The sequence below is a fragment of the Prosopis cineraria genome, unplaced genomic scaffold (genome assembly GCF_029017545.1).
Source record: "Prosopis cineraria cultivar Desert tree isolate PC_DT_omini unplaced genomic scaffold, ASM2901754v1 PC1, whole genome shotgun sequence".
NCBI classification, from domain to species: domain Eukaryota; kingdom Viridiplantae; phylum Streptophyta; class Magnoliopsida; order Fabales; family Fabaceae; genus Prosopis; species Prosopis cineraria.
This window is the reverse complement of record NW_026555332.1, coordinates 48,555,826-48,616,773: the sequence shown is the minus strand read 5'-3', so window position 1 is coordinate 48,616,773 and position 60,948 is coordinate 48,555,826. Positions and strand designations below refer to the sequence as shown.

At 32.3% G+C, this 60,948-nt stretch overlaps 7 protein-coding genes and 1 non-coding gene across 10 annotated transcripts; 3 read left to right on the top strand and 5 right to left on the bottom strand.

Annotated features, from left to right (window-relative positions):
* Positions 1–9,748: 9,748 nt before the first annotated feature.
* On the top strand, positions 9,749–10,735 carry LOC129302177 (probable F-box protein At2g36090). Its single transcript, XM_054940862.1, has one exon. The coding sequence runs from the start codon at positions 9,749–9,751 to the stop codon at positions 10,733–10,735; it is 987 nt and encodes a 328-aa protein (XP_054796837.1).
* A 6,662-nt stretch (positions 10,736–17,397) lies between these two features.
* TRNAK-UUU (transfer RNA lysine (anticodon UUU)) lies at positions 17,398–17,469 on the top strand. Its single transcript has one exon. It is a non-coding gene; the product is annotated as a tRNA-Lys (tRNA).
* Positions 17,470–20,292: 2,823 nt separating this feature from the next.
* Positions 20,293–23,202, bottom strand: LOC129307886 (small RNA-binding protein 11, chloroplastic-like). 3 transcript variants are annotated; one of them, XM_054948830.1, is made up of 5 exons: positions 23,060–23,202; positions 22,080–22,393; positions 21,143–21,211; positions 20,944–21,050; positions 20,293–20,859 (listed from the first exon to the last, which is right to left on the bottom strand). In XM_054948830.1, exons 1-5 carry the CDS (start codon positions 23,200–23,202, stop codon positions 20,749–20,751), a joined length of 744 nt encoding a protein of 247 aa, XP_054804805.1. In that variant the 3' UTR covers positions 20,293–20,748. The 3 variants fall into 3 exon arrangements, with proteins under 3 accessions (XP_054804805.1, XP_054804812.1, XP_054804819.1); XM_054948837.1 differs by having other exon boundaries at positions 20,293–20,856; positions 23,060–23,091; XM_054948844.1 differs by having other exon boundaries at positions 20,293–20,856; positions 22,128–22,393; positions 23,060–23,091.
* Positions 23,203–23,347: 145 nt separating this feature from the next.
* On the bottom strand, positions 23,348–30,756 carry LOC129307876 (mRNA-decapping enzyme-like protein). Its single transcript, XM_054948818.1, has 8 exons — positions 30,354–30,756; positions 30,013–30,053; positions 29,860–29,909; positions 28,138–28,279; positions 27,885–27,941; positions 25,792–25,909; positions 24,066–24,506; positions 23,348–23,673 (listed from the first exon to the last, which is right to left on the bottom strand). Exons 1-8 carry the CDS (start codon positions 30,510–30,512, stop codon positions 23,620–23,622), a joined length of 1,062 nt encoding a protein of 353 aa, XP_054804793.1. The 5' UTR covers positions 30,513–30,756; the 3' UTR covers positions 23,348–23,619.
* A 2,025-nt stretch (positions 30,757–32,781) lies between these two features.
* LOC129295863 (casparian strip membrane protein 1-like) lies at positions 32,782–33,844 on the bottom strand. Its single transcript, XM_054934452.1, has 3 exons — positions 33,502–33,844; positions 33,280–33,403; positions 32,782–33,171 (listed from the first exon to the last, which is right to left on the bottom strand). The coding sequence occupies exons 1-3, from the start codon at positions 33,750–33,752 to the stop codon at positions 32,956–32,958; spliced, it is 591 nt and encodes a 196-aa protein (XP_054790427.1). The 5' UTR covers positions 33,753–33,844; the 3' UTR covers positions 32,782–32,955.
* A 4,000-nt stretch (positions 33,845–37,844) lies between these two features.
* On the bottom strand, positions 37,845–38,886 carry LOC129295834 (casparian strip membrane protein 1-like). The gene is made up of 3 exons (XM_054934416.1): positions 38,573–38,886; positions 38,359–38,482; positions 37,845–38,268 (listed from the first exon to the last, which is right to left on the bottom strand). Exons 1-3 carry the CDS (start codon positions 38,818–38,820, stop codon positions 38,053–38,055), a joined length of 588 nt encoding a protein of 195 aa, XP_054790391.1. The 5' UTR covers positions 38,821–38,886; the 3' UTR covers positions 37,845–38,052.
* Positions 38,887–40,639: 1,753 nt separating this feature from the next.
* Positions 40,640–44,540, top strand: LOC129308887 (peptidyl-prolyl cis-trans isomerase CYP18-2). Its single transcript, XM_054950264.1, has 6 exons — positions 40,640–40,819; positions 41,014–41,109; positions 41,191–41,252; positions 41,493–41,626; positions 42,520–42,604; positions 44,211–44,540. Exons 1-6 carry the CDS (start codon positions 40,661–40,663, stop codon positions 44,272–44,274), a joined length of 600 nt encoding a protein of 199 aa, XP_054806239.1. The 5' UTR covers positions 40,640–40,660; the 3' UTR covers positions 44,275–44,540.
* A 1,100-nt stretch (positions 44,541–45,640) lies between these two features.
* LOC129313146 (probable UDP-N-acetylglucosamine--peptide N-acetylglucosaminyltransferase SPINDLY) lies at positions 45,641–58,700 on the bottom strand. Its single transcript, XM_054956096.1, is given in 19 exon segments — positions 45,641–46,518; positions 47,473–47,600; positions 48,965–49,182; positions 49,290–49,336; positions 49,339–49,424; positions 49,536–49,630; positions 50,084–50,278; positions 52,023–52,221; positions 52,584–52,648; positions 53,421–53,515; positions 54,006–54,087; positions 54,164–54,232; positions 54,327–54,446; positions 55,145–55,273; positions 55,970–56,045; positions 56,181–56,356; positions 56,471–56,632; positions 57,510–57,945; positions 58,360–58,700. Coding segments are annotated over 18 exon segments (2,790 nt in total). The 5' UTR covers positions 57,921–57,945; positions 58,360–58,700; the 3' UTR covers positions 45,641–46,081.
* Positions 58,701–60,948: the final 2,248 nt, after the last annotated feature.

The following is a 60,948-nucleotide window of genomic DNA, read 5'->3' as shown; positions in this document are numbered from 1 at the left end:
GATGAAGATAAATAAGCATTTGAAGTTTGAGAGAGTTTGAGATGGCTAAAGTTAAATGGTGAAGACAATGAAGGGTGAACATAGAACCCAAATGATTGAGAAAGCGAGTCCAAGATAGCTGAACGGTGAAGACAGAGCCCAGAAGGCTGAGTGGCTTGAGGGAGACACATAGAACAAAACCCAAATGGCTGAGATTTGAGAAGGTGACGAGAATGAATGCGTGCATTGTGCGAGACAGAGAGAAGTGAGACTAAAAAGAAGAAGAATGGGTCCTTATAGGTGTTGGTCTGCTAGACAGAGTGAGGAGAAGGGTTTTTTATTTTTAAAAATATCAATTTTGTCATTTTTTTGCGACCTGCTGTTGACCCGTAAAACCCGCTCGGGTTCCGGGTTTTTCTCGAGTCTTTAAAACCCGTCCAGTTCTAGGCGGTCCAACCCGGGCCAACTGCTAATCCGGGTTAATTGGTTGAACCAGCCCGTTTTCTTCAACGGGCGACGGTCCGACCGTCCGGATCGATCCGGGTCTTAAAACCTTGCCTAAGATATCCAAGTTTAAACTTGTCATTGACATATTTGCACGTGCTTGTGGTGCATGTCTCCTTTTATAAAAGGAAATGTTTGATTATGCATAAATTATTTTTCTTTTCCTTCCAACGAGATTCTGTAGTTTTCTCCCTAGTATTTAATTAAAAATTTCTTGATATTGCTAGAAAATTTCAGCTAATGTTGTTTATAAATTATTAACTGTGTAATTATTTTATATAGGCAATTTAATTGATATTAAATTCTAATCAATATAGGGAAAATGACATTAAAATTTTAAAATAATGAATTCATGACAGTTAAGTACGGTCAAAATTTTAAAAAGAAAACAATTGTAAATATTGACTCATATCAATATATAACAAGATTTAAATTAAACTATCATGCTTGTTTCTTGATTTGCTTGCTTCGTATATAACATAGATTAATTATTAAATTGTCTGAATTTGTATATAAATTATTGTTATAAAAGACATTATATTTCTTGACAGAAAAAACGCAAGTGGAGAAATTGAATTGAAGTAGAATAAAAAGAAATCAAATTGATCTGGATTGAATTCTATTTATCAGGTTATATTTTTTGAAGAATCATATTTAAGGCCCATTCAAAAAAGTTATTCATAGTTAAGGACCAACGAAATAAATTATTGTTAAAATAAAAAAGTATTTATTTTTTCTTAAAGGAGACTCGTTGTTAATCTTTATTTGTAAATAATTTGAGTGAGTAATTATTAAATGTAATTCTCTCTTTATTTTTTTTTCTCATTTTTCTGTTTGATTCAGTCATCTTTACATACTATTCCGGTCCATTTGGTTTGGCTTTAAGCATGAACGACTTTAAAATAATCCCAACACAGCTGGAATTGAATGATGTGGCCTCGTTTTAGCATTTGAGATCTGGATAAGCGCCAGATAAATATTTCATATTTCATGTACATTGCTTAAGAATGAATAATCTACGAATTTGATGTCTCACGTGAAAATTAAAGGTTGAAGGTTAGGAAGGATACATAAAAATAATGCAGAACTTGATTACGTCCATCACATGTCTACTTCCTTTGCTTGGAGCAGCCTGTGGATAAAATACCGACAACATTACATCATAAATTAACGTAGTTGTTACACTGACGCCATGTGCTAGCTAATCTAGAAGTTAAGTTTTTAGGTTGAAGGTAGTTGAAACTTGAAAGAGAGTGAAAGCATGAGTCAACCATAAAGATCGATGTTCTTTAATTATGAGTAGCTATCTCTCTTTTAATGGTGGCAATTCTCTTCATCTATTTCTCTATTTAATTATCGATGCTAAGTTTGGATTTAACTGTTTGTTGATATATTCAAGTGCTAAAGTTAGTTTCCGCTTTTTTTATATCTTTTTTTTTCCCTCTAAAAATCATCTCTAATTGGTTGGCTAAGAAATTCAAATACACACTTCATCCTCTTGCTATTTTATTGATCGCACGCACGTCACACGATTCGCGTTCCTTGCGAGCTAAATATACTAATGAATAGACTAATTATTAATTAACAGCACAATACTAATCAAAAAGACACTTGATAACTATGCTTTTTTTTTTTTTTTTGCTGACCTGATACCGTTGAGTAATATTATTACTTTGTTAGTTTACACTTTATCTTTACATGTTTTTAAAAAAGTTTTATATTTTTTTGGATTTAAATGCATTTTTTTCCTATATTTTCTTTCCTTCAAAGAATGTTGGGTATCATGTATTAATAAATGAGGTATTTTTGTTCTTTCAGAGAAGAAAAATTTTGCTCATCTGAAAAATAGTTTAGAAAAAATACCTCACTTATTAATATAGAAATGCTTAATGCTTTTGAAAGAATGAAATTCAGAGTGCCCAACGATCCTAAAAAAAAAGTTTAAAAATAAATTAACATCAAAAAACACGTCATATCAATAAAAATAACATAGTTAATAGATCATTATGAAGAAATTTTGTACTCTCCTAAAAAATTGTGCAGGGGAGCAAATGCACCACTTATCAGTACAAGATATTCATTGCTCCTCAAGAAAATTATTGAAAAAGAATGCACTTTAACCCATATTTTTTTATCATTCTTTTAATTCATGGAAGCAACGTAGACACGCATCTATCGCCATGATCCACTTGCGGTGTGGAGTGTTGAGCTACAATCTCACGCCTAAGAAATACTCCGCTAATTTTTGTTATAAATCACATCCAACATAGTTGTTTGAAAATTAAACAAAAAACTTAAAATTCATTAATTGTGTAAGAATTTAAAAAATTATTAATTGTGCCTTGTTAAATGTGCATATTTTAACAATATATTTTCTCTATCTAATATTCAATGGAAGATAAAAAGTATTATGAAAATTTAATAATATAATATATAAATAGAATAAAAAAATTCTACACTCCTTGCCCAAGAAGTAAAATCGGATGGAGTAATTTAAACTATTTAGTAACGTAAGGTGACAAGCCTATTTGTAGTTTAAATATTTTATAGAACAAATTATTCCAATTTAATATAATATTCTATATATTAAAAGATCATAGACATGCTCCAACTTGATAATAAAAGTTGGAAGGGAAAAGAAATGAGAGAATGATAATAAAATTGCATAACAGGGAACTTATGATAAGTAAGTCTCTGACAAAATTATCTTAAATAAATGGTAATTCAAACAATTGTAAATAGGAATCCTAATTATAAATTGAGAATTATGTCTAGATTTTAAATATCTTATTTATAATTATAACTCATAAATTTATAATTGCTTGGGCTAAAATATAATTTTTGCCCAAAATCCAACTATTTGTGTTCAAAAGAGTAATTTTGGCTCAAGTTCATCAAGGTCATTTATAAGGAAGGAAGTTATTGAAAAGCCTAGTTGAGTACAATCTATTTCAACAAGAAGATAAATATAAAAAAAAACATGGAAAAAACTGTAATAGTAGCTATAAGAAAGTGGAGCATGAATTATGAAGAAAACTGTCACTTTATATTTATAAAAGGAAAAAGCCACACACCTTCAATTTTACATGCACCTCTATACAATTCTCATGAGACTTCAATAGAATCAAATCTCAATTAACCTAAAAGCATCTCAATCACCTCAATCCTCGATCCAATCAAATCAGATATATTTTCCTTAAGCAAATTCAACACAGCGCCTTTAGTTCATCACACATCTAGCAAAGAGCACTGAAGTTTTCCATCAACTAGCAAAATGCCAACTTCTAGTAAAACAAGAATAACAACATACCAACGCTTCTTTTAGCTTTTTTATATTTATTTGCTGTAACTTCCTATTTATCATTACCAATATCATAGTTGTTTTCAACATGCAAGTCTAGCATGTTTTTCGATTTTTTTCCTCCATTCTCTTTACTTTTAAGCACTTATATTTGAAAAATTGTGGTAAAAGACCCTAGGAACTCACTGTTTAATTTTAAAAGTCAGAACGTTGCAACTTTTGAAAACACACTCATTTGGCACACCTCACACAAAACACCAGAAGCAATTTTGGCATGACTGGTGGGACCCATGCAAGTATACCAATAACATTACTAAGAGTAAGATATTTTGAATTCAAAGATGATTTCTTTAAACCTGATGACTTAGAAGATTGTCACAAGTATTAGGCTTTCCAAAAACTAGCAACCTGAGAACTAAAATACCTAAAGATTCACTCACGGATCACCACTTATAGAGATTTAGTGATACACACTCCAGCAAATTGGGGAAACTGAGTGGGAAAAAAAAAGGTGGGTGAGGTCTCCTATTGAATATATCTCTGAAGACTATTTGATGAATCCTAATTAATTAGTCAAGTCTTCAAGATAGTAAATAGTTTGGTTCACAGTTTCAAGGGGCGCGTCTCCCATTTCGCTTGGTGGATTTTTTTCTTTGAATCCCATGTTGAAGATATTTTAGGAACGAATTGGGATTTTAGTCGCATATTTTCAATTTTTTAAATAAAAAATTTCGGCTGATGTTCTAAAAACTTATCTTTTCATTAAAATTTGAAGATTTACCCTTATTTTTTATTCAAATAATTGATACATAATGAGGCTAATGTTTTCTAATATTTTTATATATTCACGTAAATATTCAGATAAAAAATATTGGTAGAAATATAGTTAAAAGTTAAACATTTTTATACATCAAAGATATTTTTAAAGGACAATTACGAATGAAACAAGAATTTTTTTTAGATTTTTGTTTTTATAAAGGCTTAAGGGGCAAAATTGGCTTTTAAACAATAGGTTCAAGAGTGTTTAGACACTAAACTTGTTTTTTGTGTAATATTTCCATTCAATATTTTCAAAATAGGGCAATATGATCCCAATTATTAGTAAATATTAACATTGATCATCAATTAACAAAAAATTACGAAAAATGATATCATAAATTATATAAAATGACTAATAAAATTATATTGGTCATTTTATATAATTTTTCATCCTTTCTATATTTTCAGTCATTTTTAGTTAGTTTTTTTATCAATTAATAATCAAAGCCAACTCTTATAAACAGTAGGGGCTAATTTATAATTTAATATTTTTATCAACATCATTACCACATTAGAAACATGTTATATATTGCAATATTTTTGTGACACATCATCTTTAGAGATTTTGAACCAAGTTGGCTATAATGATTCTAAGAAGTAGTTTATTAATAAAAAATTACAGGAACTTTAACTAAAGTTGATCAAAATAAGAATCTCAAATGAATTGTGGGTGCTATAATTGTATACTGTTCATAACCTATAATTCTAAGGAGTTTTATATTCTGTCTGTGTACACCATAGTTTCTTACAAATATAATTATACACGTACTTCCTCCATTAAAAAATATACACGTTATTTTTAATCAAATATCATCCTTCAATCAAGTAATTAGTTATTTTTAAATTAACTATATTTTTTTATATTTATCCCTATCAAATATCCTAAAATAAATATCAAGTCATTTATTAATAAGAACATTTTAAAAAATAATGATTATATTTTTGAATGGAGGAAGTGTTTTGGTTTTTGGCCAACATGAATACACTGTGTATGTGTGTATATAGATATATTATAAACACACATTGTTGATTTCAGCGCAGAATAGATTAATTATGTATACACATTTTTGCGCCAAAATTATATGCACACATTGATGTAAGCAAATATGAACCTTTTTTTGTCATGAAATGTTTGTGGGTATGTTACTGTATAGTTCATCCGACTTCAGCATTGACCTTAAACGGGCAAGTGTATGAGATAATTAATAATATAAGTGTAATATGCAATGCGATGAGTTATGCATGAACCTACTTTCAACTTCTTATTTATTATTAAATCCATAATTTATAATGGAAAAATATAAAAATCAACAAACATGACACCATGAATAGTGCACTTAATTATAAGGGTTCGTTTGATTGTTAAAAGGGATTGAAATGAAATTGATTAAAAAAAAAAAAAAATAATATGATTAAAATGTTGAGAGAGATAAATAAACTATATTCATAAGGAAAAATCGTAATTTAATTTTTGTAAAATTAAAAATCATAATTCATGATATTTTTGGAGAGTGTAATGATTTTTACATTTGTAGTATATAATATTAAATTTTTATCATATTTTTTATAAAAAAGAAAAATAATTTAATTTATTTTTATTTTTATATTTTAAAATTCATTTTATTTCTATCATTGTTAGGATCTAAATGCAAGACCTTATTGCCTTTGGATTTGGGGTTTGCTGGTAAGGGCACGTTGCTCTCACTTGTCAAGTCTCGCGTTTGAATCGGCAATACTGCCTTCTTCAGCTCCTCAATTATCATCACCAAATGGTGGACCTTATTATCTAGAGAAAGCAGGCTGAGGGACGCGAATTTTAGACGGCAACGACGTAGCTCAATTGCAAGCTCACGCTAAACCACTTTGGCACCGTTAGCAGTTTTTAAATACGCTATTTGCTCCGTGAAGGCGATTCTTTTAAGTTTCATGGATTGTTCCCATTGTCGGCCTGTCGTCGAATGTAATTCTTATAACTTCTTCCATATTTTAAGTCTCAATTTTTATTTTTTCTTGTCCCTGAATATAAATCTTAATACACGTTTATATACTCTGTAGTTAAACCATATTTAAAAAAAAACATTGCTTACAGAAAATATCTCACTCTCAAATATTTAAGGACGTAGACTTTATCATGTGACGTTTAATCGAGGATAGGATTGAAACAAAAAAAAAAAAGCAAATTTTTACCTATAACCTAGATTTCAATGCTAGTATTTTTTTTTTTTGTATGTGTTTTGAAAAATTGGAACATATAAGAAGCAACTCAAGAGTCAAGACTACGACATTAATGACTAACGAGCCACCTTTCGTGGAAACAATTTTTTTTTTTTAAGAAAAAAACTCAGCTACTATCCACATTAAATAACTAGGCATACAATAAAAGAATCAAATCTGGAGGGATTATGTTGTCACTGTGGGGTCCACAGCGCTCATGCCGGTGAATAAATATTCCAAGCCATAAAATATGCTCCAAGTGTAATGTGATTGGAGATTAAATCGTAAAATGAGTAAAATTGTAAGGAAATAATTTATTATTATGGAAAATAACCTATAAAAAAAGCATCAATTTTTTTTCTCGAGAATAAATCATATATAAGATGGAAGAGAGGGATGTATATACCCCTTTAATCCAAAATACATATGCTATTTTTCTACTAGTCAGTGTTTATCTAAAATATATGATACTTTGTAAAAAAAAAATCAATATCATTAAATTAATTTTTTTACAAAAACTCTTATTAATCATATTGTGATAGATATTGCGTTAGAATAAAAAATAAGATAAAAAAATTAATATATGTTTTGATTATAATTGGATGGTAAATTTAAAAAGGAACGACAAACTTTAATTATTAATGATACAAATTATTTGTAACTAGTTTTTAATAATAAAATTATTAAAAAGTATAAAATATTTAGAGTAGCAGGAGGAATTATGAGGCCAGGCGGAAAAAAAAAAAGAACATATTAAAGGTAATCGAAAATTTCATGCCAGGTTTGCCCTCACTCGGTTGGTTCTTGCTTGTAATCGGTTCGATGGGAAGTGAAAGTATCGAGTCAAAGTTACCAAAATATCCTGCGCAACAAGCATAATGCCAGTCTATCAATCACATTACGTTTCGACCACTGGTAGATTATACATCCAAAAACATTAAAACTGTTAAAAAAGATAAAATATAACTAAGGTATGATTTTTTAATTAGAGGTTGAATCGATTATAATTAAGTCCAAAATTAGGATACATTTAAAAAAAAATAAAACTTTCATCAAAGAGCCTAAGCCTGTCAAACCCTAAGATCCATTGGCTTTTGGTTTTTGGGTTAAGTTTAATTTCCTAAATTTCCGATAATTAATTAGGGACATTTCACGGCTGGGACAGGAGTTAAATGAAAAATAAAGACTGATGAATGGCTGAGAGTGACTTCAAATTAATTGGCAAAATTTCAATGTTAGATTAAGATCGGTAATTTCATTGATTAAAGTTAACAACAAGGATAAAGCTTCCTCCCCCGTTCTTATATATAAATCATTTTTTAAATGAAATTAACATATTTTTATAAAAAAAATAATAGAAAAATCTTCCTAAAATATGTAAACGACAATAAAGTCAAGCGTAATGTCATAATTTTTTTAAAATTCTTAAAGATCTGTATAACATTAATAATTTTTTATGAATTGATTAAAATACGTCCAGTTTAAAATAAAAGAGTACAACAGCTCTAGTCCAAAAAAAGTAAACATTAATGACTATTTTAATTTAAATATTGATTATTTTTTTTATAATAATGATTAGAATAAAACAAGCAATTATAATTTTTCCTATACGAATTTCTTCAGTAAAGCAAAAATTTACATTAGGAAGTTGTAATTTATTTGTTGCATTTTAGTCATTGCTAGAATAAAGGTAGTCGCCACTTAAATCAAAATAGTAATAGATATTTATAATACTTTTACTTCAGTGAAACAAACTGCCAAAAGAAAAATAATCATTGCTTAAGCCAAAACAATCATTGACATTTACCTCATTTGAGCTTCGTTGAACAAAAAATTTATATAGAAAAAATTGTAATTGATTGTTCCGTTTTAGCCATTTTTAGAAAAAAAATAGTTATTATTTAAATTAAAATAGTCATAACTATTTACAATGCTTGGACTTTAATGAATCAAAAATTTGCATAAAAAAATTGTAATTATTTGTTTCGTTCCAATCATTGCAAGAAAAAAAAAATCAATCATTATTTAGACTAAAATAGCTACTAATATTTACTCTGTTGAAGTCAAAGTTATTGCTTTTCTTATTTTAAATTGGTGGTATTTTAATTATTTTATAGAAAAATTATTAGTGTCAAAAAATTTCCCAAGGACTTGAAAAATATGACATTTTGCAAGATTTTATTGTTGTTTTGATATTTTAGAGGATTTTTTTTGTCAGTTTCCCATTTTCAAATCATTTTGGAAAAAAAAAAAGGGGTTGTTAAGTAATTTAATTTAGTTCTATCTTTTTATTATTTTTTATTAATGGGATAAAAGATTATAGATGAGATAGAAAGTAATTTTAAAAATAATACATTTAACAAAGATACATTAAATATATCTATCCTTGACTGATAATATTAATAATTTAATTACCTTTGTTTAATGTCAGTAAGCAGTTAAAAGTAATTTATTAACAATCAGGTATTCTAACAACAAAGACATCTCCCTATTTTAAAAGAGGTTATAGGTTTAAATCTAGCATTACATAGGTGTGTGTGTGTGTTTTTTTTTTTTCACATGAAAAGAGTTAGGTTAAAAGTAAAATTTTAAAAAAATTAGAAAGGGCTTGTAAAAATAATATTAAATCTTATTTTGGATGAAAGAAAAAAAAACAGAAAAGATAAAAACTAAAAGTGGAACTTTTTTAAAAAAATATTTTTAGGAGTTTTTGCTCCGCAAAGTTCTTTCAACATATTTCATTCCTCGTCAAAACTATGGTTAAAGGTCAATCCTGTAATTGATGAGAAAATGAAGGGCATCTGAGACCGGCTGTTGATCACTCACATTCGTCATCATCATTATCGCATCGCGGGTATATAAGAGCCCACGACTCCCAAATCCTCACAAACACTAGCCCACGACTAACTTAAGCAAGGAATCTCCTAGTACATGGCTTCCAGTTCCGGCACCACCATCTCCGCCGTCCCGGACGACATCATCCGAACTCACATCCTCACACGCCTGCACGGTCCTGCTCTCGCCTCCGTCGCCACCACATCTTCCCAGTTCTACGCCCTCTCTACCGACGAACACCTATGGGCCAGTGTTTGCCAATCCACGTGGCCTTCCACAAGGTCTCCCCTCATTACCAGCATCATCTCAACCTTCCCCCACGCTTCCCGCTCTTTCTTTTCCGACTCTTCCACCACCACGTCTCACTGCACTCCTCTAAATGTGAACGCTAATCCAGACCGCACGCCCCAGCTGATCTCCGCCGTCGATCTTTACTACGGCCAACAAATTGTTTTCTCCAGGGTTCTAGAAACCGAGACGGTGTCCGGTTGGTTCAGGTGCTCGCCATTCCGGCTGGACCTGCTGGACCCCAAGGACGTGGTTCAGACTTCCGTCCAATACCCAGAAGGCGAGAACTCGTGCGGGGAGCTGAGGCTGAGCTGGATAGTGATCGACCGAGAGGGACGGCGCGCCGTGAACGTTTCGAGCCAGAAGCCGGTATCGGTGAAGCGGCACTGGCTGAGCGGTGAGTTTCAGGTTCGGTTCGCGTCGGTTCTCGTGGGAGATAAAGGATCGGCGTCGGAGCTGGCCCTGTGCCAGCTGGTGGTGACGTGCGGGGGTGCTGAGGGAGGGGAGATGCAGGTGAGGGAGGTGAGCATGGAGATGGAGGACATGGAGGGAAGGCACTTGAACGGGAGGGAGAGTTTGGGGATTATACAGAGGGCAATGGAGGGTAAAAGGGGAAAGAAGAATGTCGGGGTGGAGGCGGAGGAAGAAGCGAGGAAGCGATACAAGGAGTTCGTGGGGAAGAAGAAGGAGAGAATAGAGAAAAAGGTGAGGGCAGAGGGGAGATTGGACATGTTGTGCGTGGGTCTGGTGGCTGTGTCGTTTGCCGCCTTCTTTTCCATGTTTGTATTGTGGTGAATGAATCATTTCGGATTCTAACTCACCAGGAGACACATCACTCGTCTAATTCGCAGCCCTTTGCGCTTTCCTTGCCTTAGTCGGAAGGAAACGAAACGGCTATAATTGCAGTGTATTTCAGAATATGCATGCATATACAGAGTTACAAGGCATCCGAGCTTTAACCAATTATTCCATATTTCTTTACCTGCTGCTGCTCTGATGCTTATTTGTATTATTAGTGGTGCATTTGCTTAAATAGTTAAAAACTCAAATCCTGTACCAACTCCAGAAACAGATTATTAAATATAATTAAATAAGAACCCGAACAACCGTTGCTGCCGATAGGTCAACATCCATCTATGTATGTTAATGGGAAATAAATGATCGAAGCTTTTGAGAGTTGGGATGGATCCTGGATCCATCACGCATTTATCTTTGCCAGACTGCATTCCAAGGTGTCAAACTCGCCAATTTAGATAAATTAATGACACAAATTTAAATTTGGGTCTTAAATTCATAAGAGTTTATCCTTTTTAATAAATATATATTAAAAATATATAATTAAGTAATTAAAATAAAAAATATAATCATAATTTAATTTAAATATATTTCAAATATTAATTATTAAAATTAAATCCATCTATCATACAAAACATAAAAATTTAGGACAAAAAAGGCAACTCATTTTTGATACTTTTTGTTCCCTCTCCCTCTTTTTTTTTTTTTACCAATTTTAGCTTTTGTTTTTTAAGTTTTTTTTTTCTTTTTGAACCAAGTCCTATCATTTTATAAATTGAGTTCTATATAACATATATTTAACTCATTCAACTCAATAAAAAATCAATGAGTTTAATAAGTTTAGTTAAATTTATATTTAATTTGAATTATAAATTAGTTAATATAATTTTGTAAATTAAAAATGTAAAAACTGTAAATTTAAAAATCAACTCATAAGTTTAACTAAGTTTATGTTTAATTTGAATTTATAAATGAGTCGACATAATTATATGAGTTAGAAATGTAAAAATATTAAATTCAAATAATCAACTTGAGAGTTTAGAGTGTTTGCCTTAGAGTTGGTATATATATATATATATATATATATATATATTTTGATGAAAAGAAGGGGAAAGTTGTCCGTCCCCAAGAAGAAGATTAAAAACAAAAAAAAAAAAGGAAGAGAAGGAGGAGGAAAGTAACCGAAACAAAAAAATGTCGATGCGACTGATCATTTATTTTTTGGGCTAAATTACATATAATATCTCTAAATTTTAAATCATATATAAATAATTTTTTAACATTTAAAATTTAATAACAAAATCTCTTTGAACTTAAAATTTATACAAATAATCCTTAGCTATTAATTATAGTACCTCTTAAAACTTTATTTTTGTATACATTTAAACCCTCAAACTTTAATTGATATATGGATAACTCTTTAAACTTTAAGTCATGTATAGATAATTAATATATAAAATTAATCATATAGAATCGTTTACATATGTATAAGAGTTAATGGGAGGTTTATTGTAAAGTTTTAAAAATTAAGAAAATTATGTATGCATTGTTTAAAATTTAGAGAAATAATACAGAATTTAGCCTTTTAAAAAAAATTATAGATACGGGTTATTAAAGAATAGAAGAGCCATCCATGCCTTGATAAAACGTTGCAATCCACTTCAAGCTTCATATACATACACAAGCCAATTATAATTAATCAGCATACTAAAATTTAGAGAAATTTTAAGGTAAGTTGAGTGCGTTATGTTATTTATAATCTATATCATAAAAGCATAACATTTAGAGAGCATTAAATATAAATTGATTCTAACATTAATGATAATAAAGAGAGAGAAAACAAGAATTTAAATATACATTATATCATATAATATTTTACTTAGACAACTTGGAGCATTATAATTGGACAGACCATAGATGACGTGTTGCCTCACTTGATTTATCTAAGAATTTCTCATAAAATTTAAGTATATATGATATAAGTTAACAAGTTCACTAGATTAGAAAAAGGTGATAAAACAACTCTTAGTCCCTTACATTTGGAAGTTTTATCAATTTGGTCCCTCAACTTAAATTTCTATCATTTCAATCCTTAATATTTGTTTTAGTCATCAAGTTATTCCTTTGAGTTTTGCTAGACAAAATAACCCTTAAAAAATTGATGTGGAAATTAGATTTATAGTGTAGAATGTACACATAGATTAAATAAAACACACTAGTTAAATTTATTAAGTCCTGATTACTTATGTGTTATTTACTTTTTTATTTTATGACTCATAATTTAACATTATAGTTTTTTTGGATTAATATGTAATTTGGACCCTACACCATAGGTTTAAGAGCAATTTAAATCTTAAACTTAAAAAAATATTTTAAATCCTAGACAATTAAACTTAGGATAATTTTAATTTTCAACAAACATTCGTCAAATTCATTTAAAAAAAATTACACTTTAAGCCTTAATTTGATAGAAATTTATTGAAATTTAATGATAGGGTAAAATTGCCCCAACATTAATTGTTTAAGATTCAGAATGTACCTTTTTAAAATCTGAAGGTTTAAATCACCCTAGACCTATAATTTAAGATTCAAATTGCATATTAACCTTTTTATGTTTTTAAAAAATATACTCTAATCAATAATAATCCAATAGTAATAAAAAAAGTACATTTTGTATATTATATCAATTTTTAAAAAGATTTTTAAGGAGTGTGTAAGTTTCTTGATTTGAATTAATTGATGAAGGTTAAAATTTATAAAACAAAATTAAATGCTTTTATAATAAATAAAGAGATAAAGAAAAAAAATGTATGAAGGGGAATTTATTTTAAATTTTTCCCTAACAAATAATGATGATGTTTTTTTACTAATATTATTATGAGATTCCATTACATTGAAGAACAAACAAGAAAAAATATGAAAGTGTGTTTATAGCAAAAGATTATGTTACACTCTTATTGCTGTCACTAATAATCTATCAAAACCCCACCCAACAAGAACAAAAATAGGCAACTCGACATTCTCTCATTTATACTCACTATAATCTCTACAAAAAAACTACTTTACTCATTATCATGATTTACAACCTTATTTTATATAGTTTCATCATCATCATCATCATTCATCTTTTTTATTTCTTTTTCTCATATCCTGATAAATTTGTAATATTAACATGGGTTAATATACAATTTGAATCATAAACTATAGGTTTAGGAGTAATTTGAACCCTAAACTTTAAAAAAGGTGCATTCTAAATCCTAAATAATTAAAGTTGGGACAATTTTGCCCCTACCGTTAACTTTCAACAAACATTCATCAAATTGAGGTTTAAAGTGCAATTTTCTCGAATGAATTTGATAGACATTTGTTGAAAATTAATAATAGGGATGAAATTGCCTATAACTTTAATTATTTAGGGTTTATGATGCATCTTTTTAAAGTTTAAGGTTTAAATCACCTTTAAACCTATAGTTTAGAGTTAAAATTGTATATTAATTCTTTTTTATTAAGGCATATTATATGTTGCTGATTGTCGTGTCGTGCAAAAGATAGGCAGTAGAGTAGGGAAGGAACGATAAAGTAAGAACTAAAGAACAATTTTTTATGCATCTATGGACATGTAATGCCAATACATTCCAAATTTTTAGGATTGGATTTAGGAGGAGAAGAGTTACCTACTCGATGAGGATGGAGATTGGAGTTGAAAGGAAGGAGCAATGATGACGGAGAAGCAAATCTACAAACCAGTACCCTAGCAGACTTCGCTTGAAAGTTTAATCTAGATGGTTTTTCATTTTTTAATTATCCAAGTCAACCCACTTGCCCCACATGTTATTAATCTAAATTAAACAGTTTCCCATGTATTGCACGGGTTGTAATTAAGGAATTTAAAATAAGTATCATTGGTATTATTGATATTGATGCATATGACATGATTAAATTTTTAGAAGTTTCTCTATTCAATTATTTGTTCGATTGGATACTTTATTTATAACATCTTGTTTTTATTTCTCGAGCTTATAGTGAAAAAATTATCTAGAAAATATTTGTTCTTATAGTGCTTAGAGAACATTGGCAAAAAAAAAAAAAAAATCTTTAGCATTCTCAATAACCTCATTTTCGATTGCATAAAAAATTAGACACCAGCTCATGAATTACAACATAAATTGTATTTTCATAAATATGGATATAAGAAAGAATCAAAAGGAATCCCTTTTTTTAATTGTATCATATTTTTTTGTTATTATTATTCTTTTTTTATGTGCAAAATAAAAGGGTAATAAAAAAAATACCTCTACTACTCAAGTTTTGTCTGTTTAAAGTGCTTAAGTAGTTGCCGCGTTATCTTGCTGGCTCGAAATATATGGTAAAACATCTACGATTTGAAGGGCCAATATCATGAGATAAGAATTGACAATCCAAATTAAACTTAAACTTTTTTTTTATTTTGTTTTTCTTTTTTTGTAGATAATGTGTATGAATGATAATTGATTGATATTAAGTATAGTGAATCAAAAAAATATATGAAAAATAAGAAAATAAATTAAATCTCATTGATAAAGAAAATTGAAAATGCGTAAGAAAGTACAGTGAATGCAAAAGGATAGTGGGATGGAGTTAATGCTAATAATAAAAGAAATTTGAAAATGAAACTGCTATTGAATCAATACTCCTATGAAAATAAACTGAAAATACATGAAAAATAGAAAAATAAATTAAATCTCATTGATAAAAAAAATTAAAAAGGCATGATAAAGCACAACAAATGAAGAAGGATCGATGAATGAAATTAATGCTAACAATTAAAGAAATTTGAAAATATGACTACTCAATGCTTTCGTGAAAGTAGACTAAAAATATATCAAAAATAAGAAAATAAATTAAATCTCATTAATGAATTAAGAGCAATTTTTATATTAATATTAGCCTACAATCTATTAACTAATGAGAGTCAATTTTTTTTTTAAATGAAAATGCTCTTGAATCAATGTTCTCGTGAAAGTAAATTGAAAATATATGAAAAAATAAATTAAACCTCATTAATAAATTAAGAAAAATTTTTATATTAACATTAGTCCAATCAATGAGAGTTATTTTTTTATTTTACTAATCAGATTGAAGCTACAATTTGTGTGCATATATTGAATTGAATTGATGGCTGTTACATCATTATTCTGTTAACCATGTCAACATAGTTTAATAATATTAATTCTTCTTATAAAATTAAGGACTACTTAGATAAATTCATAAAATATTAAAGATTAAAATGATAAAATTTAAAGTTGAAGGACGTAAGGATAAAACTCCAAATATAAAGGATTAAAAGTTGCATTATTTCTGAAAAAAATTAAGTAATAAGGTTACTTAGCTTATAAAAAATATGTGCAGATTTTTCTAAAATATCTCTCATTTTAATAATTTATATTAAGGTATTATCAACATAGCTTATACTTTTTTGATCCTTTTTATAAGTTATTTTTACCAATTTCATAAATACCAATGTAAAAAAAATATAAAGAATAAAAGTGTACAGAATTTTAAATACATTTTTATATAACAAATTTAAAAAATAATTTTATATTACTTTCTCTCTCATAGAGAATAATTTTAATTTTTTTAAATATTATTTAAAAAGTTATACCATAATTTATAAATAAAATTAAATAAATATTTTAAAATATACTTTGTAAATGAGACAGAACAGAGAACATCATACAAGGATTTCACTTCATGGATAATCAGTCTGAGAGACAAAGGAGAGATTGACGTCTCTCATTTATGACAGAGACAACCGCTCTAAATAATAATTGAAACAGAGAAGGTAGTGAATCAATGATCAACTTAACATTATTAACTTCAAAAATTTTTAATTTTATATGTTAAATATTCTCTTTATTTAAAAATATAAAATATTTTTTTAAAAATTAAATATTAAAAAATATAAAATATTTTAAATTTTTTAAGGTATAATTATTATATTTTTTTAAAATGCTTCTATTGAATATATTATTTTACATTTTTTTAGAGTAAAACACTTTATTAAATATAGTAAATATAAAAAGATATGATTAAATTAAAAATGAGTAATTATTCTATTGCAGTGTGAGATTTAATTAAAAATATTTTATATTTTTTAAAGAAGGGAGTCTAACAATTGAAGAAATATCTTTTAAAATATTAATTTTCAAAATTAAATTTATAAGATGGGTTTATTATATATATATATATATATATATATTTGCCTTTGTTGGTAATCGAGTATCGTTTTACTAGCGTATTAAAGTTAAAAGGTGAAAGGCTGTCTTCTCTTCAATTTGTTAAAAATGTTATTAAAATTAAAAATATTTTAAAAAATTATAGTTTTATCATGCACAATTGCACATTGTCGCACTATTTTTTTCGTGCTTATAATGTATAGATGTACTGAGAATATAGCTTAGAAACATGATTTTTTTTTAAAAAAATAAAAGTAAAAAAGTATGACCAGTTCAAACAATTCTTAATCCATCATTTTCCTATGAATTCAGTTGATTCTAAATTGATTTTTGCCTTCATCCCATATCAAACTGGACACCAGGCCGATTTTCGGTTCTACTGGGATAATCAATTCATAGCGTGGTAAAGTTATAAGTTTAAAATTGGACACCAAAGCAAATGCGCTTGCCGTCTTAGCTCAGTGGTAGAGCGCGTGGCTTTTAACCACGTGGTCGTGGGTTCGATCCCCACAGTCGGCGATTTGAAATATGTTTTCAAAAAATTTTCTAGACCGCGCTGGACGACATTCTCTGTAAAACTTTGCTGTGCCTCATCTTGTATTGCGTATTTGATACCAACAAAGCGTGCTTGATGACGACGTCTATAATTTTGGCATGCGCTATCTCGCTCGCTGCTGATTCAGACCATCAAAATTATTGGAAATTAGGAGAAAATGGAAATACAAGCTGTCAGGTAATTAAATAAATATGTATGTTATATATATATATATATATATATATATATGTATGCATAAAAGTAGAATCACAAATAGCGTTTGCGGCTTGACATGAATGCAACTTCAGGAATGCTGCAATTTTAGGCTGTTCACGTTAGTACTTTCTTAAAAACAAACAACAACAAGCCTTTATCCCATTAAGTGGGGTTGGCTACATGGATTGTAAGATGCAACTGTACTCTATTTTAAAAACAATAATATCATTATTTTAAAATTGTTAGAAATAACTCCCCCTTATCCCTAAATATTCTATCCCATGATCTAATCATTATCATTTCTCAACTAATTCATAATTTTGAATTTCAAATTTAAAAATCTTAAAAGATTTCCAACACCATGACTTTCCTCTCATAAACAATTTTTTTGTAACTTCTCCACCTTGTGTTGCTTTAAGTAACTGTCATGGAACACTCCATTGAGTCTCGACTCTAAAACGTCGGTCAATTGTGTTTTTCTTTTTTTCTTTTTAAATTCAAACTCTCAATTTCTTTCGCGTCCATATCGAACCAATCATAGACCTATCGCCTCATTGCTCTTCTTCAATAGAGATTTGTGTCTCAAATGAGTTTTTAATAATTTCTTCATTGAAGTTGGGCTACACTAGCACTGTGGCTCCATCAAGTTGTTTCCTGTTGTAGTAAAGCGACTTCATAGTCCAATAGCCACTAACTACAAAGCTGGGCTTCTTCCATTTCCCTTTCCAGCATTGCGTCATCGTCGGATTGTTGCAGGTTTGTTCTTCTCGTTGATCAACCATCTTATTCATTCCAATTTTTCACATCTTCATGCATATGGATTGATCTTGGTAAATTGTTTGGCACAGATAAATGTTTTATTGAAAATTACAAACAAGAGGGTAGATGGATGTCATGATTTGGCGTCTCTATTCCATGTAGCTTAATTATAATTATAGTTACAAGTTAGTATATGATTCTATGTCTTCTCTAAAAGTTTTTATATATATATATGTGTGTGTGTGTGTGTGTGAGATGACACCATTTAGTCTTATCCATGTCAGGCCCCTTTTGAATTTTTAGGTTATGGGTTTTGGTGATACAATTGAATTTTCTTTGTTAACAATGAAGGACTGTTGTGTTTTTGAGGTGCCCATTGATGATAGTAATTTGTCACGACAGAAACTAATGTTTTGATTTTTTGTTCATCTTATTTTTTTTTCTAGATATAACATAGATATATTGTCAATTTCATGTTCATCTTATTTTCAATACAAGCATGCATGTTTGTTCTTATACATTGTGAATACAGTAATATTTAATTTATAAACCTGCATTCATATTCTTGGAAGAATCATCTGGATAAATGAGTGCTAGGACTAGGTGGAGAAATGCTGCAATTACACAATGGATAGCAAACAAATTCAATGGTTGTTGGGCTGTATAGAACTTTAGGAGTAGTCAAATGAGATTTCACCATACATTTGTGAAGTATTATTTTGATCTACTGAAAAGATTAGATTCTTTTTGTAGTTTTTTTTTTCTATCAGATTAATTTTTGGCATCATTTTCAAACTTAATTTGAAGGTTTCCTTAAATTTAATTGATCTTATCTATATCATAGACGTCATTATTTATTTAAACTACCATTTATATTTTATATCAACCACACCTAATATATTGCACTGGCCACATACTAGTTCTGAAGAATGTAAAATTCATACAGCATAATGCTCTAAACTCTTTAGCCGAAAAAAAATTAAAAAAAATATAGAATCTTTCCCCCCAATCCTCAACAAATTTAATCAGATAATTATGGTTGATGCAAATAATTCTTGCCTGGATGGACTTCATTTACATCTCTATTTTAAAGTCTGATTAAGGTTGCACGAAACAAAAAAGTCCAATTAATGATGAATTACATATAATCTAATTAAATTACAACTACAATATAATTTTGGTAGACATATTAAGGGTATTTTTGTTTTTGTTTATTTTATGAAAAAAATTATTTTATGAATTTTTATGATATTTGTTTAAATTTTTTAAAATAATTATTTTTTTAAAGTAAATTTTTGATTATTTCAAGAAACTATTTAAAACATCTTTTAAAAATAATTTAATGCAATAAATGAAAAAGAATGTGTTAAAAATTTAAGATACACGAACATATCACAAAACAGTAAAATAATTAAATAATAAATTATATTTATAAAATAGAAATCAAGGAAGATAATATAAAATTTAAAAATAACTAATTAATAATTAAATTTTTATTATTGTAACAAATATAAAATAATGTTTGCTTTTTATAAAAACTTTATAAAATAAAGCTCTTTTTATAAAATTTATAAACTATCTAAAAATCATTTTATAATCTTAATCGCTATCCTAAATTATAAAAAAAAAAATCCATAATAATTAAAAATAACATGTAAAATTTCTACAATTACATGCTAATATCTTTTTTAAAAAGTGCATTTCTCTTCACTCTAAAATAACGCATAAATTCTAAATGCTAATAATTTTGCTAACAACTCAAGCCGTATATTTATATACTTCACTTATTTTTGTTGCCAGCTTGTGCAAATTTCTATGTTATAAGGTGAATATTTCATCAGCAAAACAATTATAACATCTACATCTCCAATACATTTATAGAAAGCCGCCGCACTGTCTCCATGTCATAAACAACCAACTTGCCATTCAAGGCTTTATGCGGTACTTGTTCCGCAATCTACTTATACTAGCAAACATTTGGAAACACGTCCAGAAACATAGAGGCCTTTCTTGCACTTTTGGCTATTGCTATAAAACCCTAACCGACAAGGGTTTTTTTTTTGTTTTTTTTTTGGCAACACCCTAACCTACAAGTTTAAAACCAGTATTCTAAAACAAAGTCCTCCTACAATAATTTTGTGGGCCTGAGTGAGATGAGCAAGAACAGTGCTTCCGACAGTTGTGTGCTTCAAGAGATTTCAAATCTCAGTTTTCCTATCCGCTGAGTTCGCAATATTTGATCAGTAAAGTACTCGAGCTTCCAGGACATTCATATTCACATAAACAAGTTAACTGTGTGCTGTTGGTTCAGGAGGTCCCCTGGCAATTGGCATTCCATCACCAATATTGCGTTTGGGTTTTGCATAATCCACAAAGATAACACGACCGTTTAGTGCCTGCTAAGATAGACATCCAGCAGTTCTCGCGTCTAAGTTATAACCTGATATTAACAAAGCATAAATAGATACACATATTGTCATTACCTTCCCGTTCATCCCTGTTATGGCATTCTCAGCCTCATCCTCTGAGGCAAAGGTGACAAACCCAAACCCTTTCGATCTGTCTGATACCCTGTCCATCACAATTTTTGCTGGGAAAGTAAAATTGTCAAAGGCCAGCAAATCATAAAAGGCTGACACAGAGGATAGCTAAATGTAAGCGCAATAATCAGCTTGAAGCTACCTTCAACAACTTGCCCGAAGTCAGAAAATGCTTCTGACAATCCCTTCTCTGTTGTGAGAAACGACAGTCCTGCATACAGTGAAGACGAAGCTCCGACATCAAATAACCTTTCACAAGGTTAATAGAATATTCTGCATTCAACTTAGAAGCCAACATAGTAATCAAAGGCAACGGTTGTCATCAGCAGAAGACAACGATCTCAGAGTTAACAGGATTTCAACCATATGGTCCTCCCAAGAGGCAATTAAATGTAGCCCCTAAAGTTGGTTAATCCATGAGGTTAACAATGCTACAAGGCCAAAAAGGAACCAAGTGAACCAGGGAGAAGATGAGTAACATTTTCCGGTAGCCTAGGACACATTAACTCGATTGAATTTGAAATCAATTTCACCTCAGTTTAAAGACACAGATTTTTTCTACCTAAAGCCACAAGCTCATTCTCAAACAATTATAAATGGAAGCTTCGATAATCTATGTAAAACATAAAACTAACGCGCTACCCCTACAGCCATTTCAAGATTCCATATTTCCATGATTTATCCTTCAAAAAATACAAAAACTAGGCATAAAAGAAAGAAAGTCGAAACAGAAATAACCTTTTTATTTTTTCTTGTTACCTGCTCATTTTATTTTAGCTTAATTTAACTCAGACAGAGAGAAATACATGCGACATTGGTAAAGTAATCTCAACTAGTTCGTGTTGACGGGAAACACATAAAATATCGAATAAGCACTCTGAAACAACCCCACTAAAATTCATATCGAACGGAAAATGTCTGTGTATTATCAATAAACACAAATGATTGATCCGGATAGATGACGATGACAATCAGCCTTTCATTTGTCAGTGAATAACTGTAGAGGGTTTATAATTGGACGATTGAAAGATAGGAAAGAAATTAGCAGCAGCAAAGAAAACAGATACCGGTATCCTCACCGAAGAGAATGGAGGAGGCGAGATACAGAGAGGAGAGAAAGAGCAAACCTCCAACAAACAGTTTGTAAGCAATTCCTCTGCGAAAACTGAGGAGAGCAGGAGAAACAAGTGACAATCGACGCAAAGCAGAACTGGTGCCAAGGAATCTTGTGATTGCTGCCATCGCAAGTCGCAAGGAAACGGCAGTGCTCGACTGCTCGTAGGCAGGGTGTGGAGACTGGAAACGGGAAAGTGGAAAAGAGGATTCAGAAGCGATCCAAGAATAAATTTTTACTCGGGCTTCGTTGACACCTGCAAGCCCAGCGAGGTGCGGGCTGGGCTCCGTTTGCTTCATCACTATTGAAGTGAAAATCTTTATATCCTAACAAAAGAATAAAACAGAAAATCTATATTGTATAAATTCAATTTTTTCTGTCTATTTATTATTCCTTCCATTACAAATATAAAATATTTTTTAGATAAAATGTTTTAAAATATAAAATATTTTAAATAGTCCAAAATAAAATTGATGAAATTTTTGCAAAAATATTCTTAATTAGGAAATAATTAATAAGGAATTTTTAATTATGATTTCCTATAAAATAAAATTAAATAAACATAAATATGAAAATAATGTATAATTTTAAAGACAATTAATTAATTAATTAAATGATATAATTTAATTAAAAATATCTTATAATATTAAATAGAGAGAATATATGCCTGCTACTGAATTGCAATCTGTGTTCGCATACTTGCAAACTAGGCTTGCCACTTCCCTTTGCGACAATGAAAAACATTTATGCAATTAAATATTATTCAACTAAATATATTTCACCCGTGCAATATAAAGAATAAAATATAATTTTAAACATCTTTTCTTAAGAAAACTAAACGATACAATAGATTAAAGCCACATTGTTTATATTTTATGAATAATTTTCTTACAACTTTATATTTTATTTTAATAGTTCTTTTGGCAATCCATTCAATTTTTTTACCAACTAATCCTTGCCATCATTGCGCCCATCCCCAAAGAAAATCTTAAGCCATTCTTCAAGACAGGTAGTTGAGCTGCATGGACAAAGCCAAGCGTGACACTCCAAAAACAAAAGCATATTATATAATGCTCTGATATTTGCATGTATCATGATTTCCATGCAAATAAAAACTAGCTTACTCTTCTGCAGAAGAGATCATTTACATATCAATGTAATAATCAGCAGATGATTTATAGAGAGATTTATTTGCTAAGAGGCTGGGCTGTATAAAGATAGACTCAGTCAAAATGGCAGAGGACCGGGGGGAACACTCAATCAATTGAACTCTTGCGTCTGTACCAAAAATACGAAAAACTAAAACATACCAAGGCAAAACTGACGCAAATCAAAACAATTATTGACACCATCCACCCATTACGGGTCTGCATTGGTAGTGATCAAAGCTTAGGATAGACGGAAACCTGTATGGAGAAACAACCAAGAGATGTGTTCCTGCCTAAAGAGTATAACTACTATATACAGAACCAGGTTCACATGCAACTACAACTTGAAACTAATCGTCAATGGTGCGGCTTTAGCAATGTCTGAAACACCAAGTCAATGAATTGATCATCCTGGCAAAGGAAATTCCGTTAGAAGGGAACCTACGTAATAAATCTTATGGCAGCGGCTGAAAATAAAATGATAGTAAGCCTCCAACTGGACCAAAACAAGGCACATACATTCATTTCATTATTTTTCTGTTAAACCAACATAAAAACATATAATTGAATTTTGGAATTTCCATTCGTTTAAATTGTTTTGCCAATGAAATTCTGTATCAAAAACTAATCTTAAAAGGGTAAATTAAAATTTATCCCCTCAAGCTTGACAAAATCAGCTTGTCCTCTTATGGTTTCTTTTGTTACCATTCAACAGAAAAATCAGTTAAGTTATTGAAATATCTAATGAAAAAAAATGAGAAATTTAGCAAATTAAAACAAAGATGATAAAATCACAAAATTACCTGAACAAGTGATGAAAGTGCATCACGCACTCTCTCTCTTCTGATGATAGGCTTGTTGGAAGCGGAGGTACAAGTTGGGTTCAGAGATGGAGGTGGACTTGGTGGTGGAAATGGTTGAAGCAACGGTGTGCCATGTTGGCGTGGCTGTGGTTGATTCAGGAAATTAAGAAAAGCTGCAGAAGGTGCAGATGGAGAGAGGGTGGGTGCAACAAGTGTAGAAGGCTTCAAAAGACTAGCGTTCTGACTACCCCTGTTGCTTGTATCAGAAGAGTTGCGTAGGAAGGCTGGTAGCAATGAAGCTGAATGAGAACCGGATGGTACATTCATAATGGGGGAAGCAGAAAACACACCACTGGGAGCAACAGAAGCAACAATTCCAGAATGGTAAGGCTGTCTTAAACTATCCACATTTGAAGGGTAGTTACCAGCGACCTTATCTGTCTGCAAAAATTAAATCCATTGGTTTCTGAGGCCAAAAACACTGGACCCAGTTAAACTATATAACATGAGCGCATAGAGCTGGCATAATAGTTTTACATGCTCTAGAACTTCCAGATGCAAGCAGATGACAGTGCAAGAAAATCTGTATCCAAGTAATTATTTAATCACCAATTACCAAATTAATCCATATCAAAAGTTTATATATTACTCACAACTGATATTGCATCAATAGGAAATATATGGTCAAAAACTATGTAACAAATACATTACCACTTTCCTCAAGCCCATGCTAGCTGCAGTAATTTAAAAATTTCCAGGTAGAGTAGAATAGCATTACATTTGAACAACCTTTTCCCCCGGTTTCTCCAGCTTTAATACAAGGTACCATCTTCCAGAGTGCAATTGTAAACTGATAAAACTTTCAAATCATTTTCTAGACATACGCACTAAATTTTCCTGAAGCAAAGAATCTCAGATATTTAATCATCGCAAAGGATAATGTCTACTTCACCACTATATAAAATAATGAAAGACACCAAAGACATGCCCATGCAAAACAAGAGAAGGGTGAGGGAGAAATAGAGACAAAGGAGGGTGGAAAAGGAAGAATTTGAAGGAGATAGTGAAGGCAAAATTTTCAACTTTATTCAAAGTGAGGAAACCTAGGGCTATTCATGAAGTCCTAACTACAATTAATTAAAACAATAATAATGTGAACTAACCTAAATATGATAATCTAAATCCTAATACAAAATAAGTAAAAAAATCCTAACATGTAAAAATAAAGATAATTGTTAAAAATAAAATAAAATTGTAAAATTTTCCACTCCTAGGATAAGTCTTCCCCTCTCCATCACATACAGTGTGCTTCAAACGAACACTTGGCTGGTGAATGCAATGAAGAATGTCAATCACAGAATAACTCATTAGTTGAATCGTTATCACAATATCATGGAATGGATTATGTTTATGAAATACAAATAAACCTTATATGTCTGAATGAGGACTGATATTCTATCACAAATTGTACTTCCTTTTTCAGGGTTTAAGTATCACAGTATTGCACTTCAAATATCTAGTTGTTCTGTTGCAAGAGCAAATCTTTCTTAGACACAATTGTTTGGTACGCCAAAAAGAAAGTCAACATCCAAGGTACTACAATAAAATCATACCAGGTGGTCTATAAGGTTTATGAAAGGAAAGAACACTTAAAATCATCATTGAAGAAGAATCCATCCAAGGGCAGAGAAAATTAGTATGCTGTATGTGCAACTAGATTACATACATTGAGACAGTCTACAAAGGCAGCATCTTCAAATGAACCAATTGCAGAAGGGGTGGCTGAAGACTTCTTCAGATTCTTTTCTGTTACAATAGCTACTGGTTCAAGCTCCTCAAATTCACTACGCCATGTACCAAAACATGATGCGTTAGCCGCACATGATACCGCTGTCATTACTTGTGAATGCAAACAGTTTAAAATTTAATGCGGTAAAACATTGGCTAAATTACTGGTAGTCTTTACAGTATGAAATTTCTCTCAAGACTACAAGGATTTAGTTACAAACTTTTCAGCAATAAGAAGTTTAGAACCAACTAGAAAACTGAGTGAAACTTTAGGGGACAATAGAATAATACTACAACAACAACAAGTCTTATCTCATCAGGTGAGGTCGGCTACATGAATTGTATGACACCATTGTACTCTATCATTTATCAAGTTTTTAAGAATGTTGTTAATTAAGATATATTGATTAACAACTTTTATAAGTGTGCTCTTTGGTTTTCTTCTACCCCTCTTAACAGGACTCAAAATTATTCATTTCACTCTCCTCACTGCTGCCTCTTGCAATCTTCTTTGTACATGTTCAAACCATCTCAAATGATTTTCTACAATTTTTCTCTCAATAGATGCTGCACCCACCTTTTTTCATATGTGCTCATTTCAAATTTTATCTTTACATGTATGCTAGTACATCCATTTCAACATTCTCATCTCTGCTACTCTAACTCTAACCTCTTGCTGTTCTATTAAAGCACAAAATTCACTACCATATAACATAGCAATTTAATAAAACTTTTCTTCAAGTTTATTAGGCATTTTACAATCACAAATAACTCCTTTAATCTTTCAACAATTAAACCACACAACTTATATCCTAGGTGCAATATCTCCATCAATTTCCTTATCACGTTACATAATAGCTCCCAAATATCTACATTATTTCATTTGAAGTATAATTTAATCTCTCAATTTTACTTCTAAATTACTACTGACTTACCATTTATCAAAATTACAGTGCAAATATTCTGTCTTACTCCCACTCAGGCAAAAACCTTTTGACTCCAAGGACTTCCTCCATAATTCAAATTTGCAATTAATCTCTTTTCTCATATCCATAATAAGAACTATATCAATTCCAAAAAGCATCTATTTAGGAATTTTCTCTTGAATATGCTTAGTCAAAACATCTAGGACCAAGTCAAATAAATAAGGATTCAAAGATGATCCTTAATATAATCCAATCCTTATAGGAAAGTCATTTGTTTCATCGCCAGACATTCTTATACTAATTGCTGCCCTCTCATACATATCCTGTATTGCTTTAATATAGGCCAACCTGAACTCCTTTCTTTTCCAAGGTTTTTCAAAGTACTTCCCTTGGTCCCTTCTTTTCAAGGCTTTCCAGAGTACTTCTCTCAGTATATGGTCATAAGATTTTTTCAAATCAATACAAACCATATTTAAATCTTTCCTTTGTATTGATACTTTTCCATTAATCCTCTTAGTGGATAAATTGCTTGTGTAATCGCCCTACCTAACATGAAGCCAAACTGATTTTCAAAAATACCAGTCTCCAATCTCAATCCATGCTCAATCACTATTTCCCACAGTTTCATTATATGACTCATAAGTTTAATATTTCTATAGCTAGCACAATTTTAAATATCCCCTTTATTTTTGTAAATAGGAACTCCGCCTATGTTTATAGCTGATCTCATGTTTGGGTAAAGGAGGAAGATTATGTTAAACTCTCAATAGCCAATGTAAAACTTAGTTAAACCACACATGGATAGAGAACAACAGAATAATTTCACCTAAAATATAATGAATTTGAATTTCAAATGTTCATTCACTATTTTTGGTTCAAAGATGAAGGGGACATACATGGTGTGCAAATACGCTTGACATGCACTAAGGAATATCTTGATTTTTTAATATTTTTAAAAATAATTGTAAACAAAAATAATTTTAAAATAACAAAAAGTATAGGAGGCTAAATAGTTTCTCATTCTCCTCCATATATTTGAATTTCTCTTATACAGTAATAGATTAAAGACTTCATTGGATTTCATAAACCTTTCAAAAATACTTACCTTTTGCTATAAGGCAATTTTGTCTTTGGAGCTGCCTTTGAGTATGCATCAAGTATCCTGTTAATGTTAAACAATTGTATAAACCATTAAGCATACTGCAACTATGGTACATTAATAAGAAAAGAAAAGCAAGTTGGCTGTCCAAGTTGGATATGATGAATTAGTCCATGAGCATCTATTATTAACTAAAAGTTTGAGCAGAATATGCAAGGAAAAAACAACATCAAAGATTTGACTGAGAACAATATGTTACCCATTAAAGAGATTCGCAACTTCTTCACTTTCATCTGAATTGTAAAACCATATACCATTAACTTCTTGGGCAGCATTCCTATATAATAAGTATGGCTTTTTCAGTTCATACTCAAAATCCAATAGATTTTCCACTAGGTTATCTGTCAGAACAAAATTTAGATAGAAAAAGTGATTCAGTAGAAACAGATTAAAAAGATATAAGATTAAATGTATGCAGATCAGAGTAGCCTCTACTTCTCCACAATTAATAAGTAAGAAAATTGTTGATGAGACAATGGTAAAATAGCTAAAAGGGGCATAATATACAGCAACTATAAACTTCAAACAAAAGTAACCATAAAAGCTTATTCCAATCTAGAATCCAATATGGCAGGTTGGTATTCAGAATTGGTACCAGAAATTATTTCTCAAGGGTATATTTTTAAACAAGTCAATGTGTGTCCTTGTCATTATCTGGCATTTAAAATGAAAATAACACATATAAGTTGCAGAACAATCAAATGGAATATTTTCATCATGCTTGACAGAATTGCACAGCGAATAGAAGTAGAAGGTTATAGTGTTCCCATGTCAACAATGCAAGGTGATTCATGGTTAATGACAGTCATTTGATGCCAGGTACCCAAAAGGAGGAAATAAACAATCACTGGTGATGATGTTAATTAGCATAGGACGATGATGCCTGTAAGTAGGATCAAAAACAAATCAAACTATTTTTGAACTACTTGGATTTGGCTTGTAAAAAGAACAAGCTTGTGTATAAAGCAAATGTGCTTTAAATATTAAATGAACAAGTCCATCTTCATAATTTTGGATGCTTGGATCAATATGTCAGTGCACGGCTTATTCATTACATCTCTAAAATCTATACGTAATATAAAAACTGTCACATAAGCCACTCATTTTTCAAACTCCATGCATCACACAAGATCTATACATTAGCCAGAGATAATTAGAATAGATGTGAATCATTGAATAATTACAATACATCTTTTAACTTTTTCATACAATTACATAGTTAATGAAAACGTCACAAAGTGCTTCAATTATAATTTAATTTGCATATACAATATGTATTGTATTTGGGATATCATTCACACGCTACAGGAGCTTGGCCTGAGGTTGGGTAAAAGGTTTGATGATTGCCCTGCATACAAGATGGCTTGTGCTTTGCAAGCAAGTACTCTCTCTCTCTCTCTCTCTCTCTACACAAAACAATCTTATGGTGAAAGGAAGAAACTGCTCACTCAATTTCATGGCAGGTACTGGTCACTAAAAATAATTCATCTTCCAATCAACCACTATCAAGGATAAGTCTAATTTGATAGCTCCTATGTAACAAGAGGCAGCAAAAAAAAAGAGAGAAAGGGAGAGGGAGAGGGGGGGGGGAGAGAAGCAAGGATATAGAGAAATTAAATTTCGCCATGTTCACTGCAAAAAATGTCTTTGTCAAAGGCTTCTGGAAATTAATTACTAGAAAGCGTGACTAAGCTTAATGCTACAACTCTCCAGTTCCACGTTAATAATAACTGCTCCCACACTACTCAGCAATTAGAAAATAAAACACGTAAGCTTAATGAAATTAAGAAACAAATGTGATGATACCACGAACATCAGTAATAAATGAGACTAGTTGTCCTAATAAATAAACATATCAAGCCCAAAATCACTATAAATAAAATTAGCTTTAATACAGATATAATCAAATAAAATAGTGAACCTGCATTGCGGCGGTTCATCACTATGAATTGAAACTGAGGTTCTGCGTTCCTGAACAAAAGATAGCAAAAACCAAGATGATCCACGCCTACGTGAATTCAATCGACAGCATTCACAAAATAAATAAAGACAGGTAAGAGACAGTGTTTATCACCTCTTCACGACAAAGAGAGATCCTTCAACATCCTTACGACTCTATAACCATCCACAATTTCAAACATTAGATAAAAGTTTGATGTGAAGGCTTCAAAATACTATTGGATCCCGGAGGAAAAACGAGAGAGGGCAGAAACAAAATGAAGAATTTGGAATACTGAAAAACCTCTAATCGCGCAGGTTGAACAATTTTTACCATTTAAAAAAAAAAACTAGAACAAGTTTTATGCGTGTGTTACACGAGCCAAACTAAACGGTGGAAGAGTGAGACAGTGAACTAAAATAATAAGAATTTCCATGGCGCCAAAGGGAAAAGCTGAATTAAAATGAAGAACGAACCCATTGATTGCTTTCAATGTTGAAGGAGTAGAAGGAAACATGAGAGGCAGTAAACAAAATCTCTTCGATGCATGGATCTCTCCTCTGGAGAACAGTGAGATTGAGCATCTTCGTGCTCTGCTGATCAAGATTCGGCGTCAATTTCTTGGTTTGAGACATTTTCGTTCGACGATGAAAACCCTAAACCTTGCCACTGCTAAAGGTGATTCAGCAACGAAAGCAGTAGAAGTGAAGGAAGACGAAGCGGAGACTTGGACTGAGGAGAAGAAAGAAACCCAACAGTCTTAATAGCAAATGGAGTCGCTCTCGCTTACATATTTTCGGTCTCCCCCTACTGATCTAAAACGCAACTGCTGAGAACCCAAAATGTAGAAGTGAAGACCGGCACGATCATTATTTCTAAAAGCTAAAAAAGTGGGTGCCCAAAGTCTAAGGTGATCGACCATTTTATGGTCATTAATTCAAATTATTTATATTAATTTATATTGTTTAAGAGAAATAAAAGAGAAAAGAGTGAACAGTGGAAGTAAAATTTTATTAATTTTTTAAATATGTTTATTAGCTATAATTTTTAATTTCTTTATCAGTTATTTTAGCTGTATATTTTTATTCCTAGTACAATAAAAGAAGTTTTTTTTTAATTATTAGAATATAAATAATAATTTATTCTATTTTCACACAATTTATTTTAAAACATATGAAAAATATGACTAACATTTTATTTTAAAAATTGTAAAGTATTTCTAACCAAATCTCATCCCTTAATAAGTAGTCAATTGCCTTTAAGTTAATACTATCTTTTTTATATTTATTCTTATTTAATAGGCATTTTTTAAAATGAATATAAAATTATTTATTTATTATGAGCACTTTTAAAAAAACACATTGATTACATTTTAAAATACTAAAAAGGCATTATAGTTTTAATATTCAATTCCTAAAATACTATCTTACACTTTTAAATAAAAAATGAACAATTTAAAGCTTAAAAGGCTAAAACATAAAATATAATTTTAATTTTAAGTTATGTTATTAAAAGTTAATTTTTTAATTAATTTAATCTATAAAAAATAATTGCGTCGGACGCAGATTACAAAGAAAAGGGATTTGTATTTTATCTTATATTAACAAGGGGGAAAGATAATTTTAAATAATATAATAATAATAATAATAATTTTTATCATTTCAATAATACAATACAAATACAAATTACTTTTATAACTCTTTTAAAATGATTAAAAGTGTCTTGTAAATGAGCAAAGAGTAAGGATTAGGAGAGTATATCTTTGCTATAACCAATATATGTATATATAATTTTATTTACATCACCAAGAAAGGATTATGAAATTTTGATATATATTTTTTTGCCAGCTAAATATAAATCTACTTTCAAAATTTTCATGTAGGCATGCCTCACATTTTTAAGTTTTTTTGGTAATATTTTCCTGATATTTTTTAGTTTGATACAATGTTGTCTTGCTGTCAATGTTTGACTATATTGACTATTAAATTTTAATTTAGAAGAATGTCAACTAAGTTCTAGGGGATTTGTTAATTATAAGTTCCAATTAATTTTAGAATATTAATAAAATTTTAAAGGTTAAAATATACATTTAATCCTTTAACTTTATGTAGTGTTTTATTTTAATTCCTTAACATTAACACATTACTTTTATTCTAAGAAATTTTTACACTGAGTTTTTAAATATTAACAAAATATTTTTAAATGTTAATATATTAAGTTTAATTTTTGTCAAAATATCAATAATTGACATGAAAAAAAATTATTTAAAACTAAAGGTATTAAGGTTAATTGAAAGACTAAAAAGAAACTTTATAAAATTAAAAAATTAAATTAAAATTTTATATAAAATTAGAGAATTAAAAGTATACTTTACTCAATCCTAAATTGGAAACAAGTGAATTTTAATGTGGTAATAATATTAATAATAAAAATTTGTTATGGAATAATAATTGATAAAAATTCACGTTTTGATTTAATTAATAAGAACCACAAATGTACAAAGTTCTCCCCTTTTCCGAAATCACGGTGTAGGTAAAATAGTCTAGTCTGATTTAAATTTTCTTTGTAAATTTAGTAATAGCTATGCGTTACCATGTCCATAATTAAAGTACAGGTGGGAAATAATTTGGCCGCATACACAGATGAAGGGACATTGATTTGTAATTCCTGACTAAATATTTCACCCTGCCTTTTTTTTTTTGGGACAAACCAAATGGCCTCTCTGAGTTTCATCGATATGTGAACGGCATAGCAAGTGTTGCGTTTTAAATTTTAATAGTATGGATTCGAAAGGTGTCATCCTGTTGTTTTTGGGGGCCGAAACAAGAACGTGTTTAACTTTGCCGATACGAAATAGTGCATGCGTCGAAGTAATATGAAGAGAGTGAGAGAGAAACAGGCAGAGACTCGAAAATCAAGGTCGCCAAACATCGACCCTTCGGAAAACGACGTAATATTTAATTTGGACATCGACCAATTTGATCCACAGATTGACCAGAGACTCACAGAAACCTGACACAAATATATATACTACTCTACAACTCAAGCCCCGAGCCATATATAATCTCATGGCCATAGCTAGTGTTTTTGGAGGGCCAGAGCAGACATGATAACCAAGACCACAAAGAAAACCACGGCAACGAACGACGCCACAACCGCTCCACTGGTCGCCTGGCAAAAATCAGTGAACTGGTTGCATATGGCAAGCCAATTGGAGTCCTCATTCCCATTGTGTGCTAAGTATACTATGGCAGCTGATGCAGCCCCGCTAGCAGCTGACAGCGTCAGAAACACCTGCATATAACTCGCAATTCATAATATCCACGTATCATCCCTACATGGCTGGATATATATCACAAGTAAATCTTGAATATTGATTAGAAAGAGACAGAGATTAATTACGGTGTCAAGGATGATAAGAAGAAGCCTTGCTCCCACAGCATGGGGACGAATGATGGTCACTATGGAGAAAGGTAGAGAGAGAACTAGGTAGCCTCCCGCGATTGCCATTGCAATGACGAAAAACCTGCATGTATATATCATTATAGCAGCATTGGATTAATCAAGTAGTGTGAAATACCAAAAAGGAAAGCATGGATCAATCTGGGGATGATGATCTTGTACTGGAAAGTAGGGAAGTCGTCGTAGCCGGCTTCAAACTGGAAGAACTGAGTGAAGAAAGGAAGTGTCTGATCAGCAGTTGCCATGGCGGCCGCGGCACCCAGAGCAGAAGCTATGGCGCCCAACCTCAGAATGAAGTCCATTATGGCTATCCCTTTCTTCCATCCTGCTCCCTCACGTGGGGCTACAGACATGGCTGCCTTTGCTTTGCCTGCCACGTGGCTTTTCTCTGAGATTTCGATGGTGGTCGACATTTTCTTGGCTTAATTTGAACTACGAGAGCAGATAGAACGAAGGTGATCTCCTACAACAGTATGTATAGAGATTGATGCTTGGGATGAACATGGCTTCGTGGCTGGATCTTATATAGAGAGAGCATCGTCTGCAGGCAAGTCCTGCAAGGGGATATATTTAGTTGGAGGCTGAGAGAGGAGTTGTCAAACCGTTTCCACTATGACCATGAAGTCACCCCGTTTTTGGCATAGCAAGTAGAGAGCTCTTATGATGGAAATATTTTTCAAAGTCAAACACAATTGTATTAATTATGTACTTACTTCTACTTAATCAACTATATTTCGGACAGTTTTCTTTTTCAATTTTTGTTGGACAAAAGTTTTCTTTTTCAATTTACTGTATCTCACTGCCCTTTCATTTTAAGTTAAAGTATATTTTTAATTTTTTAACTTTATATAATGTTTTAATTTAGTTTTTAAATTTTATAAAATATTATTTTAGTCCTTTAAACCTAATATTGTTAATTTTAAATAATTATTTTTATATCAATTATTATTATTTTAAAAAAATTAAACTTAATATATCAATATTTGAGAATGTTTTATCAATATTTAAAAGTTTAATATAAAAATTGTTAAGATAAGGACACTTTATAAAATTAAAGGATTAAAATAAAATATTGTGTAAAGTTAAGTAATTAAATGTATAATTTAGCCTAAATTATAATATGTTTTTAAATAAAATTTTATATATTAATAAATTTCATTAAATACACTTAATTTTATTTTTTTAAAATAAAAATATAAACTTATAAAAATAACATTTTTAATATATTGATAATAGAAGGACGCAAATTAAATAGAGAAGGAGAGTAATGTTAACTTAAGTCTATTTAATAAAACTTTAATCTTTTTAAAATGTTTTATATTTTAAAACATTAAATCCAATATTTTTAAAATCGATTGGATGCTGAATTGAAAAGGTTTGTAGTGTATGGTTTGCATAGTTCAACCAATGATCAAACTGGTAACGTGATAATTAAATTAAAAAAATTATATATGCTTATAATAATTTAAATATAAAAAATAAATATGAAATTGCTACTTAATTTAAAAAGAAAACCAAATATTTCATGTTTATTATGACTTAACAAGCCACATGATACAACATAACATTAACTGATTAAAAAAAGTGGTCATTTCCTAAAAAAATTGAGAAAAAATATAAAAAATTTTTTAACAGCTTGATTTTTGAAAATTGAATATGATTCTTGGTTTGATTTCAGTTTTTGGTTCGACTATCAGTCTAAAATAGCCCAACCCAGCTTGACTCTCAAATAGTTTTTACATGCTAACCGAACCAAAATTTGGGCCGGTGGACAGCTGGATTAGTTTGATCGTCCGATCTGGTCCTATTTTTTATTCAATAGTTAATTTTTTTAAAAAATATTTTATAATTTAAAAAATAAAGAGAGCGATATTCTTTATTTAAATATTGTTTCTTTTTTTTTTTATTGAGTCAATGCTTTCTCGTGGCATGTTGAAATATTTTAATCAACTAAAACGCTGGTAAATATTAAATACCAACTCCGTGAGAAATTTGTAGAGATATGGTATTAAATATAAATTAATTTTAATATCGATTAATGATCAGAAAAAAAGACAATAAATTAAATGGACATTTTATCATAAAAATAAAATCATTAAAAATAATTGCTTATGAAATTTTATTTAATTGTATTGGTATAATTTTATTAAATAGATCATAAATAATATGATATATTAGATCCATTTAAAGATTTCTCCCAACCCTGTCCTTGTTGCGAATGGTGATCGTGGCTATTTTCAAGCCCTAATATTACTCTCTCTGTTTTTCATGACTGCTTCAATCATGGAGTTCCCCTGTTTTATGCACCATTCTAATACTCTCTCTGTTTTTTATTACAGGAGAAACTACCATATGTTTTTTTTATCATGATTAAAAATACAAAACTATAAATTTTAAGAAACATTAATTAATTACATTTTACCTAAATTATTCCTCATAAATGGATAATATCATTAAATTAAAGAAAAAATAAACATTAATTACAAGGACACTTTAATTTAAACATTTCAATTTCGGACATAATTATTAGAATTATTAACTATTTCTTAAATTCTGTGAGTTGGTTACAATTTTCAGCCTAGCACGAGTTTAAAAAACAACTCATTAACTATCAAGTTGTCTGTCTTATTATATATGCCGAGTTTTTATATAATATCAGCACGAAAGTCCAAATTGACATAATATTGTTCTATATATAAATAATTTTTGAACATTTGAATTTTAAAATGGATTTACGTATAAAGTTTATTTTTTAGTGAACTTTTCATAATAAACTAATTTAGCCTCCCTTGAAATTCACTTTTATTAATTACAAAGGCTTCGTTTCTTTCCTTTTTTTTTTTTAATCAGACCATCAGGTATCCTTTGTGAAACTATAACTAGAGGAATTAACTGGTCCAAGCCAATCCGATCAGGTCAAGGGAAATCACAATGCCACGGCTTCGTGTTATATCTTTGGCATTACCATTTCTTTGTGGCATAGAACTGAGAAATTTGAAGATGTGAAACTTGGGATTCATTGACATAAGAAGCGCATGTTAGCACGTGTTAAAGGTGATTAAAAATACTCAACTTATTCTCTTTAATTTTCCCCTGTTCTCCTTTCCCTGAATAGACCTCAGGAACAAATTGGTTTATGTATTCACGAGCAAAAAGAGGAATCAAACTGTCTACGTATACAACGTACAAACTGCTGTCCTACCATTTTGTTTACAAATTAATCTTTAATCTCAAATATGTAAAACTTCTTTCTCGAGTATTTGAATACATGAAACTGGTGAAGAAAACAAGGTGGACTTTGTGACATATATTGTGATTAAATATTGATTGTCACGTTCTAAACATATGCATGACATCTTAGAGAAGATCACTTGGGTCTTGGGATACGTGGATGATAGAATCATTCAACTATGCACTACGCGCGCGCGCGCTAGTGTTTGCTTAGAAGTTAGAAATGTTATTAGTTTTAGGATTCGTGTTTTTCCTTTCCAACTCTGTTTCTTATTTGCTGCTAGTATATGTACTGCGTCATTAAATTTATTCAACTGCAATGTTCTATTCTCTAGATGTTAGTATGGAGATCTGGTTTATGGGGGACATGTGTTTTTGGATCAATCTTGTACAGGTAACGATGAATCAATATCAATGCAAAATTTTCATAAAACAATGAAACACACACACGCACTTACTAATTTCTTATATCATACTCTAATTTATGAGCATAAGTTTAGATAGAGAGCTTTTCTCAAAAGATCAGTTTATTGGTAGAGAGAGCTTCTGATCACACTTATAAACCACACTTGTTACTTGTGATTAATTTATAATTCGAAAATATATCATTACATTTTTGCCTATCTGTTTATTTTCTCTACTTCCCAATGCTTGTAAGGTGAATAGACACATGAATTATAATTAAAAAACATTAATCTTGGTTGTTAAAAATAAAAAATGTGATCAGTGCAACTGGTCACTAGCCGATTCTCCCGCTTCGATGCAGCTAGTTCTCACCAGTTCTCACTTCCCTTGGCTCTGGTTGAGCTTCGGTCTAGCTGGCTACCTGACTAATTTTCGGTAAAACTAGCAAGTTCGGTTTGGTTAAACCTTGCTTAATTCTAATTATTATTATTATAATGTTAAAATGCCGTAACATTAATATTTGAAAGTCGTCTTGATCTAGTTAGATATGCTTTATCCAGGTAATAATGTATTTAAATAATTTTGGCTGCTTTTGTAATTAATTAAGTGGATGCCTGAAGAATAAACTCGTAAGAGGTGCTTGCGTCATTTTCTAAGTGATGCTCTTTTGTACTGTTGCATCCATCTAATTTCTTTAACCTTTATCCCTTAATTAAGGACTGACCATTATTATTAAACGAGAAAGTTCCAACCTAACCGGACATCGATTCATCAGGATTCTTGTCTAAAATCTTTCTAACACTCCCATGGATAGATTGTCATGATTTAAGCTAAGATCAGAGCGTAGGTCGTAATACCGAATAGAGAGGGAGGTAAGAAAGCATGCCTAAAAGAAGTGAAAAGCACATTGAAAGAAGCTATAGATGATAGGAATATTACATCATCTGACCGATAAGTAAATAATCATGAAGTGGACACTTGAGCGAAACATCACGAATGCACACAACTTGAGAACTTCATGCATAAACAGGAGATGAATGGGGCACAACATGACAATAGTCTGCTTGATTAATTCTGCTAGTGGTTTCTGAGAGCCACACCAGACATCACAACCATCAAGAGGAGGGCAGTCACAGCAACGAAGGCCGACACCACGGCTGAACTAGTGGCCATGCAAAAATCACCAAATTGGTTGCAGACGGCAATCCAGTTTGTGTCCTGATCGCCATTGTGTGCCAGGTACACGATGCCGGCTGATGCAGAAGCACTTGAAGCAGCCAGCGTCAGAAACACCTACAATTCATTAATCAACACTTAAGAAAAATATTAACAATCACTGTACGTACGCATAGCTACTGAGTTCAATTAACTAGCGCGATTTACGGCGTCTAAGATCAGAAGGAGAAGCCTTGCTCCAACTGCGTGGGGGCGTATAATGGTGACCACAGAGAAAGGTAGAGACAGGACTAGGTACCCACCCACCAATGACATGGAAATAAGGAAAAACCTGCATCGGATTAAACCAGGATTCATATCTCATTCCGTGAAATTAATTCTTGTCAAAGGCAAATTGAAAAGAAAGTGATGGATGACATACTCGAAAGTTGGGAAACTATCGTAGCTGGCTTCAAACTGGAAGAACTGAGTGAAGAAAGGGAGAGTCTGTTCGGCGGTTCCCATGGTGGCAGCGGCGCCGAGAGCAGCTGCTATGGCACCTAACCTGAGAATGAAGTCTATTATGGCCAGCGCTTTATTGCTTCCTCCCGGTCTCGCGGCTGCATCAGCTGCAACTGGTCTTCCTTTCTCGACGTTGCTCGACTCTGGGACATCGACGGTGGTTGACATTTTCTTTTTGCTTTGAAAAATATGAGTAAATAAATTGGAAGGAGATATATGAGAAACAAAGCCTGCGATGCAAAAGGGTGACAATGGTTGGATCTTATATAGAGGGACTATGAGGGCAGCTTTTGGACCAGTTTATTAATGGAAGCCGGGGGGAGTTGTTGAGAAACCAGTACGCGTTACACAGTCATTTTTTCTTTTCTTTCTTTCTTAATTTATTTAAAGGCGATGGTTAGTCACCATATATGCACAATTCATTAGAGTCACTTTTGATCGCAAAGCAAGTAGAGATCAAATCCAAATCATTCCCAGCTGGTTAGACAATAGTTTTACTAGCTAAGTATACTTAACCCATTTCTTTCTATTATTTCCGTACGTTCTGAATAAAAAACATAGCGGACGTTGTTGTGGGTGTTAATTCTTCTTAACACTTTATGTATTAGACTATGCATGTGAAGAACTCATGGGGAAAAAACTTGTTAAATTAAGCTGCTGCCATGAGCATATGATCATAGCAAACTCTCTTTTAAGTTTTTATTAGTCAGTCAACCAAACCACGCATACGCAGCCTTCCTAATCCAATATTGCAAGCACGAGACTCCGGGTTGGCATCACTGGGCTGATGAAGAAGTTGCCCTATTGTATGCATGTTAAGGAAAATGATTATTTAAACTTCCAAGCACCCAAACCATAAGTGCAATGGGCATGCATGTAATGAGCAACATTATAAAAGAGCAAGTGTAATAGGCAAATAGCTTTCTTTGGAACTTGGCGCACTAGTCATCCCTTATCTTTTCTAGAGTGAAGTGAATCAAATAATAACCGATTTAGTTATTACAACAATACAGGTTAAAATAATGCAAGTAACTGACTGTCAAAATTCCTATTAGAAAGAAGGCAACCGGATTCACTATTTCGCCATTGTTTTTATGAAATCTTGGTTGATTTAGTGAATTATTTATATATTTTTAAAAAAAATTAATTAGTTGGATTGAGCTATTCTAAACAGGTACCATCCTTAGGAAGCGGGCACAATGCCCTTCTCTAATATTTCCTTTGTCCAAAAATCTTTAGCTCAAATGATCCCTTCCTTAGGCAATAAATTTCAAGAGAGCCTTAATATATTGGTTTTGGAAGGGAAGTTGCAGTGATGTGCAAAACTAAATAAGTAAATGTTAAAAGTGGCACAAGTTATTGATTGATTTGATTAAGTTTATTACAGGCCATCTAAAATTGAATTAAACAAATAAAAAAGTTCAATATAAATTAATTAAATATTTCAATCAATTTACCATTCGCAACCAAACACGTAAAGTGCCTTCCTGCAAAATATATAAGACATCTGACTTCTCATGAAGTCATATATAGTCTTGCTTATCTTGTAAATTCAACCAGACACAAGGCCTACGGTAATTTACTTAAAATAAATCATAAATGAACATATATATATATATATATATATACGTGTTATATCAATATTTAAGGGAGTCACGTTGGGAGGGTGTCCCCTTGTTGTATTGGGACCATCTATAAACAAACTTAAAATAATTGGGTAATTTTTTCTTGAAAGAAAATCAACTTAAACTCAAAAAGAATAAATGTTTTGATTCCCGAGGTGTATAAATAAGAAGGAACATAATTTTTATCAATTTATTTTTATTTAAATTATATTTTTAATTTATTTTTTAAAAATTTACTAAAAAATTTATCATCATTAATTTATGTTTTGTAACCTTACTATCATGATCCCCGTATCTAAACGAAGGGGGAAGAAAGAGCCAGCCCAAAAGCCCATGCAGCCGGTCATCAAGATAATGGGCCCAGCCCAATTCAAACAGACAAGATGCCTCCCCTGCTGCGTAAACCGCAAGTGAATCCTTCGATTTCGCGTTGGCGTCAAGCTCGCCGGAGGCTTCTTCGTCTCTGCAAAATGTGGGCGAGCGCAGAAGGTGGTGCTCCGGAGGTCATTCTGGAGACTTCCATGGGTTCTTTCACCGTTGAGGTACTTCCTTTTTATTTTCCCCCCTCCCATATCTTGTTTCAGTTTACTTGCTCTAAAATCCTGAAGAACACTCATGGATTCTGAAAATTGCTTCTTCCTTCCTTTTTTTTTTCTTTTGTTGAAAATGAAAGAGATATGATAAGGTATAAGAGCACATAAACTCACCAGTTGTCATTATCTAATTTTGGGCTCAGCTGTACTACAAGCATGCACCCAGAACCTGCAGAAACTTCATTGAACTCTCTCGCAGAGGCTATTACGATAACGTTAAATTCCATAGAATCATCAAGGTGTTTTTCTTTTCTTCGCTGTTCGTGGCTTCCGTTATTTGAGATTAAGTCTTATTTAGATTCATCTCCACTGTTGAGTAGGACTTCATAGTACAAGGTGGAGATCCCACTGGAACAGGAAGGGGAGGGGAGTCCATTTATGGGTATGTTTTTAAAGATTCTTAGTTTTTCCACTTTGATTATATGCAGCATGATATTGGCGCTTTCTTTCCGTATTGCTTTTTGATCGGTGTCTATCAGAGCTGCCTTAATACTTATTTGCTTGCTGTTTGGAATTTTGTCTTGCTTGGCCATTGTGTGGTGGCACCGAAGTATCGAACAACAAGTTAATTAAGTTTATTTAGCATGGGATAATTTATTGCTCCTCTTATTGTTTATCACAGTCCAAAATTTGAAGATGAGATAAGGCAGGAGTTGAAGCACACCGGAGCTGGTATCTTATCCATGGCAAACGCTGGCCCAAATACTAATGGTAGTCAGTTCTTCATTACTTTGGCGCCATGCCCATCTTTGGATGGTAATGCCGTTATCTTATCCTCTTAAACAACTTCAAAGTTTAATGCTTTTGCGCAAATACTTTCAAAATATTCTTGGGTTTACTGCACTATTCCATGAAATGCTGTTATGTTATCCTCTTAAACAACTTCAAATTTTAGTGCTTTTGGGTCAATACTTTCAAAATATTATTGGGTGTGAGATACAGTGCATGCAATCGTGTGATGTATCCACATTTGTATTTGTGGGTTGAGTCGTTTACAAGTAGGATGCAAGATTTAGTTTTAAAGGAAAGCAATTACTATGAAGCTTTATCATTCTTTTGTGTTGCTGTCTGAATTTGGATGTTAAAGCCAAACATAAGTAAAAGAATTATCGAATTTTTAAGGATTATCTAGGAAGGATTGACAGATAAAAAGTTTGAAATTTACTTTCTGTGGACTAAAAAGGAGAGGAAACTTTTCCACAAATGTTAGCTCTCAGAAACCTTTTAACATTACTCCTACCAGTCTTTGTCCTAACTGTCATAACTTGGTTTTTGTAATTTCTTGGATTATTTTATTGGCCGTTACATAATTGATAATTTCTTAGTACTTATTTTTGCATCACCACCGATGGAATGAATCAAAGACAGAACTAGTGCAGAACTGGTTATTGAAGTATTTGGCTTCTCAAATGTAATCTTTTCATTAAGGTAGACACTAGACAGTAGGCCAAGATTTCCACTCCTTAGTTATGTTTTCATTTTGGATTAGAGAGTCCACTCAGGCAAACTTTTAACATTAGATTTGGTATTAGTAATAGTTGACTGAAAGCGTGACATGTTTGGCTAGTTTTTTAGTGATCTTTGTAAGTTACATCTTAAGCTTTTTGCAATTGTTAGCAATTTTGAATTATTGATTCTGGTTCCTCCAGGTAAACACACCATATTTGGAAGAGTATGTCAGGGGATGGAAATTATCAAGAGACTTGGCAGTGTCCAAACTGATAGCAATGATAGGTATGTAAAATATTGTGCATAATTTTGACCGAATTGTATACCACTCCTCATATATTGCATCTTGCCTTTAGTTTCTTATTCTGATTATGACACACCATATATTTAGTTGGCCAAAAACACACCTTAGGGTATTAAGTATCGTAAAGCATAGGGCCTGCTTGGTTCAATTACAAACCTCTAAGGTAATGCAATGTAATACAATGTAGTATAGTGCAATGTTGATTATGAGGTGCTTGTTTGGTATGTTCTGGTAATCAATACCAAAACTCTTCTAGCCCTGGTCACAAAAGAAAAATCCTTCTTATTTGCTGGCAAACATTCACAGATCAACGCAATCAGTTCATCAACTAGAAAAATCACACAACATAATCAGATCTGGAAATTGAATTCTGAGAATATGGAAAATAGATATGGAATTGTACTTCAAAGGTGAAATCTGGAAGAAGGCTGGTGCTGGAGATCAATGTTGATCTGGAAAAGGTCTTATAAGACAAAGAATGCCATGAAGAATGCCGCCATTGGTGAGTTCAAAGAAGGATGACGTTGGAGACTGACACTGGTGATAGTCCAATAGATCTGAAACTCAATGATCTGGAGAAGGTGTTGATGGTCTTGCTGGCGGGTTGCATTTGATGTGATAGACCTGTTGGTGAATGCAGCAAATGTGGAGAAGAAGGCTCTAGAATTGGACTTGATGGCTCTCACAAACACCATTGATGTTGGAGAAGGTCTCATCAGAGTTGGAGAAGAGGCTAGCAGCAGTGGAATGGATGAAACGGGAGGAAGTGCAGTTTTTTTCTTTGGTTGGGGGATGATGAGAGGAGGAAGGAAGGGGACGGCAGGAACCTGATAAGGGATGAGGGTGTTTTTGGGATAGGGGGTGGTTATGGATGGTAATCAAGATTCATTGGAGGTATCTATGATTATTCACTACCATTTTTGCTAATGAGAATCACCTTGGGCACGCTCCAAAACCCAACCAAACAGCATTTCTACGGTAATGAGGTCTGGAATACCATTGCAGGGCTGCAATGGGGTTGAACCAAATGGGCAATAGTCTTAGCCAGATGTTGGGATATCTTGGGGGATGATTACAGTTAAAGTTGTTTTATTTAATCCGGTCAATAGGCATAATTGCTAGTTTGCTACCTCGTGCATCGTTTAGTTTTTGTGCTTCTTGTGTGCATGTTTCTTCCTCCTCCTCCTTTCCTTTCCTTTCCTTTCCTTTCCTTTCCTTATTTTTTTACCGGTGCATGAAAGAAAATTATGCAGAAAGCATTTATATGTTTTAATATACTTGCTTAACCATTGCATTGGCTTGAGGAAATTGTCATTATTGGTTTAAATTCTGATATTTCGTTTTTTCTTTTTTGAAGTTTCATTTTTTATTTGTGGCTTGCTGAGATGCCAATTTCTTCATCTTTCTGAAATAAAATCATACTTTTTGCGTCTTATGCGCCTTTCCCATCGCATTATACGATCAAAATCCAATTTCACCAACCTCCAGCTTAGTCTTATTTTAACAGTTTTTTTTTTTTTTTTGGCCCCTGTGGTCTGCACGAATTTATTTGATTAATTATTATTTTCCAATTTGTACTGATATTAGGCCTATCCATGATGTGAAGATACTAAGGACATCGGTAAGGATTGACACAAATTCCCTTCCCTGATATCCAAGAACTGTTGTTCCCACGGTATTATACGGACAACCGGGGATTGTAATTTTATCACGAGTTCCTTGCAGAAATGGGGAGGAAATCTGGACTATCAACGGCAACTTTAATTTTATCATGATGAGGTAGTGGAAGTTGTGGATTTCTTACAGAACTTTATATTCAGGGTAGACGAAGAACCTGATTCAATTATCTGCAAAAGTATTTCTTACCATGGATGAAATTTGCGTTATGAACTTTTAGAATCGAAGAAATTTTTGATCTATTGTGTCATTTGTACTAAAATGTGCAAAATGATGAACCAAGATTAGAACTGGTTAGATGAGATTTAACGCATTTAACAAAAGCCACCTCACAGGTATCCTTGATCTTTCTTTCTTTCTTCATGATCCTATTATTAATTTGAAAAAATTAATCTTTTAATCCTTTAAGTTTTGACTCACTGTTTAGTTATGATTTAGTGTGACTCAATTCTTGAATTTTTAACTTGTTTAAAATTCAATTCCTAATTTTGTCATTTTTTAAAAAATTTTATCCTTATCACCTGTATCTCATATTGAGTCATCGATGATTCATTCAACTTGATAAAAAATTATTTGTTGTGGCTTCTACATCAAATCCATGTGGATGTTGTATGAAAATGGGGAAAACGTGTAGTGGGTTTTGAGTTAGACATAGTTGTTCAATTATGGTAACGTTTAGAGACAATTGTTTGCAAAAGTATTTCTTATCATGGATGAGATTTGCATTATGAACTTTTAGAATTGAAGAAATTTTTTACCATTATATCATTTGTACTAAAATGTGAATGATGATCCAAGATTGGAACTAGTTAGATGAGATTTAGCGCTTTTAATGACCTCCGCAGATCTCTCTGATCCTTTTCTTTCTATCTCCGTGATTCTATTATTAGTTTTCATGCAAGTTACATGAAATCATATTTGACCCCCAAAATAACTATTTTACATATAAGTGCCCCTTTTATTTTATCCATAACTGAACTTGGTTTCTTTTTGATCCAGTTAAAGAGTTAATTTCTTGCAGTGGTTTAACAAACTCTTTTTTCATAGATCCTTGTCTTGAATCTATTTTAACAATTCATTTCAGGAAAGGTCGTTAAGGTTTCAATGATGAGTAATTCCGTAAATTATAAACTTGAACTGAATTCCTTATAAAAATGTTGACGGCGTTGAATGAAAAGAAGCCTTCCCGGTATAGATCATGATTACCTAGAATTTGCCCAACATTGATCACGGTCAAGGCACAACGAATAAAACGGATGATTTCTCTTCGCATCAAATCAGGTTTTGAACTGCTCGCTTTCTGATATTAAATTTTACATTTATAAATATAACACGACAGCTAAAATATTAACAATCTTGTATTTTGTCGCTATTCACTTTGCAGAGCAAAATATTCCTTCGCCATATTCTGATTATCTGCAACATTAAAAGAGAACAATAAAGAACCTTGACCGAAAGTAAAATATTACACAAAATTTACACTCAACTAGCTTCTATAATTCGTGGGAAAATGTGTATCAGCTACTGAAATATGTTGAAAGCAACATCACCACTTGTAAATCCGCTGCACTTGGGGTCCAAAACCGAATTCATGACTGTAGCCTAACCTTTTCCCAAAAAATTGTCATTCTATGACTGTAAATCTTGATGCAGTAGTTGCTGCAGACCTCTTCCAACAGCAAGCAACCACTACAATATACATCATTTCAACCTAGCAGTATTGCTCCTATTCTAACAGTCCAACATCCTTGAATCACTACAAACGATTCTCGGATGAAGCTTTAACTAGAACCCACCTTCCCTTGTTTACTAGAGTGATTCAATGACCCCCCATTTTCTTCACAACTACGGATATTGAGCTTGGATGGCTGCGATGAATTTAATTCACTGGTCTTGACAGATCCTGGGCTGCTGTCTCTTGAGTTGGCTATACTTGTTGGCTCTGATGTCTTGTTAGATGGGACATTCATTGGGGCTGATTGCTGCAACAATTCTATGCGCTTTAAAGATGGAACATCTCCTTTGCAATATCTGCGCCACATGTTCCTAAATGTTGATTCTAGCCCAAGGGTAAAATTCGCTCCATCACAAAGAGGAGACTTGGACATGAGTTCTCGAAGACTCATCCTCAACTTTTGTAGGGCTGGTATGTCAGAGGCCAGCTGTAGAGCCAATTGGACATATTCATCTTCATTTCCGGCAACCAAACGCTTCAGACCTATATTTTGTAACGAGACATCCTTCAGTTTTTTAAAGCAAAGGAAAAGATAAATAATGGTGCTCAATTAACTTCGTTTCCCTTTTTTCCTTTCCTTTCCTTTCTCTCTTTCCTTTTTTTTGGGGGGGGGGGAGGATGGGCGGTTTGACTAAGCTCAAATGCATATCCATCAAAACAATTTGACCCATGAAAAAAGGATGAAAAACAAACCCATTATCTCAAATTATTAATCAGCATGATTGGAATGCAGGATCACTAAAGAATTTTAAGCAGCCCGCTGGACAAACCATGGTCCAGGGCTTCGGAGGCTGTCCTTTAAAAATTCTGGACTTCAGCATCCACATTACAGAGAACCTACATTTTCAACTATTCTGTTCTGTTGACTTTCAACTTGTATGTCACTATGCAGGACCAAACAGATTAGATACTTGGTGAAATACACGGGCCAGCAATTCTCAGCAAAAGGAAATGGCACTGAGATTCAGCGGGGTCCAAACTGTTAGCTCAACAAAGTTGAGATGAAATAAGATTTGTGCTGGGTATCACAATTTTTCTAGTCCCACCTAGTGGGATAAGGCTTATTATTATTGTATCACAATTTGCCTAGCATCGATACATAATCTACTCTAACCAGCAGCATGCAACTTTTCTTCCTCCTAATGATGATAAATCTTGCAGAAATGGCAGAGGCAAGAAGACATGACAAGGCAATATAACTCTTCAAAAAAGGGAGTACGGAAAGGGCACAGGGTTTACACATGGCTCAAAATTATTGATGAGAATGAAGGAATTAATTAACCACCATCAGTATTAAAAGGAAATTTCAGGCTTTTAAATTCATTCTTGAACATGGAACCTCCCCCAGCATTAGCCAATACTGCCTGAAGCTGGAATGAAAAAATTTCACACAACGTATAAGGGCAACAAATAAAGAGACAAAAATGAGTATCTTACCAACTTTGCTAAGAAGGCTAACACCAACATTGTGTGCATGTACAGAACCAGCCATAGTGACGCATGGAACTCCCATGTACAAAGATTCACATGTGGTGGTTGTTCCAGCATAAGGAAATGTGTCCAAACTATACATGAAACAAGGCATCGTTAATTAAAAAGGGTATAAGACCAGCTATATATCCCAGACATATGATGGCGCCCTCAAGACTTTTAAGTGATAGTTAATCACATGCACTTGCCCAAACATTTAAAATAATAAATTATCATCAGAGTTTGGAGTACTGTAATTTTGACTTCCACTTTGCTAGAGCTAACAAAGCGCCTGTCAAAAAGATAAAAAAATATAATCATGGTGCAAGATTGAAACCACTGCATGAAGATAGAACATCTAAGGCCATACGGATAAGCTGAATAATGTAGCAAGATTTTAGATATCAGTTACAAGAGTCAGCAAAACTGGATGCAACAGAGATACTCCCTCCAATCCTATATACGAGTCATCTTCCAAAAGGAAGGTGAGCTATTAATTACTTTATTCCAATTTTACATTTTTGCAAATTTCTCTAAGTAGAGCAAAAGGTTACATATGGGGCAGAAATTGCTTTTAAAGACGATGCATTTAATAAGGGTAAACTAAAAAATTTCTCTCTTTCGCAAATAATATCAATAATCTACCTACATCTCCTTAATTCGGGTAAGGTGGTTAAACATGACGTGTATATAGGACCAAAAGGGGTATACCACAAGGACTAAACAAACTAAATGAAGAACAAACAGATGATCCCATAATCTGCATTTGAACACCAAATCATTTCATTTTGTTTCGTTCTGTTGTTTTGATTGACTAGGCAATCTTTACTACCATAGTCATCAAGGTAATATAACATAGACAATGAAGACAGAAGGCGCATGATTACTCTAATATCCAAAATCAGATACAATTATCAGGATGAGAAACAAACATTATTAAAGTAACTCTCAACTTTTAGGATGCAAAAAAAATTTATAATCACATTCCCCAATTAATATAATGCCTTTCCCCTCTCCTAATTGGCAAGCCACAAGTATTTCCATGGGAAATTAAAAGATACAGTTCTTCCCCCTTACCAGACACTTTGTTTGAAGGTTATGTGTTCCCATGCTTTGGTCTCCAATTGGTAAAATCATGCCACTTACATACCACTAAAATTACTTGGGCCCACTCAACGTGGGACTCAAGCAGGTTTCTATCAGTTTTCCCATAATTGCAATTTCAATAAATTATAACTGAACAAGATTTTCAGTAAAGTTAAAGGAGTTTAAGCTAGCTCCAGTAACCAATAGGTGATTGAATATAGAAAAGTTGAAGAGGAAAAAAATTACAAAGATGATAAAACAGAAAAGATAAGACTCTATCGCAATATTATTCAACATTAATACCTTCATAATGTAAAATAATAAGGCTGAAGTTGCACATATGAATACCTTCAGAATGTAAAATAGATATTACCTGATATCCATCAGAGAGTATGCTTGCATGTGGTCATGGTTTAGAAGAATTAGGGGCAGAAGATCAACACATAGTGGCTCCACACCTAACTGCTCCAACGTTGCAAGAAATCTCTGTCTCACACTATCACAACAAAATGGTTTGCATTTTACCACAAGGCGTGAATTTGGAACTTGACGTAATATCCTTGCCCAAACTTGCAACACTTTAGGTGTGATCTGATGATATGAAACAAAACAAGTCCCTGAAGTCAAGGGATACTTCTCCCAGAGCATGCTCTTAGTCAACAAAGAAAAATATTAAATCCATTTTACTCAAACACTACCTTGGCAAGATTGTTGAAGCTACCAAACGTAATGAAGCCATTAGAAGAGCGGGAGTAGGACAAACAGGCCCAGCTTCAAGCGAAGGTGTATAACAAAGGAAGCATTGTGGTAACCGAACTAACTCCTCAACATGACTGTAATTCAGGAAAGTACCATGAATAAAAACACTAACCAAAATTTTGGTCAGAAAGTGATCTAGTACAGAACTATGGTCAGAAAGTACAGAAGTTCCAGAAGAGATCTACTTCTGCTTTGTTTCAGGAGGATCTGCCAGTGAATCAGTTATTCTATAATCAATTGTAGGTAAGCCAGTTGTATTAGGATAACCAATCCAAGTCACCTACACGTCAAGCAATACAAGTGAGAAAGGTCAAATTAATAAACAATCAAAACATGAAATGATTGCATCATGCACATTGTCATCAACCAAAGAACATTTTAGATAACGTGACTAATAGTTTAGCACTACGTTTAAGAAGAAAACAAAGAAAATGATTAGATGAATAACTGGTTTAGGGTTCAGAACTAAATCACCCTACAGAATATCTTGTTGAAGTCATAAAAAGGATGCATTCTGAATTCCTGATCAACCAACTCTTCAATTCAAATTACAATAAGGAAGACTTTAATTTACAACAATATCTACAACTACTAAGACCAAATATAAATTATTGAAAGATCAACAGATAGACAAGAGGAAAATGGTAAGCCATACACAGGAATAAGAATAAAAATGAGCTCTAAACTACAGGCAACAGCCTACATGATAAGATATTTTCAAGTCTCAACAAACCTGAACTGGTGCAGGCCGACATGCCATCATTCCCAACTTGTTGTTTGCAGTATGACCAGTAAGTTCTACCAGGATGTCAACCTGATCTTCTCTGACCATGTTGGCAACTCTCTTTTCATCAATCCCATATATATCTCTCCAAATCCCACCCTTCTGTAGAACTTTCTCCCTAAATTTTATTGTTTTTGCATCTGCCTGCAACACCGCATAAGATATTTCTATAATGCAAAGGTTTGCTTGGCGATACTGATGAAATTTTCAAAATAGCATTTGGCTGGCTAGAGGGACATGACAGGTCCACTCTAACAATGAAGAAATGTATGCGAGGACATTGTAAAGATAAGCATATGCCTGATCATAACTTCAAAGAACTTGGAAAATGTTTCATTACAAAACGAATGTAACAGAACCTTTTAAAAATACAACTGCTTTCTCAAAACTGCCGAATCTTATATTAGGAGACCAAAATCAGATACCAAAAGGGCATTCAACGTAGATACAGCACAACCAAGATGAGTTAAACTTCAACCAAAAGGTTTGAAAAGACAGGGAGGATGCAAAAGATAAAGAGCACAAGATTTGGGAAAAAATATTTAAATTCAAGCGGCCTTGAATTGATTAATGCTGGCTGAGATATATTGGGAAGCTAAACACCGTGAGCCACAGCCATTATAATTAATAAAAGTTAGCAAAACATCAAAGAAGGGCAAACAGAATGCTTCTTCATTATCCTTTAACACTATCCAGTAAGGCTGATGTGAAGTGCATCAACTTGAATGGATACCCCGTGTAAAAGCAACTACGGTTTCACAACATTGGAATATAAGAGACAAGGACTACACTTGCTACAACTGGAAAGTGGTTTAATTTCCATTCAATATCCAGATTGTATTGCACCAGCTTGGAGAGAGAAAGAAAGATCTTACTCCAGGATGCAACCCAACTTGCTAGGAACCCTATCAAACTGGATATGCACATCCCATCTGCCCCCACCCATCACAACAACTTTCTCAAATTAGGCTGTAAGCCTTTAGCTATAAGGCCGGACAGCTGATCAATGGAGTTATAAGTTGGGACTATGATGGAACGAATCATTTTGGTATAATGCAACCACTTCCTTAATCCACAGGCAGTGGGGGGAGCACCAACTTCATAGCAAGTAGAAAAAGCTACTTGTTTTGCCATTTAATCATGCCAACATTAAGGTCAAAACAGTGCAAAGTAGGTCCCCATACAGAAAATACAATAAGTATATATGGGTAGAGAGCAAGATAGCTTCTGCCCATGATACATGCTTTCTATATACCAAGAATTTTCTTTCTTGATTTCCTTCACCCATTACATTTTTCTGGAAGCCAACACAAGTCTCATATATTTCTTAACTGTTTTCTAACAGGTGAAACGATTTTATTAAAAATATAATAACATGTGCATAAGTTATGATTGAAATAAAACACAATGAATGGGAAGCCAAAAAACTTTCAAATTCACAAAACTATGTTGGAGCATCTATAGTTAACAAATGTAGATCTGGCTGACTCAGAAAAACACTTAAAAAATTAACTGGTCTTTATAATATTCCACATGAATGGGAAAATATTTTCTTCTTGGTGCCTATAAGTAGTTGATTCTTGTGATGAAAATACGGACTCTCATAAAATTAGTATGATTAGAAAGAAAATGGAACACAAGATACCCCACATGCACCTTAAGAAGCCAACCAACCTTTTATTACAGCTTTTCAATGGAAATAGAAATGAATTTAAAACTTGAAGAAGCAGCACAAAAAATTACGTTTTATATCAATCACAAAGACCTAGAGCTAATAAAAAATCAAAAGCACCATAAAAAATTTCAAGCTAGTCAACTGATTTACTAGGGGAAAAAAACACATTGCAACAATCATCGACTGTGTACGTAAACAACAATGATAATATACCTTGACAACGGCCGAATAAACTATGACTTTATATTTGGTGCGGTCATGATAGACAAGGGGAGCCTCTATGAAGTAAGAAACAGAATGGGTAAAATAATCAGGAGATACATATCCTATGACAAGAGATCGCTCAGGATCTTTAGGGTTATCCCATGTTGAGTACTGTGAATATAATCTCATGAAGCGCCTACCCCAGTCCCTGCATGAAAACATTTTAATAGTCAAAGCTTTAACGAAACTTTTTCCAAGTTGCAGAACACGTTACAGTAATAAATTCTACATAAAACAAAAAATAATACATTAGAGGCAACCTGTTTTAACAGCATTATTCATCTACTATCAAGATTATTCTAGGAAATTCCTCTAACTTGTTTCCAGGTTATTGGCTGAAGTAGTCATTCTTTCATTGCCCAGGGAAATTATATTCTTCATCAAACAATTGACAAAATCCAATGAAATTGATTAAATATATTGTATGATGATGTTCAACGCCATTAAAACAAGTGAATTTTCCAACAAAAATCAAATTGTATAAGAAGTTCATAGGGAAAAAGTTGCAACCTGTGAGCTTCAAAAAGTTTATCATCGTGGCCTTCATCTATGTAATTCATTGCAAGCAAGCGGTTCTGCACATTAATGCTCATCAGAATAATATGCCAATAAAAAATCTAGAGGAATAAAGTTTTAATAAGCATGTATAAATAATTGAAATGGATAAAATGAAACAAACATATGACTGGAAAAAATAATGCACTTTTAATATCATCCATGTCCAAGTGAACTACGCTCATTAGCATGCCAAGTAAGAAAACTTCCATTTTCCAACGCAAACTATGACAACAAATAAACTAAAGAAAAGGGTGAATTAAGTAAGAAAACTTCCATTTTCCAACGCAAACTATGACAACAAATAAACTAAAGAAAAGGGGTGAATTTAAGTAAGAAAACTTCCATTTTCCAATGCAAACTATGAAAACAAATAAACTAAAGAAAAGGGGTGAATTTTTATTCTTGAACCTTTCTAACATAAAAATGTTGGACTAGTCATGTTAATTGTCTGGCCAACTAGCAATTTTGAAGTAGCATGCCAGGACGGAAGTGCTAAATTTTGAACAAACCCCCCAGACGTCACTAGGTAGAAACTGGAATTTATCAAGAAACAAGAAACCACACAACAAACTCATAGCAGGCTAATTCTTGATATGGCCATTATAATCCATTTTGTATTACCACAAAATTTTAGCAGCCAACGTGAAGTTTTGTATTACGTCCACACACAAAAAAAAAAAAAACATTAAGTTTTGTATGAAACTCAAGTTCATATAGATGCATAAACCTTATTTACAGAACTCAGAAAGAACAATGTGTGCGTGTGTGTTCACCAACAATGCCCCATACCTGGCCAGCATTTCGAGAGTCAGGATCTATCTTAAGACATTGCTCATAAGCATTAACTGCCAGAGTGATATCACCAATATCCCTATAAAGAACTCCTACACAACAAGAAAACAAAAGATTGTACCTCAGAAAAAACAAAAGATTGTACCTCAGAAAAAAAAAAAGATTGCACCTCAGAGTATACCCCATTTATTAATTAAATAAGACCTTTTATGGTAAGACGAGGAAGCAACTGCAAAAAGCTATAAGACCTTTTATGGGAAGACAAGGAAAGCTTCCAGTAATCTTGATGGCAAGAATATGAGCAAAACCAGAAACAAATTTTCAAGATTACTTCTGCAAGAAACTTTGAGAAATTCAAAATGAACTTCCACTTTCCTGCCTTTACCAGTATCAATGTCATCACATCATCATTCATGTGCTTTTTAACCTGTTTGTCTGTTCATCTTTTGGTATAGCTACAAATTTTACTGTTAATGTGCCAAATATGAAGCAGCACAACATTGGCCAAGATGACCACTTCTATGTTATTGAAAAACCACAACCGCCAAAACAGAAAGGAAATCTAAGAATGTTTAAACAGACCTAAATTATTGTATGCCTCCGCATATGTTGGATTTGCAATGATAGCTTTCTCAATCATACTTGCAGCAGCATCAATTTTACCCTGAAGGAATGAAGAAGACAATTAGCTATTAACTTCACATTTTTATCAATTCTAAATTCATAACTTAATGCTTAACCTGGACAGTATAGACAACACCGAGGTTATTCAGTGATTGTGAAAAATTAGGTTTGATTGACAAAGCAAGCTGCAAAAAAAAAAACCAAAATGATTGTGATGTGATAGTAAATAAATGCACTCAAGAAGAAGAGTAAAAACAAAAACAAGACTGTCATTGTTACCTGGTAACACTCAACAGCTTTATCAAGGTTGTCTTTATCTTTATATATAACCCCTAGGTTGTTACACGCTTCCGCACAATGAGGATTGAAGTGAAAAGCAAGTTCATAAAATACAATAGCCTGACCAATAATTTTAATAAAAGCAAATTAGTACATGACAACTTGCCGACATATGGATCTAGAAACATACACTCTGGCAAGCCCCCTTTTTGTGCTATGAACGTGATATTAGCCGTGATAATGGAACTAGGAAAATGGGCTATATTAGATTAGAAGTGGATGGGACTGTAAATACCAATGGTAATTCTAGGTGTGGTGGTGTAATCTGGGATGAGAATGGTAGGTGGAAGAAGGGTTTTTGCTGTAAACTCATATCTGTTCCTCCTGCCATAGCAGAAATTCTTGCCATTTTTCAAACACTCAATCTTTGTTGGAATAGTGCTACAGGAATATCCAAGTTCTTTCTAACTGCGTTGAGGCTATAAGTTTGCTAATTAGGGGGTGCAATGAGGAGCACCCTTTCAAAGACATCATTAATGACACAAGGATGTTGATTCATAGAGATTGGAATGTAGATTTCTCTCACATTTTTGGGGAAAAGAATGTAATGGCTGATAGTTTAGATAAGATGTCCTATACTTCTGATGCATATTTTTGTATCTTGGATCATCCCCCAACACTTTTACAAGAGTTGGAGAATGATGAGGGATCTTCCCTTCCTATTGAACTTGATGATGTGCAATCATTTTTTATTAGTAATGTATGCTTCAATATTATTAAAAAAAGGAAAAGAAAAATAAAAAGAAACGTATACTCACCATGTCAAACTTGAGCATCTCACCATAAGCAACCCCGAGATTATACATAGCATCAGCATAATGCCAATTATAATACAAAGCTTTCTTATAATAAGCCACACCTTGATTGATGTCCCCTTCCAATTTAACCTGGATATATTATCAAGTCCAAAATCAGAAACAAAAATTTGAAAACTGATCTTTGATTCTCTATAAAGCAACATAAAAAGGATCAGGAGTAGTCATGATATCTCATAATACATGATAAAAAAAAATGGTGCTTCAATAGATATAAGATCAAGGATTAACCAAGCACAAAAATGACAACATTAACTGGCAAGCTAGAATGTTGAGCTGCGGAAGCTGTCAATGCAATGAGGATTGAAAATGTGAAGCAAAGTAGATAACTCAAAAAGCTAACAATTTTGTGCGGGCAAAACATGAACCAACCTAAAATCAGAACTTATTAGACAAAACGTATATTCTAAAAGCCGCTTTTAATAGTGAAAGACATCTGCGCTCAAACAAAAAGCCTTTGTCCCCTACCCCCACCAAACAAACAAAAACAATAAGAATCATGTGAACAAGATATATACTTTTTTTTTTGGGGGGGGGGGGAGGAGAGCATGCATCCATCTGATAGCTTCCTTCTTGCTCACCAAATAAACTTACAATGAACTAGTGGATAATTAAAGTATTTCAACAAGCATATCAATCAAAAAAAGAACACCACGCAAGAAGGAAATTACACTAAGGACTCTAATCATACCAGGCAGCAAAGGAAAATCAGAAAGTTAAGTGCAAGACAAAGTTATTAGTGTTAGATGGAATCCATATATAATTTACCTTCGTTCCCAAATCAGTCAAGGCTATAGCCATATTATTCTTTGCAATCTCAAAGTTAGGTGAAACAGCTAAGCACCTGCGACAGAGCATCACCAAACCATATAAAACAACAGTAGAAGGCAATTCACTGAATTGGGGGGAAAACAAAAGGACGTTAAAGGCACAAGTTGAGCCAGAAAAAGTGTGAATTCCAGCTTGGTTGCTAGACTACCTCTCATAGCAAGCAATAGCTGCCTCCAAATCACCACGATTTTTATAAATCACACCCATATTGCAGTATGCTTCAGCATACATTGGCCTCTCTGATGCAGCCTTTTCATAGAAACTGAGGGCCATGTCATATTGCATCATTTCAGAATAGACAACACCAAGGTTATAATATGCCGGCTGCAAGAATGGATGATAGAAAAATAAGATATACATATCACGTAGGCTGAATGTTAAATAAATGTGAAAAGAGATTTAATCGTGGAAGCAGTGTATAGCAAGAGAGAGGGTTACAGCATAGTGAGTATCTATTTTGAGAGCTTCATAATATTTTTGAATTCCCTCTTGAGTGTTTCCTGCAAGCTTTATGTTGGTACCAATATCTGTTAAAACAATGGCGAGGCATTCAGAAGCTGCTTTGTATGAAGGATCCACTTGTAAAGCCTTCTGATATGACTGTTCCACGTAATGTCAATGAGTTGGAGTAATGAGTCTGGGCAACTTGTCAGATAACTACTTAATAACACTAGCATGGCAAATATGCAATGAAAAAGAAAGTGTGAAACTGTGCAGTATGGGGGATAGGAAAATGTAAACAGATAAGTTTGGAGAAAATCGGGGATTAAACAGATTAGGATAAGTTTGGCCACTTCAGTTTTGTGAGTTTGGCATCAAGAAAATTTAAGTGACCATATTAAATCCAGTTATATATGACTAGCACTCGAACCATGATAAGGTGATGACACATTCATGTAGGCCACTATTCATACAAGGTACTATTTGACTATTGAAGCCAGAGTCTCAAAATCTAGCAATATGTATCTTATTGGAAGAAGTTGCAGGGGTGTCTCAAATAATCATACTTTTCATTCTACACATTAGTTGCATGTTTATCTTTAAAGTAAACTCTGTAAGCATGGCCTGGCATCAACAAGTAAGAGAATGCCAATTTATGAATGTTATCAGCATCCATCATCTTCTTCATGTAACACTAAAGCCTCAATTTTTTACCAACCAACATGTCCTGCTTATCATGAAATTACTAAAACCTTGCAACCAAAAGTAACAAGTGCAACTGCAAGGCACATTCAGGATCTGATCATAAATGATGGAACTAAATTTTAATTAGGTGCCTTAGTGACTCGGCCCTAGCCCAAGACACAGGGTGAAATCAAGTTACCGAATAAATTTGCATTCAGAGTTATAAAAGACGAGCTTCAAGAACAGGAAAATATAGAGGGGGTTAAACACATGTCACATCATCTATCAATCAACCTTTTAAATATGCGAAGTAAAACGGTCATTTTACTTGGGAAAACCATAATGGACATACCTCAGCAGCCTCCATCAAACGACCTTCTTCTTTGTATAAAATACCACAATGCGTAAGTGCGCAAGCATTATGAGGATCCAACTTGATAGCCTCAGCAAAACTGTCAAAAGCAAGCCTCCCCATGTTCTGCATTTGCAGGCATATCCCTTTTCCAATTAAAGCCTCGACATTTCCACTATCATTCTCAAGGACACGATCGTATAAAACAAGAGCATCAGCAAACTTGTTCCTTGAACGTAGGATGTTGCCATACGAAAGATTATCTTTCCCTTCACCTCTCTTATTTATTGGATCAATATCCCCACCAGAGCCGCCACTACTAATACAAGGTTGTGACACTGTTAAGAAACCATTCTCTCGCATTAATTCCTTTTCTTTCCCATTCCCTGCACTGTTTTCCATCCATGCCATTTGACACGACTCCCGGCTCACTTTCCTGAAGCAGTCAATTGATTCGTTAAGAGCTTTGGACGTTCATTAAGGGCACAAGCAAGACGCACTACACGCTTAGATACTTTTGCAAGATGGTCAATATATTTAATTTAAGGACACGGTCAGATATTAATAACAATGTCTTAAAAGCTTGAGTCTCCCAGTGTTCGGCTTAAATACTTTGAAGCAGCAGTCATGAAAGAAAAATCAATCACACAGTGCAGAGAGAATGAAACAGTCAGCGTCTAGCAACGTAGAAATGTTCAACAACGTAAATTGATCGCAACTAAAGATTAACAAGTAAAACCCTAACAAGTAACTACAACTAACATTAAGATGTCCAGCCAAGAAAAAGAGTCAATAACAGCAGAAGATAAATGCGAAAAATTAGGCATCGAATTAGGGCTTCGAAGCTTACACACTCTAAGTTGAAGCCTCTTAAAGTGGTGCGGTAAAAAGCAGAGCATAGTAAATGAGAGTGAATTAAAGCTTGGAGGGTGGGTTCATCGAACACCTGGCAGTTGCAGAGAGGAAGGGAGAGAAGGAAGGTTGAAGGGAAAGCAGCTGCGAAGAAAGGTGGAAGAAGAGGATGATCCAATGGGGTTGGAGGGAGAGTCTTGCTCTCAGAAACAGTAGTTGGATGTGTGCAAAAGCCCAAAGTCCCTTAATCCCGTCCGTTGATTACAACATTGGCTGCAAAGGGACAAGCTTTGTTTCCCTAACCCCCATCTTCTCTTGCAGCTGACATTACCACTTTCACACCACCATGGCCTCCTCAGATTCTTAAACGAAATAGGTTTTTTTTGAAAAAAAAAAAAAAACACAGGAGGAAATAAAAAGTCACTTTTCCTTGATATCAACCTTCTTTACTTATTTTATTGGAATTGGAATGGAAATACCTTCTATTCCAAAATTTATATTATAGTTTAATTATAATTTTGTGTCGATATGAATTAACTGTATACCTTCCAACGTCACAAGGTTTTCTAAGATCATCATTATAATAGGCTTGGTTTTTATGAAACATCCGCACTTATTTTTTCTTAATTGTATCTAAATCTTACCGAAACGTATGAAAAAGTAAAAAAAAAAAAAAAATAGCGCATTGAGGAACTATATGTAAACAACATAGTATGTGATACCTATGAAAAGATTTGAAAAAATAATAATAAAATTTTTTTAAATTATATATATAATAATTTGATCTCTCAAAATGTCATAATACTAAAGATATCCTTAAAAATTCTTTGTCAATAACATTTTTTTAAAAAATATTATTTTATTTTTATTAACAAATTATAATTTCTTGTTCAATCTTGATATTCTTTAAATAAAAATTGTGGATGAAATTTATTATTTTGAGAACTTTTTTAGTAATAAAAATTACGCTTGACAAATTGTGATTTTTTATTCAATTCTTGCAATTCACAAAACAAAAGTTGTTATTTTTTAAACAAAAGTTGTGATTGAGACTTGTTTTTCAATAATAGAAATTACACTTAACAGTTATGATTTATTGTTCAACTTCCGTAATTTATAGAACAAAAATTATGATTGAATCTTATTATTTTTAGTAAAGGTAAAATGATCTTTTTAATAATTTTGGAATTTGCAAAAGCATGCTATGAAGTTTAATTTGCCTGTGTTAATTGCTTTTGGGGGAGGAAATCAATATTTTAAATAAAGTTGAAAAAATGAATTGAACCCATCAAACCACCCTGTCTAAGTGAAAGGCCAAGCTTATATTTTAGATCCCTTAATGTTTAAATGAGCCAACCCTAATGAGCTCAAAAATAAATGGGTTGGCCCTCTAGGGCCTATAATCGACCTGTGTAAGCCTTCATATATATATATATATACTTCTTTCGTTAACAAAAGTAAGGTGTTTTTAGACGAATTTACCTCTACAATAAAGTAGTTATATATTTTAAATTAACAATATCTTTTCATATGTACCCTTATTAAACACCCTGTAACAAATATAAAATCACTATTAATAGAGGCATTTTTGAAAAAAAATACAATAATTACATCTCGAAAGATTAAAAATGCCATATATTTTTGAACATCTAACTTTTTAAAAAATACTTTATATTTTTAAATAGATATCATTTTTGTTAAAAAAATTTATAAAATTTAATAAATGAGGAGAAAGAAAATTTTAATATGAAAAAAAGCACATTAAAAAAACCTTAACCTAAATATTGTTGTCATTGAAGAGCAATTTCATATTGAAGCACATACAATCAAATACTATTGATATTGAAGATAATAATAATTGTCATGATAATACTACTGATGTTTGGATATCATTGTTTTATATATATTTAGGAAAGATTTGTCTAGTTTATCTAACTTTGTTTAGTTTGATTTTATAAATTTTAACAATGATTTGATATTTTAATTGATTAAAATTTAATTATTTATAATTTAATTTATTTTAGTTTTGTATATTTATTTTAAAGAATTTTTTTGAAAATAATCAAAAGGCCAACCCTAAGCCTATGAGATTAAGAGCCAGGCCTCACAATCCGTATAAATTTAGGGTTAGTGGGTTTTTTAAGCTTGAGTTCATCAAGAGCCAGCCGATTTTTTCAACTAATGTTAAACATAGTTTTTATAACAAGTGTGCTGAATATTTTGAGAATATTCATATGAGTGTTTTTTCCTTTAAAAATCACAGAAATTATTTCTAAAATACAAAACAGTTTTAGCAGGTCAATTATTTTTTAAAAAACACATGAATAATTTGGTACAAGACATTAAATTTGAGTTCGTATAGACAAGAAAAAGTGTATTGTTAAATATGATCTAATAGTACCAGATTAATTAAATTTTTTTAATATTTACTTCAGATAGTTTAATAATTTTGTAATCAACCAAAGCAGGTTATGAACTTTAAAAATTTGCTATTACCGCTATCTGTTTTTAGCGGGGAAGAAAATCAACACGCTTAATATTGTTTTTCTAATAAACATGCTAAATATCTCGAGAATACTCACATGAT

What these genes read in the sequence shown, in the direction of transcription:
- LOC129295863 (XM_054934452.1), bottom strand. Translation starts at nt 33,752, where the DNA reads ATGTCGACCACCATCGAAATCTCAGAGAAAAGCCACGTGGCAGGCAAA. An exon ending in GACGACTTCCCTACTTTCCA is followed by an intron (nt 33,404 to 33,501) that starts GTACAAGATCAT and finishes ATATACATGCAG; the next exon opens with GTTTTTCGTCATTGCAATGG. An exon ending in TTCTTATCATCCTTGACACC is followed by an intron (nt 33,172 to 33,279) that starts GTAATTAATCTC and finishes AGTTATATGCAG; the next exon opens with GTGTTTCTGACGCTGTCAGC.
- LOC129302177 (XM_054940862.1), top strand. Translation starts at nt 9,749, where the DNA reads ATGGCTTCCAGTTCCGGCACCACCATCTCCGCCGTCCCGGACGACATC.
- LOC129308887 (XM_054950264.1), top strand. Translation starts at nt 40,661, where the DNA reads ATGCCTCCCCTGCTGCGTAAACCGCAAGTGAATCCTTCGATTTCGCGT. An exon ending in TGGGTTCTTTCACCGTTGAG is followed by an intron (nt 40,820 to 41,013) that starts GTACTTCCTTTT and finishes TTTTGGGCTCAG; the next exon opens with CTGTACTACAAGCATGCACC. An exon ending in GCCATGCCCATCTTTGGATG is followed by an intron (nt 41,627 to 42,519) that starts GTAATGCCGTTA and finishes TGGTTCCTCCAG; the next exon opens with GTAAACACACCATATTTGGA.
- LOC129307876 (XM_054948818.1), bottom strand. Translation starts at nt 30,512, where the DNA reads ATGTCTCAAACCAAGAAATTGACGCCGAATCTTGATCAGCAGAGCACG. An exon ending in GATGAACCGCCGCAATGCAG is followed by an intron (nt 28,280 to 29,859) that starts GTTCACTATTTT and finishes TTGTTCTGACAG; the next exon opens with ATAACCTAGTGGAAAATCTA. An exon ending in AAATTGCCTTATAGCAAAAG is followed by an intron (nt 25,910 to 27,884) that starts GTAAGTATTTTT and finishes TACATGGCGTAG; the next exon opens with TGAATTTGAGGAGCTTGAAC.
- LOC129307886 (XM_054948830.1), bottom strand. Translation starts at nt 23,202, where the DNA reads ATGCAAATATCAGAGCATTATATAATATGCTTTTGTTTTTGGAGTGTC. An exon ending in ATGATGGCAAGGATTAGTTG is followed by an intron (nt 22,394 to 23,059) that starts GTAAAAAAATTG and finishes AACGGAGCCCAG; the next exon opens with CCCGCACCTCGCTGGGCTTG. An exon ending in CGCCTCCTCCATTCTCTTCG is followed by an intron (nt 21,212 to 22,079) that starts GTGAGGATACCG and finishes CACTGTATGCAG; the next exon opens with GACTGTCGTTTCTCACAACA.
- LOC129295834 (XM_054934416.1), bottom strand. Translation starts at nt 38,820, where the DNA reads ATGTCAACCACCGTCGATGTCCCAGAGTCGAGCAACGTCGAGAAAGGA. An exon ending in GATAGTTTCCCAACTTTCGA is followed by an intron (nt 38,483 to 38,572) that starts GTATGTCATCCA and finishes AATCCGATGCAG; the next exon opens with GTTTTTCCTTATTTCCATGT. An exon ending in TCCTTCTGATCTTAGACGCC is followed by an intron (nt 38,269 to 38,358) that starts GTAAATCGCGCT and finishes AATGAATTGTAG; the next exon opens with GTGTTTCTGACGCTGGCTGC.